The sequence below is a fragment of the Chiloscyllium plagiosum genome, chromosome 50 (genome assembly GCF_004010195.1).
Source record: "Chiloscyllium plagiosum isolate BGI_BamShark_2017 chromosome 50, ASM401019v2, whole genome shotgun sequence".
NCBI lineage: Eukaryota > Metazoa > Chordata > Chondrichthyes > Orectolobiformes > Hemiscylliidae > Chiloscyllium > Chiloscyllium plagiosum.
The window spans coordinates 7,701,219-7,773,307 of NC_057759.1; the positions used below are offsets into that span (position 1 = coordinate 7,701,219).

General features: G+C 41.2%; 1 protein-coding gene and 1 long non-coding RNA gene across 6 annotated transcripts; one reads left to right on the forward strand and one right to left on the reverse strand.

The window, feature by feature from the left end:
• Positions 1 to 7,364: 7,364 nt before the first annotated feature.
• Positions 7,365 to 31,590, reverse strand: LOC122544480 (immunoglobulin superfamily member 1-like). Of its 5 annotated transcripts, XM_043683716.1 has the most exons (10): positions 31,575 to 31,590; positions 30,840 to 31,014; positions 26,051 to 26,074; positions 15,511 to 15,810; positions 14,803 to 14,903; positions 14,359 to 14,557; positions 12,672 to 12,971; positions 10,938 to 11,237; positions 10,011 to 10,304; positions 7,365 to 7,613 (listed from the first exon to the last, which is right to left on the reverse strand). In XM_043683716.1, the coding sequence occupies exons 2-10, from the start codon at positions 30,874 to 30,876 to the stop codon at positions 7,522 to 7,524; spliced, it is 1,647 nt and encodes a 548-aa protein (XP_043539651.1). In that variant the 5' UTR covers positions 30,877 to 31,014; positions 31,575 to 31,590; the 3' UTR covers positions 7,365 to 7,521. The 5 variants fall into 5 exon arrangements, with proteins under 5 accessions (XP_043539651.1, XP_043539652.1, XP_043539653.1 ...); XM_043683717.1 differs by lacking the exons at positions 30,840 to 31,014; positions 31,575 to 31,590 and adding an exon at positions 29,696 to 29,784; XM_043683718.1 differs by lacking the exons at positions 30,840 to 31,014; positions 31,575 to 31,590 and adding an exon at positions 27,222 to 27,311.
• Positions 29,885 to 59,374, forward strand: LOC122544482. Its single transcript, XR_006310357.1, has 3 exons — positions 29,885 to 29,969; positions 42,225 to 42,329; positions 59,207 to 59,374. It is a non-coding gene; the product is annotated as an uncharacterized LOC122544482 (long non-coding RNA).
• The last annotated feature ends 12,715 nt before the right edge of the window (positions 59,375 to 72,089 follow it).

The following is a 72,089-nucleotide window of genomic DNA, read 5'->3' on the forward strand; positions in this document are numbered from 1 at the left end:
CACGTTCCTGCGACTTTGAAACCTTCTTCATAATCTTAATACTCTCAACCACCTGTACGCTGGAGGTATGATTCAGGTTCCCAGCCCCCGTTGAATTATTTTAAACGCCTCTGAAGAGCATTCGCAAATCTCCACTCTACAAAACAAATGTACCCTCTGGTATAGACCAACATGTTTATACATCCCCTACCTACACCAGAATGATGCCTAATTATCCAGGAATCCAAAACACTCCCTTCTGCACCACAATAAAAGCTAAAGAAATCATTAACAGAAGTAAGGTGTTTCTAACAAGTTTCAACTCCACCTTCAACTCCACCTGCCGCTGTCTACCACATTTCTGAATTTACAAACTTTAGACGTTTCCTTTCATTATTTAAAGTCGGAATCTTGCTCATATTCAAGCACCTTACGTCACAGCTGGATACTCCAAGTTCCATTATGAAATTTTGTTATGACTCTATTTCTTGGCAGAACCCCGACTAATAGGAACCTGCCATGTGATCCCTGGCGTCAATACGTTTGACTCCTTGTCCCCTCAGTTTCATTTTCCTGGTTGGCGACAGTTACAGAATTATTGTCACCACAAGCACTTGCATCCTTAATGGCACCACGATGCATGTTGCATTTCTTCATCAACGCTATCCCTGCTTTGCCAATTGTGGTAATTCCTCTATTTGGTCATCTGCCATCTAACCTTGACCCAATCTCACCAGTCTTCATCAGGCTTCATTATTCCTGAAATTATTCTGACAACCGAGTCTGATTCCATCTGCTTCATCATCTTCTCACTATATTATAGGAGCTAAAACTGCCGTCTCATGTTTTCTCATTTTTATCAGCACCAGTACGCAATGTGACATTAATAATACTCATAAATACTGTCTGTCTAAACCCACCTGTCCCTCAAGTTGCTCTTGGCACTCACTGCACCTGGGGCCATTAACTCTCGCTTTTCCTACGTGAACTTCACTTCTCGTCAAGATATGAGCTTTTCTTCTTTTTTGTTTCATTTCCAACGATCTCAATCCATGACTGCACACAATCAAACATTAAAAAACTTCAGTAAGACCTCACTCACAATTGAAAACTGGTTGAAGTTTCATTTATGTTTCTCCTTTTCGCAGCTAAACGAGTGACGATTGTGAACCTACCTTGGAGAAACTGAGAATTCCCAAAATGTATAAGACAATACGTTTTGGCAATGGAAGATCTCACGCATTAATCTGACTTTGAGCCAAATTCTGACTCAATTTGTTGATAAGATTACGTTCTTGATATCCATTCCTCGATGCAATATATCAGCAATCGTTTTTTAAGCGGTAAAAGGGCTCTGGGTCATTCATTGTTACTTTTAATCTTCAAAAGTTTGTAGCACACTGCTGTTACAAGCCGAAAAATTATTATTGAAGTGGGAGAATGGCAACTGTTAATTTTTTTAATAGAAATTGTGATTGTGTTAACCGATCAATCAACTACTTCTGGTGTTTTATGTTATAAACTGAGGGTTGGCTGTCAAACGGATATTTTGCTTTGTATAAAACTCAATGTCCATTTTATATTATTCAGATATTAATCAAATTGTCACATTACTTCCACTCGCTGTGTCTCGCTTTGGTTTTGATTCATTTTTCAAGTTCTTTACCAATAGAAACAGTGCAGTGATCAATAGAACTCATTGAAGACTTCGGTGTCACACCTGTGCAGAAAGAGGTAGAAACTCAGAGATGGAAATTCGGCAAGAATCGATAATTTTGTTGTTTTCCTATCTCTGCAAAATCCAATCTGTTCTGGGCAACACTAATGCTTCATGCTATGTTCACGCTGTTCCTTTGTTTGCAAAGTATAGACCCTGAGATGAATTTTTTAGTGATGGTTTTGGGCACGCAGAAACAAACGCTGTGACGCAGCACAAACACTGCAATTTATCCCCTTACACGGACGACATTAGAAGAAGATGATGTAACGATGGAAAGGGGTAGCTATATACCGCAGGGCAAAAGTTGCAGCTGGAGAAAGAGCAATTATAATGAGATTAAACAAGATTGAGGATGCATAGCATGCTTAAACAATCTGCAGGGGTTGGGCACAAATGCAATGTGGAGCTTATTCAAGGAATAGCTACAGTCTGACCTTGATATGTATGTACCTATCAGGCAGAGAAGAAGGTGTCGAGTTGGAGAGTCATGGTTCACTAAGAAAGGTGAATCTCTTGAGAAGAGGAAGAACAAGGCTTATGTTAAGATGAGGTAAAAACAATGACTGTAGATGCTGGAAACCAGATTCTGGATTAGTGGTACTGGAAGAGCACAGCAGTTAAGATGAGACATTGAGTCTCAATTAGGGCATTTGAGAGTTACAAACTCGCCAGAAAAGACCTAAAGAGAGAACTAAGAAGAGCCAGGAGGTGACATGAGAAGTCGTTAGCAGATAGAATCAGGAAAATTCTAAAACCTTCTATTGGTATATCAGGAATAAAAGAATGACGAGAATAAGATTAGGGTCGAACAATGAAAGTAGTGGAAAGTTGTGCGTGGAGTCCAAGGAGATCGTGGAAACGCTAAAATACTATTTTCATTCGTATTCACACTGGGAAAAAATGTTTTCGAGGACAATACTGAGATAAAGGCTACTACACTAGATTGGATTGAGGTTCACAAGGTGGCGTTGTTAGCAAATCTTGTAAGTGTGAAAATAGACAAGTCTCCTGGGCCAGGTGGGATTTATCCTACGATTGTCTGGAAAGCCAGGGAAGAGATTGAAGAGCTTTTGGTTTTGACCTTTACGTCGCCATTGACTGCAGGCATAGTTTCAGAAGACTGAAGGATAGTAAATGTTGTCCCCTTGTTCAAGAAGGGGAGTAGCGACAATCCTGGTAATTACACACCAATGAGCCTTTCTTTAGTTGCGGGTAAAGTGTTGGAAAACGTTATAAGAGATATGAATTACAACCATCTAGAAAAGAAGAAGTTGATTAGGGATAGTCATCATGGTTTTTTGACCGGCAAGTCGTTCCTCACAAACCTTATTGGGTTATTTGAGAAGGTGACAAAACAGGAGGATGAAAGTAAAGTGGTTGCGCTGGTGTAAATGGATTTCAGTAAGGCGTTTGATAAGGTTCCCCATATTGCACAAAATAAGGAGGCAAGACATTGAGAGTGATTCATCAATTTGGATCAGACATTGGCTGTCCAAAAGAAGACAGAGGGAGTGGTTGATGGAAAGTCTGTATCCAGGAATTCTGTTACTAGTGGTGTACTGCATGGATCTGTTTTGGGTCCACTGTTCTTTGTCATTTTTATAAATTACCTAAATGGGAGCGCAGGTGGATGGGTTAGTAAATTTGCAAATTACACTAAGGCCGGTGGAATTGTAGGTGACAGAGGGACATAGATAAGCTGCAGATCTAGGCTGAGAGGTGCCAAATGGAGTTTAATGTGGAAACGTGTAAAGTGATTAACTTTGGAAGAAGCAACTGGAATAAAGAGTACTGAGATAATGGTATGATACTTGGCAGTGTAGATGAGCAGAGAGATCGCGATTTTCACCAAAGTTGATAGGGTTGTTAAGAATGCACACGGTGTGATAACTTTTACTGTTAGAGGGATTACGTTTGGGAGCCACGAAATAGTGTTGCAGCTGGAAAATAAAACATTGGTGCAGCTGCACATGGAGAAATGTGTTCTCTTCAGCACATTATAGAAAGGATGTTGATGCCTTTGAAAAAGGTTGAAAGGCGATTTATTGCGATGTTGCTGGCATGGAGGGAACGAATGATGATGAAAGGCTGAGGGACTTGAGGCTGTTTTCAGACTTAATTGAGACATATAAGATAATCAGAGCGTTCCATATGTTATACAGTAAGAGCCTTTTTTCCTTAGACGGTGATGACTAGCAGGAGGGGGCATGGCTTTTAATTGAGGGTTCATAGATACACGACAGATGTCAGAAGTGTTTTTTTTACTCAGAAAGAAGTAGGTGCGTCGCACACCATGCCTGCAAAAGTTGTAGGCTCCTCAACTTTAAGGGCGTTTAAATGGCTATTGGATAATCATACAGATGAAAATCGAATAGTGTAGGATAGATAAGCTTCAGATTGGTTCCACAGATTGGCGCAATATCAAGAGCCAAAGGGCTTGCAATGCTCTGTAACGTTCAGTGATCTATGTTCCAAACTGTATGCCGAAATACCCCTTCACTCCAGTTTTCACTGTGTTCAATACAGTTACAAAATGGATTGCGGATTTATGGATGTATTTTTTCTTTCACACTTGCAGCACGTCAGATTCGATTCATTTTTGATGGCACAGTGGCTCACTGGATCGCCCTGCTGCTTCACAGCGCCAAGACCTGGGTTTAACTCAAGCTGCTGGTGACTGTCAATGCAGAGTTTGCACATACTCGCCGTGTTTCCTCTGTGCGCTTCGAATTCCTCCCCACAGTCTAAACAGATGCAGGTCCGGTAGATTCGCCCAAATTACCCAGGGGCGCCTAGAAATTAGCCTTGAGAACTGCAAATTTAAAGGGTGTGTCTGGCTGCGTTTCTCTTTGCATGGGCAGTGCGGACTCGTTGGGCCGAATGGCTTGCTTCACACTGTCACGATTCTATGATCCTATGTCACAAGAATGGAACCGGCCTGTACATAAGGTGACACAGTAGGGCTAGTAGTGCTCACTAATTGATGCACTGGCAGTGGCGACAGAACGATTATGTAAAGGCAAGAAAATCAACGGTGATTATTACGTAGTTTGGATTTCAGCATGTCTTTTACAATTTGCACGGATATATTTGTGCAGAATGCATTATATCTGCAAACATCAAAGCATGGTATGGTCACGGACCTGCAAGACCAAAATACACAGCCCAGCCTGCAGACCTCGAGCAGCAAAGGCCGGCGTGGAGCATAGAGCAAAGAATATTACGGCGCAGTGAAGGCCCTTGATATTGCTCCAACCTGTAAAACCAATCTGAAGCCCATCTACCCTACACTATTCCATTCTCGCCTATACGCCTATCCAATGACCATTTAATTGTCCTTAAAGTTGGCTAGTGTACTATTGTTGCAGGTGGTGGGTTCCTACTACACTATGAGGAAAGCAAATACCTCTGACATCTGTCATGTATCTATCAGTATTTAAAAACAAATAGCAGACGGGAGTGGGCCCAGCGCAGACCTTGAATGAGCCCTTAATTATTTTTCTGTGACGAGCTCATGATCTGGCATTGCAATCGATTGTCGCTTTCTGGGTAGAGGCGACGTCAGTGAGGCAGTTCCAGTAGCGAAAGATGGTGCCTGGGGGCCACCGACATCTTTGTTCCATGGTTCTGGCACAGGAGGTGGCGAAATATGGTGGAAGGGCATTGCAGTGATAACGAGGTGGGCCGAGAGATGTATCTCCAGTAATAGTTAATATAACACTGATGAGGAGATGGCGATGGATGACTATCACAGTGAAAGATAGCATTTGAGGACTGATGAATTCCATGCTTATTGTGTATAATATACACATGTAGTAAAGCATTGGAGAAGCGACAGAGACATAGCCATCATTAATGTAGATAAACTGGCTTAGGACTGATGGTATTTGAATGGGAAATGAAAGTTTTGGATCAAGGGGATTGTCCACAAAATTAAGAAAAACGAAAACGGAAAGAGGCCGCTGGTACAATAAAAAGCACTTCCACCAGGACATAGCGTCTGCACAATCATACTCAAGAAAAAATGAGATGCACTTTTTTCTTCTTGAAACACACATCCAATCATACAGTACCCTGAGATCAGCATCTTCAACATTATCTTCGAATATAGCATGATAATTCAGTAAATTAAACTGTCAAAAGGGGAAGTATAGTGTTGTATGCTCAGCAAATGGTGGACTAGCCCAAATTATATATAATTCTTGTCGAAATTACAGCTCCTTATATAAGTGGAAGAAATATTTCTCATGACACAAACCTTTTGGTTTTGCACAGATATTCTCTGAAGGATGAGCAAGTTTTTTTTTAATTGGTTATTTTCTTTTCAATTTTACTGTGTCAATGCAATGGCATAATGTCAGATCCTTGCACCACATGGAACAAAGTTCGAAAACTTTAATGACCTTGTACCGATTTTATGAACCTTTTGCACACAACGGCATAACTACATCCATGAAATGCTTGCAAGAGGCATCCTTACATGTTTTTCTGCTCTTTTTCAGTGGCCGTCTCGACATGCACTTTCGTCTGTTGCCATTGAACTGAGATTCCGTATCATGCTGTTGGGAGAGATACAGCTAGCAACCACTTTTCATCAATTAATGATAGACCGTGTATTTATTGTGGTGGAATAGATAAGCACCACTTGTGATTCTGGCCAATAATGATAATGGATTATGCAAACACAATGTTTCAGTCTTTTGTCTATGAGAATCACATGGAATTTCCCAACGCTGTCAATGGATTTATAGTCTTTCATTTTTTAGCTTAGGATTCTATTAATCAGCTCATGAGAACTCTGTTCCCCTGAGAGCAGTTGTTTGTTGAGTCATTGAAGTTTAGCATGTGTCATTCACATACCGTGAGTATGATTAAACTAGCTAGACGGGAACGGGTTGGTGGTATCTATTAATTAAATCAATCTGTCTCATTAGCAGTTTTTTTTGAGTGCATGTGGAGGGGGGGGGGGTAAATTTATTGTTACGGTGACAAAAAAATGGCACAAGGAAAGCAAGGAAAAAGAGGTCCCTGGAGTTTGACTCAATGAGAGAGAATGAGTGGTGAAATACTTCATAGTCAGAATGGCATAGAATTGGAATGGAATTTGCAAGCTCGGTTTCTGTTCTCGTGTATCTTTGCTCTTGTCCATTGAGATGGAATTTCGGAGTTGCTGCAGAAGCATCTGCAACGAATTTCTGCAGTGTGTTTTACATATGGATACTTTTTTTTACTCAATGTAAACAGAAGAGCGAGTCAATGTTTGTGGATGAGATTTTAATCAAGCTGGCTGACTCGTCATTTGTGCATGAAGGTTATTGAGTGTTAAAAGATCTGCAACCAGTCTGGAAAATTCGGATATTCCAACAGACGCCTGCCTTATGCCTTGTCGATATTATATGGACTTTCGGAAATTGGGAAGTGAATTACTCACTGCAGTATTCCTAGACTCTGAACTTCCCCAGTATCATTTGCATTCATAGTTCGGTTCAGTTCATGTTAAATTCCAGTTTGTGAACAGTGGCACTTTCAATGATGGCAATGCCATTGAATATCAAGGTGCTTTAATAGTTGTTTATTTGTGATCTCAATTGCCTGCCGTTTGTGCAGATTACGTGGTCCACTAATGAACAATGTTCATGTTGCGATTCGGTCTTTTGCAGCAGGAGAAAATAGAATCACTTTATTTACGTTTGATAAACGAGAGAATACAGTTCAATCACGCAAATATGTAAACTTTGCAACGGTTTCGTTATTAACATAATTTTGTCAAAAGATGGGCTCCTGAATACTTTCTGCCTTCATGGTGCATTGCTGGAATGGGTTTATTCTGTTAGCAGGATGATTAAACTCCCAAGAAGGACAAAGCCAAACAGATACAAAGGACTAAAATACACATGGGATGCTCCGTTCCGGTCTATAAAAATGTGAAGACAGAAAAAAGAATATCAACAAGAGATTTCTTCTGTACACCGAAAATACCAGTTGATCTTTCTGTCTTTCCATCTCCTTCGCCCCTTTGGTTCCCAACTTGTTTCCAATTACGTTTATAACTCAGACAAATCTTATCCTCAGGTCCAGATATACCCATGGCCCCGTACCTCCTCCCTCTCTCTGAACCCAACGACACGATATAGGCAGGAATTTAGCGTCAAGGTGAGTCCATTCGATTAAGAGAATAATAAATGAAAGGACTGGAGAAGTCTGAAGATAATAGTTAGGATCAAAGCATAATTGAACGTTTTGAACATGACACTGAGAACTGTAGAGGTTGGAGGATATTCAAGCGATAGAATTATTGTACACAGTTCTAGTCTCCATAGAATCCCGACAGTGTCGAAGTAGGCCCTTCGGCCACACTACCTTTCAAAGAGTAACCCACAGACCTATCATTCACAGGTACGGGCCACCCCCGGGGGTAGGGTGTGGGTGTGGGTGGGGGTGGGGGTGGGGGTGGGGTGGTAATGATGATGAAGAAAGTGGGTGGCACGGTTGCACAGTGGTTAGTACTGCTGCCTCACAGCGCCAGAGACCCGGGTTCAATTCCCGCCTCAGGCAACTGTCTGTGTGGAGTTTGCACATTCTCCCCATGTCTGTGTGGGTTTCCTCCAGGTGCTCCGGTTTCCTCCCACAGTCCAAAAAATGTGCACGTTAGGTAAATTGGCCGTGCTAAATTGCCTGTAGTGTTATGTGAAGGGGTAAATGTAGGGGAATGGGTCTGGGGAGTTGCTCTTCGGAGGGTCGGTGTAGACATGTTGGGCCAAAGGGCCTGTTTCCACACTGTGAGTAATCTAATCATCAGCCCCTATTATCATTTGCTTAACCCTCAATAATGCATCGAACCTCCACATACCTGAACACTATGGGCAACTTAGCATGGCTAATTCACCTAATCTGTACATCTTTGGACTGTGGGAGGAAACCCAAGCACCCGGAGGAAAACCACGCCAGGGGGAGAATCTGCGAACTCCACGCAGACAGACTCCCAAGACTGGAATCGAATCAAGGTCTCCAGCACTGTGGGGCAGCAGTGCTAACCAATCAGCCACGCCGCCACCCTGTCTCCTTATCTGAGGAAGGATATACTGGCTTTGGAGGTGGTGCACAGGAAGTTCATCAGGTTGATTCCAGAGACGACGGGGTTACCCTATGAGGAGAGATTGAGCCGCCCAGGGCTGTACTCGCTAGAAATTAGATGAACGAGAGAGGATCTTCTAAAAACATTAAAAGTTATTAAAGTTTAGAAAAGATAGATGCAGTCAAGGTGTTTCCGCTGATTGGTGAGATTAAGACGAGGAAACATGGCTTCAAGATAAGGAGGAGTGGATTTTGGACAAAGATGAGGAAGATCTTCGTTTACCAGAGAGTAGTGAATCTATGGAATTCTGTGCCTAAAGAAGCAGCTTCATTAAATATGTTCAAAACACAGTTTCTGCATGAAAGGGAAATAAGGGTTATGAGGATATTACAGTTTGGACGAATAGGGACGAGATTGTAGATGGATTAGCCATGACCTTTGTGAATGGTAGAGAACTCTCGATGAGCCAAATGGCCAACTGCTGCTTTTATTTCTATGAACATCTGAAACTATGATAGCGGAGGTGCCGAGAAATTGAGAGACGTGAAATGGTAATGAAATGTTTAACGTCTGAGGGAGGCTATAGAGTTAGTGAGGCCATGGAAATATTTGAATATATGCTGAGCATGCAAGACATTGAGAAGGTTATAAAAACATTGAATAGCCTATACAATAACAGGAAGAAGAAGTTGAAAGATGCAGAAGATGTTTGTAAAGTTGCCAAGAGACATAAATGAGGTGTGTTGGATAGTAATTGAATGGAGAAGGAGAATTGTTGTGGATTAATGAAAAATAAATAAATTTATCGACATTTCTGTTCAAAGGAAGACTAGAATCTTATTATGGTGACCATGCTGGACACAGAGCTATTAAAGTCATTGAGTACAGCATATGGGGAAACTGAAGATTACAGAGCATGGTCAATTTGGACCCGTGCAGGGAGTGACATAAAAGTCAAGGCAAGACTGAAAAGAAGTGTGTAGGTGGGTAACAGCAGCGTACGAGCCAAGGCAAGAATAGAGCACGCCAAAGATTCTGAAGTGGAATCGTTGGCACAGATATCACGGGATCCATAATCACATGTTCATCTTGGGGAAGGACAATCGTGGCTTCAGATATGGCCCGAGATTAATGATATATTCAGGTAAAGTGAGGGCAGTTTTCAGTATTCCACAGCGTATATGTTGATCTGATGTGTACATTCCAGATCATGCTATGAAGAACATTGTCACTTACCTCTCACTGTTACCAGCACCGGTTCGCTGGTTGGTGAATAATGCTTCGTTTTATTTACTTTTCTCGCGTATTGGCACTTGTATTTCCAAGTTCCAGCTCTTGTTAGGATGTTGAAAGCAGTGGATTGAACAAAGCCTGCTACCGATTTGGAAAGAGTCTGCTCGCCAACTTGATAGAGATAATACCAACCACCAGAGCTCAGAATGGATCCTGAGCAGGTCAGACGAAATGTATTCCCTCTATTGACCACCCCGGACGGTGGGTGTACAGAGATCATGGCCGTCGGGAGAATATCTGAAATTGGAATGGCATAAAGCTGAATCGATACAAGTAGATTTGATGGCAATTAGAATCAATTAAGTTTCGGTTACATGACAAACGTGGAGCACACACGACACACTTTGGAACAATAGCATGACTCTATGAGAATTATATTATTCTGACATCGGCGTAGACATTTTCACAGACCTAACCTCCTGAATCCACTTCATCATCCCCACCCCTCATTGTAAGCACTGGGCGAGATCTGTAATGTTGGAGAATCAGGCATATACTATCAAACTTCAACTCCATCAACGAGCCACCTTACACCTGTTGGCAACAGAAAGAATGCTCCACCATCAGAGGACGCTACATTCCGCATAAGACTTGAGTTCAGAAATGGTTTCCTCATTTACCAGCGAGAAACAATTTCCTGAAATAACCTAATCAACCCCTGGAGGGAGGCATCATTCACCGTGCTGCCCACCAAGCTTTTAAACACACTGTCAATTGTGGTGTCATGATAAATAACTTCTCCATACGTCTACAGGCGCAAACTCTTGAGCCATAAAATCAGATAGTACATAGGAATAAAATGCCATTATGCCAAACGGACGTTTTAAAAATAATGACATTCAGAGACGTCTTAAATAACATCATCCTTACCAGTTATATTGATCTCCATAAAGTCACTGAGGGGTGATTTATAAACTGCTCCTTTCACAATAGCTAAGCAATGGCAGGCGTACAACCCACTCTCCTTTGGCTCAAGGTCTCTCATTTTGTAGGTGACTGATACCTCAGAATCTGACACTTGCCGTGTAGCAACAGGTATCTTGCCATATTTCTTGTTCAATTGAGAGGTCTGACAGGGGTAGTTGCTGCTGCAATTAATCTGAACGCTGTCCCCGACTGTAACGACACCAGAAGCTGGCAACACAGATATTGTTGGCTTTGGTAACTCAGCTGTAATAAATAGAGATCACAGAAAATTAAAATGTCTATTAATACACAGAAAATAAAAGGAAACAAAGATGAGCAAATTTGCATTGGAGTCTGAAGAATACTTGAAACATGGTACTAGAAAGGAAAAAATAAATGCAATGTATTTATGTTTTAATGGTGATTTCATACATCGCCTTATCAATCAATTCTAAAATGTGCATTCAATGGTTGGGGAATGAGGTCGGGGATGTGGGTAGGGGTGGTGTTTGATGGGGGGTGGCAGTCTTTCAGCGATCATCATCTAAAACTTCCATAAACTCTAAAGGACGTAGGATAATTCTATTATACCTCGCAGCACAAAACAGTAACGCCCAAACATGGTGACCAACGAAATTTGATTCCAGTTCCTATTAATCAAACATATCATTCCTTACATGAACAGTCTAACACTGTAAAAAGTACTCTTGATTCTTGCTCTGTTTATATTTAAAATTGTTCAATAGATGTTAAACTAGTAAAAGAAATTTGCATATGAATGACAAATTGTCTTAGATCCATCTTGTAATGGACCTTTTTGGCAGATGTTCTCGGAAGCCTGCAAATTATTGTGAGATTCCAGTCCTATATTGTCGACAATAAACAGTGCAGAAGCTAAAATCAGTAAATTCTGACGTTGCCAAAGGAGCAGCTTATACAAAGAGGTAAAACTACTTCCCAAGTGCGACATTACTTTTTTTTTCAACCCCCACACTACCACCTAAGTGCGGTAGTGCTTATTTTATCCCCAGCACCCATGGTGTGTGTGTGCAGGTGGGAGACACAGTGAAAGACACAAAGTGCACCAATCTTTTATTCAATTTCCACCACCAGGAAGATAGGAAAACACCCGGGTGGCCAGTGACAAGCACTGCCCTTCACATCAAGGGACAGTGCTGTGTGATCAAAACAGTGAAGGGGAGGGTAGGGACTAAATCAAAATAGAATTGGAGGGAGAAATGATGCACTCCACTCCCTGCGGTGCCCACCTCTCCTTGAACAACTCCAGGGTGTTGGTGGACACCGCGTGCTCCTTCTCCAAGGACACCCGGGCTCTAACGTAAGTGCGACATTACTAAAATGCAGTCGGATCAACACTATTGGGTACTGATCAAATGGGAAAATAATTAGCAGGTTGCAGCGTTAAATCATCATGCTGTTAACAAACATATTCCTGAACACCAAACAGAAAGATGGAGCTGAGATCACAGTTGCAGGTAATCCTCAGTGCTGCAAAATTTTCATGGTGTATGCAAAGAAACAATCATTTTGCAGAATGAACAATTAATAGCTAAAATGAAAGAACAGATATGCTACCATGCAGAATATGGAATTCGAATATTACGGTTCGAAAATACTGAAATTGGGATTTTTTGTGAGAATGTGAAATACAGATGCTTCAATGCATATATCACTCACCAGTTACAACGATGTTCACAAAGTTACTACGTAACGTTTCATATACCTCTCCATTTGCCATTTTCATAAAACTGCAGCAGAACTTCCCACTTTCAGCTGGTACAAGATCTTGCATGATAAAGGTGACTGACCATTCGGATCCGGAGTTATTGTGAACATCAAAAGGTTTGTTGACATATTTCTTGTATAGATGGGAGGCGATGCTTGGCGAGCTGGAGTTACAGGTAATTTGAACTCGCCCACCCACACTTATGGTACCAAAGGCTGGCTCCATATGTATCGTTGGCTTTGAAATATCATCTGTAACGAAGCACATTCAAGCAGAATTTGGCAATTTTGTCAAAGCAGTGGAACCATTGTTACATTGTGATGGGACAATTTTCGCGCTAACAGTGTGGAAGTGAGGTTAACCAGTCTGTTATGAGCGTCGAATCCCAAACATTCACACGCACACAAACACACGCACACACACACATACTTCAGCGAAGGGAAATAATTTCTTACCATCGATTCTCGCAGCCACTTGGTACATGTTGTCAGTTTCAGTAAGGTTGTTAATTGTTTATCTTGACGAATAAGAAAGTTGACTAGTCGATCAACATTCTCCTCATACTCCATTTGCACACATCAAAACAACGTCAGAGACCCACCCATGATTGCTGCGAGGCAGTGAAGTATTCAGCTGCAAATCGTTGGGTAAATCCAACTTTTATACATTACAAACAGTTTATTTATGCAAATTTATCACAATACCCATAGTATTTCCAGCTGTATTGGGGCTTGGTATACTCAATTTTCTGGACAGTTGGCTTGTAATTCAGTGTTGAAACTTTATTGCTGGAACAGCACAGCAGGTCAGGCAGCATCCAGGGAACAGGAGATTCGACGTTTCGGGCACAGGCCCTTCTTCAGGAATTGTTTAATTGCCCTTCCTGAAGAAGGGCCTGTGCCCGAAACGTCGAATCTCCTGTTCCCTGGATGCTGCCTGACCTGCTGTGCTGTTCCAGCAATAAAGTTTCAACTTTGATCTCCAGCATCTGCAGACCTCACTTTCTCCTGCTTGTAATTCAGTGTTGCTCATAACGTACTTTCAGTTCCTGCAACAGCCGAGTTTAATATGAACTTCCTTCTTCCCCACCTTTCTCCTCCCTTGAAGCCTGGTGGTCCTCAGGTTAAGCCACCACACAGAGTAGACATTATGGAATTAAAAATGGCCCTAAGTGTGCAGTGGTCCAGGCCATGAACGGCTTGAAATGAAACTGCTTATGCAACAATCTGAAACACCGACAAACATTTCAACTGGAAATGCATAAAAGAATGGTAAGGACAGAGCTGCAGAAGGTAAAATCTCCATGGTATGGCTGACCTCCCGTACAGTTCTATCGTTGGAGAAAGTCCGCCGATGGCTTTCTATTCAGAGGGCCATGATACATCAATGGAGGGGAAGGCTGAGGAAGAGGGACATTAAGATCGGCTGTTGCAGGAATTGAACCCATGTTACGAGCAACATTGGAGTGCAACACAAACCACGAGTTCAGAAAACTAAGCTTATGAAGCTCCAACGCAGCTCCTAAAACACGCTGAAGTGCAGCAGGCTTGCATGAAAACAAAAACAGTTCAAATGTGTAAAAGTTGGAATGTTACGAGAATGATGAGAGCGATGTAATTTCAGTAGAATTTTACTTACATGTAACATTCAGCTTTACAGTGTCACTACGGGATGAAGTATATTCTGTGCCTTTTAAAGTTTTCGCAAAACTACAGCTGTACTCTCCACTATCCAGCGTTTCAAGGTCTTCAATGGTGAAGATAACTGTCTGCTCAGAGTCTGATACGTTCTTAGTTAATATAGGAATTCTGCTATTATTTTTGTACAGACGGGCGATGTGGCTTGGATAGCTGCTCGTGCAGTTGATTTGAACCTCTCCCCCTACTGTCACCGCTCCGGAGGCTGGTTCTAGAGAAATCGTGGGTTTTGGAATTACACCTCCAAAAAAAAAATAGAGGAACAAAATCAAATCCACCGTCCTTAAATAAGCTGGTGAAGCAGAACTTAAGAAATGCCGAGAAACGGTGCAGGAAAAGGTCAACACACTGGTCATAGGAATGGCACAAGTTTTTGACGGGCGATGTGGCTTGGATAGCTGCTCGTGCAGTTGATTTGAACCTCTCCCCCTACTGTCACCGCTCCGGAGGCTGGTTCTAGAGAAATCGTGGGTTTTGGAATTACACCTGCAAAAAAAAAAGAGGAACAAAATCAAATCCACCATCCTTAAATAAACTGGTGAAGCAGAACTTAAGAAATGCCGAGAAACGGTGCAGGAAAAGGTCAACACACTGGTCATAAGAATGGCACAAGTTTTTCAAATGATGACATTTGACAAATTTGCTTGTTTAAGGAAGTGAAGGCTTAGTGGCAAATTTTATTGAGATGTTCAAGGTAAAGAAATAATGGGGAGTGATATGTAGGAACTTTTTTTTCCGTTGGCTGCACTGTTTAGAATCAAATGGAAGGTGATGTGCAAAGGAAGCAGAAGGGCTGACGATGAGTTTGGGGCGGGAGAAAGGGCCAATATGACAAGTCATTTTCATCTCTAATATGCTGACTGAAACGACAGCGGTAACAGATCCAATTGAATATTTCAAAAGTGTACTCGAATACGTTGTTGGCAATGAAAGTGGGGGATAATGGGTAAAAGTAGGGAAAGGAAGATTATTTGAAGAAACAGCATTTAAAGACAGAGCCCATTCGCAGAAGCCCTGGATGTCCTTAACTGTGACGTATTCATTTATTATTTGTATTGGTTTTCTATTTATAACCTGATTAATTATGTCTTACCTGTTATGATTAACTCTGTGGGCTCACTGAGACGTGAATATTCCCAAGTCTTGTTGTTGTCGAAGAATTTTTGATATTTACACATGTAAGAATTGTGTCCTATTGATGTCCTGTCTTCCCGATTCTTCAAGGTTGCAGCGTGGCTCACGTCAAAGATAGACGAGATTCGATGAGTGTAATTCCTGTAGAATTCAACATTGCAGCGCGTGAGAGGGAAATGGCAGATCAATAAAAATTCTTCTCCTGGCAGAATTATCTTCAGTGGTGGGTCCACGGTCATGGTTGGTTGGGGTAGTGCAACTAAATGATGAACAAAACGTAAAACATTTCATACATGATACAACCATTCATTCGTTAATCATTGCAACATGATTCAAGTACAGGGGCAGGAGTGTGTTGTTGCAGTTATACAGACCCTTGGTGAAGCCACACCTAGAAAGAAGTTCGTGCTCTCGAGGGACTGTCCTGAAGGTTTAGCAGTCTCATTCCAGGATACCGGGACTGATGTATGAGGAGAGATTGACTTGGTGAGGATTGCTTTCACTGGCATCCAGATGAAAGTAAAGGGATCTCACGTAGACTTATAAATTTCGACCAGGAGTATACAGGGTAGATGCAATGAGGATATACCTGATGGTGCTTGTGTTCAGAAGCAAGAGTCACAAGCTGAATATTCGAGGTACACCATTTAGGACTGTAATGTGGGAATACTCCTGCACCCAAAGATTGGTGAGCCTGTGGAATTAATTACCACTGGAAGTAGTTGATGCCAATGCATTGAATGTGTTCAAGGGGCAGCAAGTGCAGCATATGGGGCGAATGGGATCAAAGGTTACGGAGAGAAAGCAGTGTTAGGCAAGAGAGTTGGAAGGTCAAGCATGATCGTGATGAATGGCAGAACATGCCCAAAGGACAGAATGGCTTCCTCCTGCTCCTATCGGCTATGATTCTATGCTTGACTGTGTCAGCCTCATCCACGATTATTGTTGCCGCATCCACAATGTTATAATGTGCATCTGACAGTGCAAAACTTAGGATCTAGCAGGAAATAGAACATATTGTGTTGATTTCCATCAGAAAACTAAAATGCCACAAGTCCGAAATGAACGTAAAACGTCCTGAAGAAACTGAACAGATGTGATAGCATCTGTGGAGTGAGACACAATTGAAATTATTGCAGTCTTCTTTGACATCTACAGAATAGAAATGTTCTCCCACATTTTTGAAGATAGTAAATCTGCAATTATTTCAATGAAGTGCAGGAATAAGGCGGGCCTGTAAACCTGCATTTGCGTCAATGCCAACAGTGGGACTTTCAATTGAATCGGCTTCAGAAGGTTAAGGTGAGTTGAAGAAGGAAATAATGAAGCACACAAGTTCAACATGTTTCAATGAAAGGGTGCAAGCATCAATATTGAGGGATGCACAGTATTGGATTCGGAGAAAAGAAAGTGTGTTATAGCAGAGGCCGAGTGTTTAAAATAGCTAAATGAGATGTTATTTTAAGACAGCTAAAATGTGATATGAAAGATTACTTGCAGTTAAAGGAGTAGGAAATACCAAGTTCACTTACAGGTGTACTAAGGGTAAAAGGATACACTGTTTTGAGAGAAAAAATAGGGCCTGATAAGAATCTGGTAATTCGTGCATGGAGCTAAAGGGTGTTCCGATATTTCGAAATAGATACCTTATGCTGGTGTTCACAGGTGAGAACGATGATGTGTTACAGAAATCAAGGAGCATGTCTCTGGTGGAATTAAAAACATTAGCATGATCAGTGGTGAGGTTCTGTGTGAATGTAGAACAGAAAAATCCAGGACAGGATGAAATGCATTGCACGTTGTTGACTGGGGCGCTTGTGGAATTTTCAGTTGCTCTCTGACTACAGGAGAGATATTAGATGACTGTAGAACAGTCAATGAAGTTTCGAAATTCAAGAGGGAAGCAAGAGATTAAAGAAACAGTGAGTCTTACCTCGCTGTTGGGAAACTGTTGGAACTAATTCTGAGAGACAGAATTACTTTACATTTCGAAAGGGAGGGATTAATCAAGAGCAATCAACATTATTTTGTTATGCAGCCTTCATGGCAGACCAACTGGATTAAGATTTTTTTGTAGAGATGACCAGTGGTGTAGATGACAGAAATACTTCTAATATAATGTTCTTGGACTCCGAAAGGCTTTTGATGCATTGGATACTCATAACAAAGATAGCGGTACGTGTGCTCCAAGGATATTTGACAACATTAAGCTAGAATTAGCTAATGGCAGGCAAGAAAGTATGATGGTTGAAGGATGTTACTTATCCAATTGGAGTCTGTGTTAGGGGGTCCCACATGCGTCAGGTTTGGTGGCCTTGGTGTTTGTGGAAAAGAGCTGGACTGGAATACAAACAAAGGTGAGGTTCTAAAAGTTGAAGAAGATATTTTAAGTTTACAGAAATGTACAGACAAGCTGGTCAGATAGGCTGATCAGCGCCAAATCGAATTCAATCCAAGAAAAAGAAAATGTGGAGGATATACCCTTTGTATGTCAAACAATGTAAGGAGCATGTGTTGAACGGTAGGACACGGAATGGAACCAAAGATCAGATGGTCATTGACCTGCTTGTATACTTAAGGTATCAAGACAGTACAATAAAGTTGCTGAGAAGACACATGCCATAATTTCCTTTCTTGACCAAGACATAGAAAGAAATTGCAGAGACGATATGCTGCAAAGGCAGAAAACGTTGGGTAGACAACAGCTCGGATGCTAAATGCAGTTCTGAAATTTAAATTATAGAAGGGTGCGACCACACTGAAGATGGTTCAGACAATCTGAAAAAAGGCTTTGCTTGGTCTACAGAGGATTAGTTATGAAGAAATATTAGACAGTCTGGGGTCGATTTCCTTATGCCAAATGGAATTGAGAGGGGACATAATTGAAGTGTACCAAATTTTGAGGAACATAAATAGAGTACACAAGAAGAGAGTCATCGGATTATTGGAGGAAACAATGATAGATTTAAGATTATGGTAGTGTAGACTGCTTAGAGGAAATGCGTGGGAAAAAAAGACATGTGGTTAAAATCTCGAACTTGCTATCTGTAATGTTGTTAAAGACAGAAACACTCATAACATTTCAAAATGTATGTTGATACACATTTGAAATGCCAAAACATGCAATTTTTGGGGGTCTTGTGCTAGGAAATTGGATTGGCATTGTATAATGGTTGTGTCGACCAGCACTTTCAAGATGGGTCTAAGGACATTTTCTGTGTTATCCATCTCTGTGACTCAATGATTTCACAGTCTAAAAAAAACGATTCACTCAATTTCCCTTCGTAGTATAATTGCATGATCCAAAGCAGCATTCTTATGAACGTTCATTTTGCTTTCTTTTACCGCCAACTGCCTAACTTTATCGCAAGCAGATCATTTCTTTGGAAACGTGATTTTGACTCATCAGCAAGGCCAAATTCTAGAAATGACAGCACGCTATTTATTAATTAGCGGCTGTATTCCCTGTTTTTCTTGTCGCAAGATATTGTCGCAGAATAAAGAAACTGACATGGCGTCACGGCATCAATTCTGCTTCTTAAAAGTCACAGATTTGATACATTGTCGAATGAGAGAATTCAGATGGCACTGTCGACGGACCTGTGGAATGAGCTTTTGAAATAATTTAGTTTTCTTTCCCTCGACTTTGCTGTTCTAATTAGCAATCTATTTCTCTTCTCAAATAAAATACCTCACGCGGTGCATTCCAGAATCTCCCCACGTATTGTGTGCAAAAACATTTTATTTTTCTGATGACATTTCCCTTATCAATTAACTGTTTGCAGTTCTGTCCGTTTTCCACATGCACCCACGAGAGGAAGAAGTTTCTCCCGACCTTCCAGATAATATAATCAAGTGAATAATGAACAGAGCCAGACTGGGTGGGAACGGGTTCAAATCCTAGTTTCGCAACCGGTGAAGGATTAATTCCGATGATAAATCGGAAATGCTTCTAGTGTCAAAGCTGTTCTCTGAGTATGGACAAGGCGTCGTTATGTCAATAATTAGATCTATGCGTTTGTGGTTTCACCATAATAAACGTAAGTGGAATCAGTTTATGTTGAAAATGTATTCACATATTCTGTGATATTATTAATCTCATACAGCAGGTTGCGAATGCCCTATATTTCTCAAAATGGTCCCTGTATTGTCAAGTGTTGGGGTTTGGGCAGTGTCGACTGTAGTTAGTTGTGTAATTTCTTGTTCCTTTTTTCTTTGAAGTCACGTTGAGAATATGGTGTAGTTGGTAAATTGGCTATCAGTTAATTAACTACATCAATATAGGATAATAAGCTGACTTTAAATCTCTGAATTAGAAAAGTATGTGGTATTTTTCCTTCAAACCTTCTGGGTCACGAATGCCTTTAAAGGAGGTAAATCTGTTGTCCTTGCTAATTCTGACCATCAAATGCCAGAATTCAGCCTAAGTGCTTGGCTTCGAATTGCATGCTGACACTGCTATGTGTCACAGTGATCAATTCTGTCACTGTGGATAGCCATCTCCCTTAGTGATTTCCTAGTGTCTCTGAGGTGGGCACCCCGTCAGTGAGGCACACTGATTAAGCTTGTGTGAAGAATTAACGATGCTACCGAAAATGTCTCTCTGAAATGACGACACGCAGAGGAGTTCCTGCATCGCTGGTATTGAAGTATTGCAATTGATCTTTAATAAACATAAGTGTATATTCTTCTCTCTGAGATGTGATTCCAACTAAAGCAAGCTTTTCGTCAATGGTTTCCAAAGACCAGAATTTGCTTGGGCTCCTTGAAATCATAATCAATCTGATGCTGCCTTCATGTCAACGTTATTCGTTCTCACCACAGCTCTCTAAATTTCCAAATGCTTACCATGAAGAATTCGCAATTTATCTCTGGCCAGTACTGTCTGCAAAATGCATAGTTGTCCAATATAATTACGAATTCAGTTTTATCTGTATCTGTATGCTCGAAATAAACCAAGCTAATTACTTAATCTTATTCTGCAGGAAAATGTAACACTGGGAATCTTTGAGAAGCATTAGAACTCTTGGAATTGATCACATAGAAATGTAACTAGATAAAGAACCCCTCAAATAATCTAAGGAAGTAAAATTTCACGCCAAAAGCATTTATGTTGTGCATAAGCAACCAGTTTTGAAATAGGTGTGAACCAAAAAGATCAATTTAAAGTATTTCAAAGATTTGGCGTATGTACAATGAACCATCTGGACTTCTGCTGCCTTGCATCAGTGGTTAAAGCAATAATCAAAAAGTGTGATGCTGGAAAAGCACAGCCAGTCAGGCATCACTGGAAGAGCAGGAGAATCAACGTTTAGAGCATAGGCCCTTCATCAGAAATGAGGCTTGTGGCCCAAGGGGGCTGCGAGATAAATGGGAGGGGTGGCGCTGGGAGGAATGTAGCTCAGAATGCAAACGCTAGATTACATTAGGGGTGAAGGTGATAGATCGGAGAAGAGGTTCAAGTGGTATGTGGGAATGAAAATGGACAGATATGTCAGGTCAAGGGGCCTGTGCTGAGTTGGCTGGTTGTATCTGGGATAAGGTGGGAACAGGGGAAATGAAGAAATTAGTGAAATCCACATTGATCTCGTGTAGTTGGAGGGTCCAATGGCGGTAGATGAGGCGTTCTTTCTCTAGACATCGGCTGTTTAGGGTTAGGAGGTAGAAGAGGCCTAGTTCTTCCATGTCCTTAGAGGAAGTGAAGGGGAATTTAAAGTGTTTATCTACTGGGTGGTGGCTTTTTTCATGTGTATGTCCCAGAGATCTTCTCTGAAACATTGAACAAGTTGGCATCCTGTCTTCCGAATATAAAGTAGACCAGATCAAAGCAACTGACAGGGTAGATGATGTGTGTGGAAGTACAGGCAAGTATCTCTCGGAGGTGAAAGGATCCTTCGGTGCTTTTTGTGGAGATAAGGGCAAGATAAAGGCGGAGGTTTTGCACTTCTTGCGGTGTCAGGAAAAATGCTGGGTGTCAACGGTGGGTGGCTGGTGTGCATGCGCCTAACGAGGGAGTCGTGGAGGGAATGGTCTTTCTGGAATGTAGATGGGGATGGAGAGGGAAATATATCCCATGAGGGTTTGTTTATAGTGGCAGAAATGTCAGAGGATACTGTGATGCATCAGGAGGTTGCTGGGGTGGAAGGTGACGACCACCAGGGCTATGCCATTATTCTGATTCGTGTGGTGGGGTTCAAGCATAGACGTGCAGCAAGTGGAAAATGCTCTAGACTGCATTGCCGAACGCGTCGCAGGGGAAATTGTGGTCTTTGAAGAAGGAGGTCATCTGCACTGTTCTTTGTTGGAATTTATACTGCTGGGAGCAGATGCGGCTGAGGTGGAGGAATTGGGTATATAGGATAGCATTTTTACAGGAGGCAGAGTAGGAGGAAGTGTAGTCCAGGTAGCTGTGGGAGCTGCTGGGTTTGTAGTAGCTGTCCGTGTTGAGTCCGTGGCCGGAAATGGGGATGCAGAGGTCCAGGAAATGGAGTGAGATGTCCAAGATAGTCCAAGTGAAGGTTAGGTCTGGATGGAAGCTGTGAGTGAAGTTAATGAACTGCTCAAGCTCCTCGTGTGAGCACGAGGTAGCGCCAATACAGTCATCGATGGAGCGGAGGAAAAGGTGGGGATTAGTGCCAGTGTAGCTCAGAAGATGGGCTGTTCCACGTAACTGACGAAGAGGCAGACATAGCTGAGCCCATGCGGGTGCCCATGGCTAACCTTTTGATCTGGAGGACGTGGGAGGATTACAAGGAGAAGCTGCAAAGGTTGAGGACCAGTTCATCCAATCGAATGAGAGTGTCAGTGGAAGGCTTCTGGTTGGGTCAGCATAAGAGGAAGGAATAGCACTTTCTGTGTGGCGCCGTGATTCCATTGATTGAAATACCTGCCTAGTAAATAAGAGCTCTTGGGTTCGCATCACAGTAGCGCCTGCTCGTTGTCTTTGCGCTTCAACTTCTCACAAGTATCGTGCCATGCAATGCAACATCCTTCATTATGGAGTTCAAGGCAGCTAAAAGGGAGGTGATTCACTTTGGGAAGAATAATAGGAAGGCAGATTACAAGGCCAATGGAAAGATTCTTGGTAGTGTGGGTATACAGAGGGATCTTGGAGTCCACGTACATCCATCCCTGAAAGTTGGCATCCAGTTTAATAGTGCTGTTCAGAATGCATACGGTGTGTTAGGTTTCATTGGTCGAGGGATTGAGTTCCAGAGCCGCAATATCATGCTGGAACTACACAAAAGGCTAATGCAGCCTCACTTGGAATATTGTGCATAGTTCTGGTCGCCAAATTTCGGTAATGTTGTGGACACATTGGAAAAGGTGCAGAGGAGATTTACCAGGATGTTGCTGTTCTGGAGGGAAGCTCTTATGAGGAAAGTTTGAGAAACTTGGGTCTGTTCTCATTGGAAAGAAGAAAGCTAGGAGGGCATTTGATAGACATACAAGATTATCAGTCTTTTACCGAGGATGATGACATCAGCTTGTGCAAGGGGGGTGTAACTATAAATTGAGGGGTCATAGATTTAAGACAGATGTCAGAGGCATGTTCTTTACTCAGAGAGAAAAGGCGTGGAATATCCTACCTGCCAATGTATTTAATCAGCCAGTTAGGGAGATTTAAACAATCCTTGGATAAGCACACGGATAATGATGGGATAGTGTATGGGGATTAGCTGAGAATAATTCACAGGTCAGCGCAACATTGAGGGCCGAACGGCCTGTTCTGCGCTGTTTGTTCTATGTTCTGTGTTCTAAAAGGATGGCTTGGAGGCCTTTGTCATGATAGATGGATGTGTACAGGGACTCGATGTCAATGGTGAAGATGAGGCATTGTGGGCCGGGGAAACAGAAGTCATGGTGAAGGTGGAGGGAACGTGTGTTGTTGTGATTATAAGTGGGGTGTTCCTGGACCAAGTGCGACAGGACGGTGTCAAGGTAGGCGGAGATGAGTTCAGTGGGACAGGATCAGGCGAGATGATGGGTTGACAGGAGCAGTCAGGTTTGTGAATTTGGGTAGGAGGTAGAACCGGGCAGTCTGGGAGTCCCGGGTTTGAGTTTGGAGGCTATGCGTGGGATGTTTCCTGAGGTGATGAGTTTGTGGGTGGTCTGGGAGTTGGTGATGGGACGTGAGGTGTTGGTCGGGGGGAAAGGAGGAGAAGGTGTCCCTGATGTGGGGCTTGACTCCTGCGAAGTAGAGGTCCATAGGCCAAACTACCACCCCAACCCTGTCTGCAGATTTGTTGGTGACGTTGGTTTGCAGTGGAGGGAGTGGATGGCTGCGCATTGCAAGGGTAAGAGTTTGAAGTGGTTGAGTGGGATGAACAAGTTGAGGTGGTCCATTTACAGGCTGCAACGGAAAGGAGGAGAAGGTGTCCCTGATGTGGGGCTTGGCTCCTGCGAAGTAGAGGTCCATAGGCCAAACTACCTCCCCCACCCTGTCTGCAGATTTGTTGGTGACGTTGGTTTGCAGTGGAGGGAGTGGATGGCTGCGCATTGCAAGGGTAAGAGTTTGAAGTGGTTGAGTAGGATGAACAAGTTGAGGTGGTCCATTTACAGGCTGCAACTGGAAATGAAGACATGGTCGATGCTGCCCTCCAACGTATCTCATCCACTTCCTCCATTTCACACTTGAACACCACCCTTCCATTGCAACAATGACAGAACCCCGCTGGTCTTCACCTTCCATCGCACCAACCTTTGGATACATCACATTATACTCTGCCATTTCCGCCAACTACACACAGACGCCACCACCAGGGATATATTTACATCCCCACCCTTATCTGCATTCTGGAAAGACCATTCCCTCCGTGACTCCTCTGTTAGTTACACGACCCCACCAATCCACACTCCACTCCCAATATTTTCCGCTGCCATTGAAAGAAGTGCAAAACCTGCATCCACACCTCCCTCCTTAGCTCCATTCAAAGCCCAAAAGCATCCATCCACATCTGACAGAGAATTGACTGTACTTCAAGACACATCATCTAATGTATTCATTGTTCTCAATGTGGTCTCCTCTACATTGGGGAGACAGCATGCTAACTTGTGAAATATTTCAGAGAACGTCTCTGGGACACACGCACCAAACAACCCCACTTCCCTGTGGCCATTCACGTTAACTCCTCATCGTACCCTCCCAAGGTCAAGCAAGAACTAGCCCACCTCAGCTGTCAAATCCTAACCACCTATTATCTGGAGGAAGAATGTCTCATCTTCCGACTTGGGACCCGACGGCCACAAGGCATCAAAATGGAGTTCGTCAGTTTCCTCATTTCCTCTCTCCCCACCTTATCCCAGATCTAACCTTCCAACTCGTATCAGCCCCCTTGACCTGTCGTACCTGTCCAACGTCCTTCCCACATGTCCGCTCCACCCTCCTATCGGACCTATCACTTTCACCCCTTCATCTACTTATCGCATTCTCAGCTACTTTTTCCCCAGCCACACTGTCCACCTATTTAACTATTGGGCCACAAATTTCATTCCTGGTGAAGGACTTATGCTCGAAACGTCAGTTCTGCTGCTCCTCGGATGCTGCCTGAGCAGCTGTGCATTTCCAGCACCACACTGTTCGACTCTATCAAAACAGCATCTCCAGTCCTCATTTTCTCCAAAGTAATAATCGTTTGGAGAACAGGGATTTTGTTTTCGTTCCAGCCAGGTTCGTCTGAGTGCACACAGGAAGTATGAACACTTAAATGAACACAAATTGTCTTTGAATCTAATCAAGGAGTTGGGCGGCTGATAGCCCAGTAACCCTGGAGAAATATGCAGTTGGGCAATGACAGCGCAATTACTAGGGACTATTACTGTCCCAGTGGCACCATTCAAAGACAAAACGCTAATCCAAGGTTTCATCTCATGGTGGCAAAAAGCTTACGGCAGTTGCGTAAAAATCAGTGCGAATTTAATAACTTTTATTTTGAAAAAGCACAAAGGCTATGAGGTTTTCCTGAGGAGAAAATATGGAAGCATGGAATTATACAGTACAGAAGATATCTTTTAACACTCCAGTGTAGACTGGCAAAAAACACTACGACTGCTCTAGTCTCAGTTTGCACCATTTGGCCCACAGCATTGAATATTATGATACTTACGTGCTCATACAAGTTCTTTTTTTAAAATGCTATGAGATCATCACCGTGAACTCTAGTTCCAGCCATTGCTTCCGGGTCATTCCATCCTCTTGGTGAAACAAAATCTTCACAAATACCCTGTAAACCTACTGACTTTCGTTTGAAAGCAGCATTCCCGTTCGTATTAACCCTTAAGCAATGGTGAGTTATTGCTTATTATTCAGTTTCCTCATTCTCCGTCCTCTTATACACAGACTATCTAATCGCAAGTTCTCCTCAGATATAATTGTGTAAATCCTAAGATTTGCATCATCTCTGCCTGTTTCTTGTTGAGAGTTATCATTGTCAATACTTAAACATGTTCGCCAAACAGAAGTATCAGTAAGAAAACAATAGAGAATATGGGTTACTCACAGCCTTGAGCATCCAGCGAGGCCACTGCAATAGATTACACAGAAAATGAAATTAATTAGAGAAGATCCGAGTTCAAATTGTTCAGATAAAACTGGACAGACAAGAATTGCTGTTAAAGCAGAGAGCTGATTTTTCTTTTTTTAAGATGAAAGCAGTATGGAGGGAAATGTTGGTAACTGTGTGTGGGGAAGACAAACATATTTTAATGCAGTGAGCGGCTATGTATTTGGACTGCATTGCGTAAGATTACGTGAAGTATATTGATTCCTGAGTTTAAAGACAGGAACTGCATATATAGAAGAGGAGAATATGATAGTAAAACATGACAGTGGAATTATTTCAATACGATTCTCAAATATACATGTCACACAAAGTTGGTCAGTGGCTTTTAGTAGTGCTGTATCAATCATTAGTATTCCGATAAAGCAACAGGTAGTGGACGGTGAAGATCTCAAGCAGAAACACCAAATTCTGAAAAGGTTTTGTAGATGTGGAAGTGTCTTTGGAGAGAAAACAGATAAAGGTTCCAGAGCAGTGTCGCTGCTTCAGAATTGACTCATGTTATGGTAGTTGTGAGAGCTGCAGTGAGAGGCCTGAGTGTAATAGGGTTCAAGTGGGCAGAAAGAAAAAAAAACATTATTCAGTTCAAAGCAAGCTGTTTGTTCTTTTAACACGTAAAGTTTTGTGGTTGTTCAATGTTTGAATCAAAACATCAATTTATCAAGGCGTACTTCAAAGAACTTTCACAACAATTCTGAGGTTACAAAATGCCATCGATGATGGTGTTTTACTTTCTTCATGTTGAAAGAACAACATATTCTCGGCAGTCTAAAAACAACATCTCATTGGTTGGTCAGTGCCCTGCTAACTCCGTGAGCGTATTCTCAAATTCAATTTAAATGAACATTGTCCACCAATGTAAAAATAGACTTATCCGACATTAAGTGCCGTACATTTTCCGTCGATAACCTATAATCAATGTATTGCCCAAAACAAAATGGCTTGGGAGAGAAAAAATGCAACAAGGTACAAAAGCAGGAACAGAAGTCACCCATTACGTTCCAAGAGCCAACTCAGCCGAGCAAGAGAATCTTGGCTAATCAGATCCATTTTCCTGCCATTTTCCCGTAACCCTTGATTCCTTGACTGATCAACATTCTTCTTATCTTACCCTAAAATATATAGGACTCTTTGCTTGCAGATTTCGTGATACGGAAGTGCGATGATCCAGAATCGGCTGTGGGCACAAAACGTCGTCATCATCTCAGTCTTCTTTAGATGATCCTGTATACGGTGGCTCAGTGGCTAGCACTGCTGCCTCGCAGCATAAGGGTGCCAGGTTCGATTCCAGCCTCGGGCAACTGCCTGTATGGCGTTTGCACGTTCTCCCTATATCTGCGTCGGTTTCCTCCAACGATGCGCTTTTTTTTTCAGGTGAAATGACCATGCTAAATTGTCCATAGTGTTAGGTGCGTTAGTCAGAAGAGGGTGGGTTACTCTTCGGCGTGTCGGTGTGGACTTGTTGGGACAAATAGCCTGTTTCCACACTGTCGGGGATCTAATCTATCACAAAACCATCCGGTTCAAGACATTGCCTTGTGAGGTGACAACATTTCAGAAAATACTCTCTCAAGCTCCTAAATAATCCAATTTGCATCATATGAGACAAAAAGCTTCAAACTGAGGATCACCCTCCTCAAATTTCACTGAATTGGCCCAAAAGAAATAGTTTCATCATCTTAACGAACAAAACACCTCTCATAGTTCTTCATATGTGATCTCATCAGCATTTCTAACAGTTGCAGTAAGACCTCCTACTCTTGCACTCTTGCACCCATTCCATGGGCCAGCTGCTGTCTGTGTGTGCTCGTTTTCTGTGATTTGTGTACGAATATTCCAAAATATCTCTGTGTTGCCGAATTCTGCAGGTTTTGTTTACATCTAAATAACACTCTGGTCGTTTGCACTTGCTTACAAAATGAGCAATTTCACATTTTCCCAAATTATAATCCATTTGGCAAAATTTCTGCCTACTTACTTAACCTATGAACATATCTGCAGCACTGACATGTCTTTCATACTACCTATTTTTGGAGTTTTCTGCATATTCTGCATATTCGAATTCGTTTCGTCTTACAATTCAGTATTATATATTGCAATCTGTTAACAATCCTTGCGCTCCTCCCAGTGGCATCTCACGGTTTGCACTGAACAATGTGAGATACCCAGACTTATACCAAATTTATGTCCATTGGCCTCTTTAACATAGGTTATGTTGAAATGCTCGGCTCTGGTTCGGGGTTGAATCAAAAATTATTTTAACAAACAGATAGTCAACAAATTGGAAACTTGCAAAAACGGGGTGACTGGTAGAATGGTGGAAGTGCAGAACCGGGTATTGATATTAGAGTAAACACCTCAGTGTCAGATGACCGTTTCGCTTCAAGACTTTACTTACTTTAATAAGTTCTATGTCATTGTGTAAACAGTACATGGACACTGAAAGTCATTAAATAGTTCGGGTAGAGTCTTTATGAAACTCAAAACGTTAAAAAGAAAGCGTTCACAAAAAAAAAGGAAAGCCAACAAAACGTTATGAGAGCTGTTATAAAATGAGAAAATGCTTTAAACGGTTAACAAATTATAAGCAATCAAAATCAATTACGCGATTAGGAAGGAGGAGGAGGAGGTGGCAGAGAACATAAAGCAAGAAAGAGAGCGAGGTATGCAATTGAATGTAATCACACTGGCAGTTGCGTTGTACTGAAGAATCACGAAGAAAAATAACATGAACAAAATATGTGGCCTGTTTAATAGAAAATATCATATTTTGAGTGGGAGGTGCGGTGTACAGAGAAAGAAAGCGTAAGAAATATATTCCTCATACAACAGACGCTATTAGAATTCCAACATTGTTGCTTGTAGATGATGCATTATGTTTAGTGAGTGAAGAGAATTGAAATTCTGTAGTATGGGCTATGAAATACGGTTTGTCAGCTATCTGTCCTTGTGCATAAGCTGCAGTTGTGTAATTAATCAACTAATGAGAAAGCAAAATGAATGTTCAAGTTATTCAGAGAGAAATGGCAGGTAAACGCAGAAGAGATAGTTTAGAATAGATTTCCGACAGTGTGGAAGCAGACCCTTTGCCTGAACCAGTCCACACGAACCTTCTGAAAAGAACCCACCCAGACCTATTTCCCTCTGACTAAATGCACCTAGCACGATGGGCAATTTAGGATGGCCAATTCACCTGACCTGCATACCTTTGGACAGTAGGAGGAAACCGGAGCACCCGGAGGGAAACCCGTGCAGACGCAGGGAGAATGTATGGAGGAACTCCACACCAACAGTCACCAGAGGTTAGAATCGAACCGTTGTGCTGAGAGACAGCAGCACTAACCATTGAGGTGCCGTGCCAGCCCACAGTGTCCTGTTGAATGTATGCAGATCACTGTGGAGACCACAAAGCCTTTGCTATTCTATTGTTCTTGAGCATTGAGGAATTTATTTGATTTTAAAGAATATCAGAGCAGTTCCACTCTGTTGGTTTGTGTGAGACAATACTTGGTTGAGAACGAAACGTTCAGCAGGAACAAAACTTTCAAATTGATAGTTTGAAAAATGAGTGGTGAAGTTACTTACGCATAGAGCATTCTGGAGTGGCTTCTTGCGGTGCCAAAACATTTTAGCTCTCTCTCGTGATTGAACCTCTAACCAAGGGCAGCAAAGTTCAGCATGCGATTGTGCAATTAAAGGTGGAGGTGAGGAAGCATGTCTCAACTTTAATGGCTGTAAATCTCTGGAAATCTTCCAACTAAGGGATAAGTGTGTCTTTATTCATGATTGAGTTCAATCGATTGCTAATTTGGAACCTAACTAATCCTTCTAATGAGAACACATCCAAGTCGGACAGCAGGTATGTTTCATTAAGTCATAACCGTACTGAATAGAGGTGAAAGCTAAATATGCTGAAAAGCTATTCGTGATCCTATTGCTTATATATTTACTTGGAAGAATACTTTCAGCACCTATCAGGCGGATATCAACTTGTGCGTCACGCAGCAAGTTTACCGTAATTCTTAATTTGTCAATTCTTGATTTACAGAAATGTTGCAAAATTCAAATTTCAACATTGCATTTAAACTTTCCTAATACACGACGACATTTTCGTTTGAAATCCACTTTCTCATCTTGCTTTTGATACTGTCTGATATGACTTAAGAACAAAATGTTAAGACATTTGTTACGTGTATTTGAACTTTGGTTTTCTTTAAAGAGACAAAGTTATATTAGTCCATTGAATTTCCAACAAGACCATAGTGGCACAAATTTAAATTGAAATTGTTTATGTGAGGAATGTGCACAAAACTTCAACAAATCAACAATCAGAAAGGCGAGAAGAAAACAGATATTTGCATGGTATGGATACTGATGGCATGGATAGAATATCCATTGACTTGTTAGGCAGAAGACAGATGTCAAGAGGAGAATTGCCATAATCATGGTGATATGATGAGACATTTAGGTATTGTGCAAACTAGTGTAGGTTTTAACGTGACTGACAAGTTGAGTAACCCATGGAAGAAGTCGACCGGGATGATCAGATCTATAAGTGCTGACGGGGATTAAACAGAGGGAGAAACCCCAAGGGATGTAACAGGATTGCAGTGTTGAAAGCAGAGTGAGCACCGAGAAAGAAGTTACGTCATTTCATTCTTTCCACCAAGGTTTCATTATAAACGCAAATGAAAATCCTTAAATGAGGAATGAAAACAAAGATACTCACCAAACATCAGCAGAGTTGTTAAGACTCCCATCTGCATAAGAGATTTCGAACAATCCACAACGTTTGGAGGCAAACGTTTTCTGGCTGTTCCTCTGACTGAGAGCAGCACTTGAAGTGTGCCAAACAGGACATTGCGAAGAAAGGAAACTAGTGGCTTGCATATGACGTGTCAGAGCTAGTGAATTAAAATAAATGATCAAAGATGTTGTCAAACTGGATAGGGATGCAGTGGTATGTTTTCACAAGTTCAACCAAGTTCTATTGCACACGATACAAAGCACATCATCAGCTGTGCCAACCCAGGAGCAATAGAAAAAGCGAGATCATCGTTGATCTCAGGCAACATATTCTGCATTCTCTTCCCCGCCACCCCTTCCATTCCTTCCACCCAGGCCCCACAGCCAACTGTTCTGGCGAAGGCCAGACCCCCTCAAAACATTTCAAGAAGCTGAACCAGACCCTCACTTATCTATTTGTTTTAAACAAGTATAGAATAGATATTCCACGAGAGATGCAGCTGTCCCAACCACTCAGTTTAAAAAAAAACAGGATTCATTTCAGGCATATGAATAAATTGTGAACAGAAGAGAACCGAACTTAGAATGATATGATTTTACTGAAAACCCAATCGACTCTATCACAACTTAATTAATGCTGTTCCAAATACTTGCATTATTCCCATTTAAAGAAAAAAACTTGGCAAAAAAAAAGATAAAATCAAAAACGTCATCTTACAGTAGAGAGATTTCTCAGCGAGAGAGGAACAACATGGAGCTATTCAATTGGATCCCGAGCAGCTTCTCTGGGTTCCCGGCTAAAAATCGGCCAGCAGCTGCAAACAGAACAGCTGGCTAAAACCAAACTAAACCAAACCCTGAACTGGGAGAATTAGTCACTCTCCTTTCATTGTGTAACGATATTTAAAAATAGAACATTTAAAAGCTTTATGAAGTAGATATTTCCAAAAATATTGGAACCTCTGCCATTGTGATACCCTCTGAAAGAAAAGGGCATTGGAACCATTCCTGATGAAGGGATGATGTCCGAAACGTCGATGCTCCTGCTTCTCGGATGCTGCCTGGCCTTCTGTGTTTTTCCAACACCACAATCTGAACTGTGAACTCCAGCATCTGCAGTCTTCACTTTCTCACCCATCATAACCTTGTGAAAGGAGCAACGTCGTCACTCGTGCCACTCCATCCAAAATCCACACAATGCTTCGGAAATATGTTACAAATCGGATCTACCTCCTGAATCTCGCTTGTGAACACCGTCCAGTCGTTGTCGTCCACCCAAAGAGAAACATACGCGCTATTTCTATTTCATGTCTCAGGAAAAGGGAAGCCCAAAACTAAATACTTCGTGTCCAACGGCACCAGCATGAATATTTACCTATTAAAAGAGGATCGCAGCTGATGGTCATGCCACACGGGCTACTTAGTTTAATATTCAACTTGCCACAGTGAACTTGACCGACCTTGCTTTTCTCATAAAATAAGGGTGCCTGTTTCTGTCTACACTGAAGAATTAACTTCACATTTTTACCAGGCAAAAAAAAACCAAGAAGATAGAAACATAGAAATATATGTATATATATGAAAGAGAAAAAGATCATGAATAGACCATTTGGCACATCCAGTCAGGTCCCATGTTCGACATACTGACGACTGATCGCAAACTCTGGAGACTGTTTTCGCTTTCTCCCATATCTTTTGACCCCTTTCGCCATAATGACAATATAAAGCTCTTTATTAAAACATTCAATGAATGACCTGAACAGCGTTCATTGGCAGGTATTCCACAGGGTGAGTAATCGCTCATGAAGACATTTCTCCAAATCATAGACCTAAATTTCCGATATTGTATTCTTAAGTCCCATGAAAACAGGAAGGACGACAAATGCTGTAAATAAGAAACAAAAAAAAAGAAGTTGCTGGAAAATCTCAGCAGGTCTGGTCGAATCTGTGATCAGAAATCAGGGTTAACTTATCGGGTCCGGTGTCCTTCCTGCACATCCTTCACTTTTTGCAACGACGTGGATATTACATATTAGGTAATGGACTGCAACATTTTGCTGGTTATTTATGTCTCACCAACAGATCTATAATTTCCTGCTTGGCTTTTTTTTATACCTGATCCATCCTTCGAGACTTCGAAACTGTTCCAGGCTTTATAAAACTTTATAAACGATCACTAATGCATTCATAACTTGTGGAGCATTCTTGTTCTGTGATGTAGATGGTCGATAATAAATATTTATCTGTCGACACTCCCACTGATTTCGCCAACATCATGTCCGCCCTAATGGTGATTTACTCAACTCCTTCTTCGTCATAGAGCCTGTTCTTGCCCTTCTTTCTGAAGACAACATTCAACTATGATTTTCCATTTCTTCCATCCCTTTGTTACCCATTGTAATTTGTCTTTTGCTTTTCTGAAAGCAGGAGAACTTCATTTGTACTGATAATGTCTATAATGTTGAAGAAGGTGACGATAGAAAGATTCCATTCAATGATTATTATCCGACAAAGTTCGATACATTCTGCAAATGACTTCCACAATTGTAACTTTGAAAATCATTCCAATATTAAACAAGTTAGAAAAATGGAGATAGGTGAAGGTCAGACCAGATAATCTTGCAATAATATTAGAATGCAGGAGGGTAGGTCATTCGCAATCCCATTCACATATCTCAGACCGAAGTGTTAGCATAGACTTCAACTCTAGTCTTGTAAAGTTGGCAGAAGGAAAGTGACACTTTTCCCTCCACAGTGAATCAGCGAAGGACGCAGTTAATAGTGAGTAATGTGATAATTTCTTGATTGTTGTTCCATTATTATGTCAAAGAGAGGGGTTTTCACTCTTCAGAAATGAGTACATAATACATTTAGACTCACCCATGTATTCACATATTAAGCTCACACATAATTAATTCAAACTTGTGTAACACATACTTACACATGTACTCTTTTGTGCACAGGCATTCTATCCTTGTTACAGAAATATATAAATATATACAGTCTCCACTCATATAAATGCTCATACGTACATGCACACTCACACTTATTAGTACAAGAATGCACACCCGCAATGTGTACATGCACACTGCCACATGCAGACTTATTGAAAGACTAATCTCTTCACACTGATATCGTATCAGTTTATGTCACCAACAGAGACGTCTCCACAAAGTTTTTGTCAGGTCATGTCACTGCAAGAGGATTCGTTTCACGCATAGAATATTCTGTGCCTCCCCCATATTAAGGGATATCTACGTAAAGAGTATTCGACAGTGTTCTCGCTGCCAGCAGGTACTCACAGTATATGTAACTGAGAGAGGGGATGTCACACACAGAGTGTGTTGCTACCTCTGGCAACGAGCGGTGTCCTTCAAACAATGTACAGCTACCTATCGAAGGTAAAAACTAAATTGGTCACTGAAAAGGAGGATGGCATAAAAGCTGTGGATTGATGAGCCTGACGTCTTTAGTTGGAAAAATGTTGGAGAATCAATTGTAGAAGAAATCATAAGGGCACATTCAGAAAATCATAATCCATTTAAAGAGTATCAGCAAGATGTAATGAAAGCAAATCTGGGTTGTCTAATTCATTGGATGGTTCTGACGAAGTTTCTAAATGAGTGGACAGAGGGCAATCTCAAGATATGTTTTATTACGGCTTTAAAAAAACAATTTCGACAAGTTACCTCAGCAAAGATTACGTCATATGGAAAGAATCCACGGAGTTATAGGTAGCGTAATATGTAATTGACGTGGTAAGACAATGGGATCTAGACAAGAACTTACATGTTTGAAATAAAGGTCTACTTTGGACAAATAGACAGAAAACTAGTCACCAGGATACATGAACATCAACTAGCCACAACACGACATGGCCCACTCTCATTAGTATCCTTGTATACGTATGACAAATGTCACCACTTTAACTGGGACAACACATCCATCCTAGGACAACCCAAAAAGAGACACGCACGAGAATTCCTGGAAGCATGGCATTCCAACCGTAACTCTATCAACAAACACATTGACTTAGATCCCACTTACCACCCCCTGAGAAAAAGAACAGGAAATGATATCACCATGGGATATGTTTTCACCACAGGAGATGACATCAACAACCCAAGTAAACTCAAATATATGAATAGACAGCGGGCCACACTACCAGTGCTTCACACGGAGGCTCATTGAAAATGTTACCTAATATGGTGACGAAACATCTGAAAACGAACCTTCCAGCTCAGAGAGCAAACCTACTTCCAGAACCTCACACTGAGATACACAGTTTCTCCAAACCAGCTAAAACAATAAGAAATCTGACTTGAGGATTGTTGAATGATCCATAATACAATTGAATGGCGGAGCATGCTTCAGGGACTGAATGACATAATGTTGCTCCTATCTCTTGTTATTGTGATTCACATGGGAAGAGTTCATTCCTGCCCATAGTGACAGTGTGATAGTCAAAGTAACATGTGAGCTATCTGTTTATTATCATGAACTTAATAGACGTTTTGGAGGATTAGAATTCATTGTTGGAACTTCCAGCTTTTGTGTGCTGCACATGTTATCTCTGATCTTGCAGTTGAGGGTCCTATCAAATCTCCCCTAAACTGAAAGATTATCAGCATCTTAACTGACCCATATCAGATGTGGTGGTAACTCGTTGCAGAGGATATCTCCACTTGCACATAGATTTTACCCCAGTCCAGTGCGCTTTGTGCTGCATTCACAGTGTCCTGTTTCAGTTTTATGCCTTTAATGTGGCAAAACCAATATTATTTCAGGCCTGAGCAATGTCTTGACTAAGCTGCCACGTGGACTCAGAGCATTCCATTCAATTCCTTAGTGAAGAATTAGGCTCATCTTGAACTATGTATTCTGTACACGTAAGTTGCTTTGTTTGTTTTGGAGACATATTTGTCCCAATCAATCAGAGGCAGACGTAAAACCCGTTATCTTTCAGTCAATGATTAACTAGTAAATTAAGTTAACTGGTAAATTATTGGAAATGTGATATGAAAAATAAATCACATGTTACATTTTTGTTTGTACTATTTTCTGAAGATGTTGTCACATGAATTTAATACGAACCAACCATCTATGTACTGGGAAATAAATTTCTCCTGGCAAGTACACATTACATTCCGACTTCTTTCTTTTTTGACTCATTATTCACTTGTTGGATATCGGCGTGTTGGCTGGGCCACAACTTATTGCCCATTCCGAATTGCTCTTGTTTGTGGGACATTCCTTCTTGAACAACTATACTTAATGGATAAACATTTCCCTTAGAGAAAGAATGCATGTTGGAAATACATTGGCTCTTGTTTCAATGCCTTTGTATAAAAATAGTGGGCCTCATTAACAACACTTTATAGAATCTCGACTGTGTTGGAACAGGCCCTTCGGCACAACAATTTCATACCAACCCAGTCAAGAGTACCCCATCCAAACCCATTCCTCTACTGTTGACTAATTCACTCAACCTACATGCTGCTGAAAACTATGGGCAATTTAGCATGACCAATTCACTTAAACTGCACAACTTTGGACTGTGTAAGGAAACCAGAGCACCCAGAGGAAACCAACGCAGACACATGGAAACTCCACACAGACAGTCACCCGAGGCGAGAATCGAGCGGGGGTCCTTGAAGCTGTGAGGCAGCAGCGCTAACCACTGAGCTATCAAGCCACACCTTATGTGTCACAACGCCCATGTATAGCAGAAGTTCAGGAACTCAGTTTACTGCCAAAGTTTCAATTTGCAATTAGTGGTGGGCAATAATTGCAGGTCATGCCATAGTCCTGGTAAATGATGATACTATGACAATCAAGCCGGCATTGCAAGCATCATCATTCATACACGCACGCAATATGCCACATCATGATTGCCTACTGGGCAATGTCTTTTAACATTTCACACAAATCCTGTGAGAATTCCTCACAACATCTCATCTAGCTAAGTGTTTCTGTAACTTACATCAGTTTAGCGTTGCTTGATAGCGCTCAGAGCCACCGTAGTACAGACAACATTATGACGAACAATATGAGTGATGATTTCGGGTAACTCCTCTTTGCATTAGTGGCATTCCGGAGAAAGTTGTAGAAGTCAAGGGGCCTGTTTTATCACTGTGTACAGGATGAAATCCATTGAGTCCACCGACATGCTTCTGCTATTCAATGAGGTCATTAACAATCTATTCAGTGAGTTCACTCCATTGAGTGAGTTGCAAATATTAATAAGGATACAAATATTGCAGGAAAACAAGCACTGGAGAAGATGTGTGGTAGTTATTTGAAATGGGTTGTCAAAATCCTTGCCAATGAAACTAGCTGCTTGGAAAACCTGATTTTATCTTCTTTGAGAAGAATAATATTATTTATTTAGTTTAGACTGGCGTGTTATTATTTATTATAACATTCTACTAGGGATGTATATGACTACAGAAATTTATTTCTGTACTAATTGATTGGTTAGCAAGCACTTTTCACAATGGAAACATAGAAGTTGATCGCGCTGGACATCAAGTTTAATCCTACTCCAGCTCACTTTAGTATCAATCGGTCCTTTTAGTAACACAATCTGTATCTACCTTCTTTTTCAAAGCAGGTAACGTATTATTTTCAACAACTTTCTGCGGCATGAAGCTCTAAATATTCATCTCACTCTGGGTGAAGCCTTTTCTCCACGTCTCATTTCGACAATGTTCACCTCGCACCCTTAAGCTATGACCCTGGTTCAGTGCTCCATCCCCACCAGTAAGAACCTTCCAGCGTCCAAACTGTTTGATGCTGTTAGCATTTGCAAGTAGCTAAGCATTGTCTCTGAATGCCAGTGTATTCGATCTTAGCCAACTCAATCTGTCCTCATACATCAGTCCTACTTTCCGAGGAGTCAACTTGGGAAAGCATCACAGCACTCCCTCCTTTGCAATAACGTTCTTCCTCCAATAATGGAAGCCACAGTTATGTGCAGTTTCCCAGACGTGTCATCACAAAGGCCCTACATCTTTTTAGAAAGACATCCGTGTTCATGAACTCGAAGTCTCTCATTACGAAGATCATTCCACAGTTAATCTTCTTTACATACGAAAACACGAGCGTCGTTATTTTCCACAATTGGTGGACCAGGACAAGAAGAACACGTTAACTGTCCCCTTCTCCCAATTTATAACCATTCTAATATGAACCTCACATCCCAATTTCGCTACTAAACTGTGTAACATCATATTTATCAAAATTATGCTGCATTGGCCCACTTATGCGTCCTGTGCAAATCACATGACAGCATCACTGCCTCCAACTCACATCTGAACCTTCGAAAAATCTATGTGCCTTCGGCAAACTTTGTGAACCTACATTTACTTTCCTCAGTAAATCATTGACATATGGTTGAATAGCTTGTGTCCACTTTCATCTTGCTCACGGCCTATAATGCAGCAAAATAAAAATCCCCCACTCTGTTTCCTGTCCAATAAAATATGTTCTGTACACCCATTTCGACGTATTTCTTTAAAAAAGCATTTATTCCCTATTTTCTGGATTATCTACTTCAAAGTTGCAGCTATTGCTCGTATCTGGTAGACTTTTACTTCCTTCCTTTGTTTCCTGTTCCAGTTTGAAATGTCATTTATTTTTCAAAATCTTATGAAACGCGACATGAGTTGAAGAGGAGTAAAATTCCAAAAGAAAAATCATATTCTGGACAATATCTTCCAAGTTTTAATATGTAAGAGATGACAAATGGTACCTGGAGAGCCTCCACGTCAACCATAAAACAATAATCTTTTGGGATGGCTAGGTTCACAGGTGAAATTTCGATTTTTCAGCATTCCTGCACGTAGCCCAAGCAATAGCCAAAAATTGCAAGTCTCATGTTATGTTGTTCTCGAGGCAAAAAGTTTGATTTCAGTTTGCTGCCGAAGTTGAAGTGCACACTAAACAAAACTGGAAAAGAAACACTCATGTGACCTTGCTTGAACTCGAAAATGTTGACTTCTTCCTGCAGTTCTCGTGCCTAACGTCTGCAATACCTCGTACTCTTGGTTCTTAAATTTCGTTAAATGAGTATTCTTTATGCTCTTAAATGGCTCATGTGAAACCCCTTTCCTGTGCTTTCTGCACGGTAACTACTCACTGAAGAAATAACTTCCTATGGTTTTTTTTAGGCTGATTACAATTAATACAAATTGACACTTCTTCATCTGGATTGTGATGAGCTTTTGTCATTTTCTGCAAAAGGGCACTGGAGACTAATTCAGTCAATGTTTCATAAAGTACCTAAACACAGCTTATGGAGCTGAAGGTACAAAAGGGTGCGGGATAAAGGCAGGAGCTGTACTGAGAGTGCATATTGAACCAGGGAAGAACAGACTTTAAGTGCATAATGGCCTTCATTCACAGGATGAAAGCGTCGCTGGCTAGTCGAGCGTTTATTGATCATCCCTAATCATCTAGATGCCAGTTAAGGGTTAATTATATTTCTAATTGTGTGGAGTCGTATGTAGGCAGACAAGGTAATGATAGATGTTTTCTTGCCAAAAGGACATTAGTGATCCAGATGCATTCAATTCTGGACAACCGACAACACAATCACGGCCATTATGAGTGTCTTAATTACAGAGTTTTATGGAATTGAACTTGCACTAAGACCAATTTTTGGAGTGAAATCCGGGTCCCTGGAGCATTACCAGATTCTCTGAATTGACAGTTCATCTACAATGCCGCTGGGCTATCGCAATTCCTTTCTACTCCTAATTTCTGTCTTTCTTTGGGTATTTTGAAATATGTTTTGAATCTGTGGCACCTTGTTCCTCTTTCTATTGCGAGAGGGTGCACATAGGTCGTATTTCCTCTATCCAGCCCTTTTGTGATTTTGAAAACCTCTGTCAGGTATTTTCTGAGCCTTCTTGGTTCCAAGTGGAATAGCTCCAAATTCTTCAATCTAACCATAAAACTGAGGTTTCCCATCTCCTGAAGCACTCTTTTGCACTTTTGCAAATGTTTCAAATCCATCATTTAATATGGCATTCACAACTGTACACAATGTTACAACAGAAGTTTCACAATTGCCTGAATCAAGTTCGACATCTTTGTTCTTTTGCACGGTACCCCTATTTGTAACTCTGATGCCACTGTTTGCATTATGCATTCCTCTCTGTAACTATCCTGCCATCTTCAGTGACCTGCACGCTTATTCAATCATGTCCCTGTACACTTTTACACACCTGGAAATTGTATCCTCTATGTTATTGGATTTTTCACTTATCTTGTGACCAAATGGATCACCACACACTTTTCTTCCTTGAAATATACCCACTGCTTATCAGGTAAATCCACTAATTTGCCGATGTCCTTCAAGGATTCTAAACTCTTCTACTCACAATGTACGTTTTGTCTCCCCCAGGTATTGTGCCATTGAAAACGTTTAAAAATTCAGGCTTCTGAGCAAAATCAAAATCCTTAACACGTGTCTGGAATGATCAAGATCCTGACACTTACCACAGGATATTCTGCACTCTTATGAAAGTAATCAAATGTATCAATCAATATGGCGCTCACATCTGTACAAAATCCTTCTGTCACAATGCTAGTCTTTTTAATAGAAAAAGCTGTTCCTTGTCTCAAGGATACTCTATTCTTTTTTTTTAAATTAAGGTAATAATCCAGGCTGGGCTCCGATCAGTCTGCTTTGGTACATAGATGAAAAGGATTTTGAAAGGCCTTTTATTTATATGTAAACAGGTCGGAGTTCAGGCCAAAGTGGTCATATTTTAGACGCAACTTTTATATTGAAAGGGAAGAGATCAGCTCTCTAGCTGTGCAATTTATTACACCCTGAACTGGTGAGAGGTTCATCAATGAGCTCTGTGGAAACTCTCTTCTCTCTCTCTTTCTGTCATTCAACTTCAACTTGTAAGCACGTATTGCATTTACACTGTTTTTTTTTAAATGAAGTTTGTTTATTGGGACTATTGTGTATATCCGAAACAGCATACTAAGTCGAGTTTGGATAGACTGAAATGTGTAGTAGTTCTTTATTCTGTTATTTGTGTTTCGTTGTGTAATTTTGTGAATAAATTTCTACCTGTTTTAAATTCTAGTAGTCACCCTAGACAACTTATTCCGAGGAATTTTCACTGCACACTTAACGACACAAATTGCAAAGTTGTGGTCTGGGCTGGCTGCTTGGGAATGTTTTGAGTGGTCTGGCCTACTCCTTAACAGACTGGGGGCTCTTTGCGGGATTTTTAACAGCAAGTGATCGTTGCCAGTGTCTTCAGTTAGGGTGTTGGTTTGGTTAGGGAGACAATGTTTGGGATAGTATTGAACTTTTCAGTCGCCAAAAGTTTTCTGGATGTGGATGCGGTAATTTTGGAAGGTTTACAAGAGGTGAATAAGACCAAGCTGCAGGAATTAGCATGGAAGAGGAATTAGAACTGCCTGCTTCTTTGAGGAATGGAGAGGGCTACTACAGTAGCTCAGCATTTAAACTTGCTGGAGAAAGGATCAGAATCTATGGAGATGGCAACAACACAATTACAAATGAAGAAGCTTGAGTTAGAGGTGAGAGGTAAGAAAAGGGCAGCAGAAATTAAACAGTTTGAGTTACGATTAGAAGCAAAAGAGAGAGGAGAAGAGAGCGAATCAGAACAAAGAGAAAACGAAAGAGCAGCAGAAGAGAGGGGAAAAAGAGAGAGAAATTGAAGAGGGGGAAAAGAGAGCAAAGAAAGAAAAAGTGAGAACTTTTGAATTTCAAACATTGTTTTGGAAGTTCCAGTATGAAATGTCGTTTATGTTTCGAAATCTTATGAAATTAGACATTTGTTCAAAAGAAGTAAAATATTAAAAAAAAACATATTCTGGGCAATATTTTCCAAGTTTTAATTTCTAAGTGATACTGAGCATATGGTATCTGGAGAATCTCCAGGTTAATCATAAAACAATCACCTTTTGCTTTTCTTTGGGATGATTAGGTTCACAGGTGAAATTTCGATTTCTCAGCATTACTACACATAGCCCAAGCAACAACCAAAAATTGCAATTCTCATGTGATGTTGATCTCTAGGCAAAATGTTTGATTTCAGTTTGCTGCCGAAGTTGAAGAGCACACTAAACAAAACTGGGGGGAGGGGGGGGGGGTGGGGGGGGGAAACCCATGTGACCTTGCTTGAACTCGAGTTGTTCACTTCTTCCTGCAGTTCTTATGCCTGGCCTCTGCAATCCCTCGTACCCTCGTTTCTTAAATGTTGTTAAATGTGTACTCTTTACGCTCTTAAATGTCTTATGTGAAACCCCTTTCCAGTGCTTTCTGCGCGCTAACTACTCACTGAAGAAATAACGTTCGATGTTAATCCTTTTTTAGGCTGATTGCAACTAATGCAAATTGACACTTCTTCATCTGGATCGTGCTGAGCTTTTGTCATTTTCTGCAAGAAGGCACTGGAGACTTATTCATTCAATGTTTCAGGTAACTAAACATAGCTTATGGGGATGAAGGTACAAAAGGGTGCGGGATAAAGGCAGAAGCTGTACTGAGAGGTGCATGTTGAACAAGGGAAGAGCAGACTCTAAGTGCATAATGGCCTTCATTCACAGGATGAATGCGTCGCTGGCTAGTCGAGCGTTTATTGATCATCCCTAATTATCTAGATGCCAGTTAAGGGTTAATTATATTTCTAATTGTGTGGAGTCGCATGGAGGCAGACGTGGTAAATATAGATGTTTCCTTGCCAAAAGGACATTAGTGAACCAGATGCATTCAATTCTGGACAACCGACAACACATTCACGGCCATTATGAGAGTCTTAATTGCAGACTTTTACGGAACTGAATTTGCACTAAGGGCAATTTTTGGAGTGAAATCCGGGTCCCTGGAACATTACCAGATTCTCTGAATTGACAGTCCATCGACAATGCCACTGGGATACCATCATTCCTTTCTGCTCATAGTTTCTGTGTTTGTTTGTTTAATTTATAAATTGTTTTGAATCTATGGCACCTTGTTCCTCTTTCTAATGCGAGAGGGTGCCTATTGTTCTTATATATCCAGCCCTTTTGTGATTTTGAAAGTCTGTCAGGTATTTTTTGAGCATTCTTGGCTCCAGGTGGAATAACCCCAAATTCTTCAATCTAACCGTAAAACCGAAGTTTCTCATTTCCCGAAGCATTCTTGTGAACCTCTTTTCCACTCTTGCAAATGTTTCAAATCCATCATTTAAGATGGCACTCACAAGTGTACACAATGCTACAATAGAAGTTTCGAAATTGCCTGAATCACGTTCAACATCACCTCTATGCTCTTTTATGCATTACCCTTACTTGTAACTCCGATTCCATTGTTTGCATGATGGAATGCTCCCTGCCAATTTCAGTGACCTGCACACATATGCAACCATGTTCCTATACTCTTACACACCTGGAAATTGTATCGTTTATGTTATTGGATCTTTCACTTATTTTCTGACCAAATGGATCACCACAAACTTTTCTTCATTGAAATACATCTACTACCTATCAGCTAAATCCACCAATGTGCCAATGTCCTTCAAGGGTTCTAAACTTTTCTACTCACAATGTGTATATTTTCCAAAGTTTTGTGTCATTGAAAACGTTTACAAATTCAGGCTTCTAATCACAATCTAAATCCTTAACATTTGTCAGGAAGGACCAAGCTCCTGATACATACCTCAGGATATTCTGCACTACTATGAATATATTCAAATTTATCAATATGGCGCTCACCTCTTTACAAAATGCTTCTGTCACAAAGCTAGTGTTTTTTTTTAAAGGATATTCTGTCCTTGTTCTTTTTTTCAGAAGTGTAATAATACAGGCTTGGCTCCAATCAGTCTGGTTTGGTACATAGATAAAAAGGATTTTGAGAGGTATTTTGTTTGCATATAAACAGATGGGATTTCAGGCCAAAGTGGCCACGTTTTAGACGTGACTGGTGTAATGAAAGGGGAGTGATCAGCTCTCTAGCTGAGCAATTTAGTACATCCTGAACTGGTCCATCAATGAGCTGTATCGAAACTCTCTCTCTCTCTCTTTCTGACCTTCAATTTCAACATGTAAGCATGTGTTACAACTATACTGGTTTTTAAAGGAAGTTTTCTTATTGGGACTATTGTGTAGATTTGGAACAGCATACTTAAGTCTAGTTTGGATAGACTGAAATCTGTTGGGGTTCTTTTTACTGTGTTATTTGTGTTTCATTGTGTACATTGCTGAATTAATTTCTATCTGTTTTAAATGCTACTAATCACTCAAGGTTACTTATTCCAGGTAATTTTCAGAGTTATGTTCTGTGCTGGCTGCTTAAGAATGTTTTGAGTTATCTGGCCTACTTCATAACAGACTGGGGGCGCTTTCCGGGATTTTAAGCAGCGAGTGGTCGCTGCTAGTGTCTTTATTTTGGTTGCTGGTTTGGTTGAGAAGACAAAGTTTGGGATAGTAATGGTCGCTTCAGTCGCTAAAAGTTTTCTGAATGTGGATGCGGTGACTTTGGAAGGTTTACAAAAGGTAAATAAGACCAAGCTGCAGGAATTAGCAGAGAAGCTGGAATTGGAATTTCCTGCTTCTTTGAGGAAAGGAGAGATAAGTATTACAGTAGCTCAGCATTTAAACTTGCTGGAGAAAGCATCAGAATCTATGGAGATGGCAAGAGCATGATTGCAAAAGAAGAAGCTTGAGTTAGAGGCGAGAGATAAGAAAAGGGCAGCAGAAATTAAACAGTTTGAGTTCCGATTAAAATCAGAAGAGAGGGAAAAAGAGAGAGCATGAGAACAAAGAGAAAAAGAGAGCAGCAGAAGAGAGGGGGAAAAGAGAGCAGAGGGGGAAAAGGTGAGATCTTTTGAATTTCAAAAACAGATACTTATAAAGAAAAGTCAGCTTAAAAGGCTGGAGCTAAACGATGAAGATAACCTTAGTGAGGAAGTATTGAGAACTCATGTGGAAGAACAAAGAATTAAAGCACATGGTTAGCAGCTGAAGTGGCTGATGATTATGAGCTGCTTCACAGAACAGGGTTTGGCTTTCAGAATCATTTTCAGTCCATGAGGAATAGAAACCGGAGCAAAGAGAACTCCTCACGTGGATAGGTGAAGGGATATCTCAATGAAGATCATAAGGATAACTTACAACAGGGTGAAAAAGAAATCCTTGAGTGGGACAAAAAAGTTTTAAAAGTTCCAGTGTTTTCATTGTAATAAAGTGGGCCACACAAAATCACAGTGTTGGAGAGTTAGGAAAAAGCCAGATGTCAGAGTACCAGACAAGCCTGAATTTTTGTTGGAGTAGGAACAAACAGCAGAAAGGAAGGTCGGCAACTGCCTCAGAGTGTACAAGACGATCAGAAGTTGACTGAGGAGGAAGTGCCGGATCTTCTTAAAACAATATGCATGCAAGGGTAAAGTGTATTCACAGAGGCCAGGAGTAGTAGGGAAGGAATATTAAGGGACACAGGATCGTTTCAGTTTGTAATGCTGAAGAATGAGGAGTTATGCACTTCCGAGGGACTGTTGCAAGAAAACAATTGGTAACAGGAATTCATGGTGAGACTAAAAGTGCTCAATTCTGTAAAGTGAGGCGGGAGAGTCCAGAGGAGAGTGAAACATTTTCGTTAGGATTTCTGGTCAAACTGTTAGCTCCAGGAATACACTTTGGCCTTGCATATGATATAGCTAATTCACTGGTAGGCGTGTTGCCTTCTCTGGTTGAAAAGCCAGTGCAGACACAGGCAACTGAAGAAATGGAGAATGTTTATCCAGGAATATTCCCTGATTGGGTGATCACAAGATCACAGAATCATAAGCTGAAAGAGGAGCGATCAAAAGGCACAAATAAAGAAGCTGATATAGTTTTATCAGAAACTCTCTTCCATCAGATACGTGGAACGGAGAAGGAGCAAATAGGTAAACATGCAAGCATGTTTACATTTTGGAAGCTGGTTGAATTACAGCAGAAAGATGAGATGTTAAAACAGTTAAATCAAAAGACATAAACAGATTACGTGTTCCTGTGTTTATTACTTAACGAATGATGTCTTAATGTGGAAATGGAGACCATCACGCGCATTCAAGCAGATGAGAATAAGGAAAATGATTCATCAAATTGTTTTGTCAGTGGGGTACAGAAAGGACGTGCATAAATTGGCGCAGAAGATACAACTTGGAGATCATTTCGTGGTGAGTAAAACACAGTTTAAATACAAATGCATTTTCACGGGCCTGTACGACACAAAGATGTAGTTGAATTTTGCCAGATGTGTCATACATGTCAGCTAATCAGATAACCTCAGCTACAACTTTAATATCTATTCCACCAATTGAGGAATCTTTCAGAGTCTTGATTGATTGCGTAGGTCCCCTACCTCAAATAAAAAGGGGGAATAAATATTTATTAACAATAATTGATTTAACGACTAGATTTCCAGAGACATTCCTATTATGCAACATCACAGCTAAAGGGGTTGTACAAAAATTACTTATTTTTCATTAACAGATACGGATTGCGAATAGAGATCCAGTCAGATCAAGCATCAAACTTCACATCAAAACTATTTAAGGAGGTTATGGGTAAATTGCAAAAAAAGCAATTCAGATCTTCTGCGTACTATCCAGGATCACAGGGAGTGCTAGAGAGATGGAATCAAATGTTAAAGACCATGTTGAGGGCTTATGGTCAGGATTAACCAGACGATTGGAAGAAGGGAATTCCGTTCGCACTTTTTGCAATCATATATACACTGAATGAATCGACCAAATTCAGTCCATTTGAATTAATTTTGGGGCATGAAGCAAGAGGGCTGTTAAAATTGATTAAGGAGAAATTAATAAGTCAGAATTCAGATTCCACCCATTTGGACTATATGTCGAATTTTATAGAATGATTAAATAGAGTTGGAGAGTGGGCGAGACAACTTTTAAAAATATCACAAACAAAAGGATAATAAATCACAAATTCGCAATTTTACAATTCGGGATAAGGAATTGATGTTAATTCCCAGAACAGGTGAGCCTTTAAAAGCAAGGTTTAGTAGGCCATATTAAATTGAGAGAAAAAAATGAGTGAGGTGAACTACTTGATAAGGACACCAGACAGGAATAAATCTCGCAGTATGAACATGCTCAAAAGGTATTATGATAGGGAAGGAAAGCCAGAGGAAAAGGTGTTAATGATGTCGGCACACTGTGAAGAACCAAGTTGAGAGGATGCTGGGTTGGACAATCCTCAAATTAAATTGGACAAGGAGGAAGTTGTCAATAATTGGGTTACATTACTGAGTTACCTTCCACAAGAAAATCGAAATGACCTGAAAGAGCTATTACGATCACATGGGGAGATATGCGAAAATAAAATGAAAAGTACTAATCTAGTTGTGCATGATGTAGATATTGGATATATTGTTTCGATTAAGCAGGATCTTTGTAGGCATAACCATCTGAAGTTGGTACAGGTACAGAAGGAGATAAAGAGCATGCTCTAAGATGGCATAATGTAGTTACAGCGACAGGAGCTCAGCAGTAATCATGTTGCCAAAGCCAGGTGGTACCCAATGGTTATGTGTGGACTATCGCAGAGTTAACGCCATTACAAAGACTGATGAAGATCCAATTCCACAATTGGAGGACTGTGGGGCAAAATGAAAAAGTGGGACAAGCAACTTACATTTCTAAGCTGGACTTGCTCAGAGGTTACTGAAAATTATCTCTGTCAGAGAGAGCAAAGGCAATTTCGACTTTCGTTACACAAATGGACTATACCAGTTAAAAATCATGCCATTTGGTATGAAAAATGCTCCAGCCACATTTCACCGACTGACTAATAAGGTAATTGCCAAATACCTTCACTGTGTGGTGTATACTGATGACCTGGTGATTTTAGTCACTTACGGAAGGAACACTTACACCATTTATCAGACTTGTTCGATTGATTTTTGGAAGGCAAGCCTGGTGGAAAACATAGCTAGTAATGAACTTGCCAAATCCCAAGTCACCTTCCTGGGCCATGTTATTGGACATGGACAAATGGCCCCACATGATGCAAAAGAAAAAGTGATTGGGGAATTTCCAACAACGTCAACAAAAAAAAGCAGTACTATGGTTCCTGGCGTTCAGTGGATTTTACCAAAAGTTTGTACTGAACCCTAGCAGTGTGGCTGCTCCACTCACTGAACTGATTTAAAAAAGGGGAAGAAGTTTCAGTCGACAGCAGACTGTCAAAATGCATTTGACAACCTAAAAACTGTGTTAACCAGTGCTCACGTTTTAGCCATACCGGATTACATAAAGTCTTTCAATGTGGCTATCGATGCCATTGATGTGGGTGTCACTGTGGTGCTCCTGCAGGAGAAAGATGACGGAATAGAAAGACACATCTGGTATCTTTCGAGGAAGTTGAACGTTTATCAACAGAAATATTCAACGGTGAAGGAAGAGACTTTAAGCTTGGTGTTCGCATTACAACACTTCAGTGTTTATTTTGCCCACACAGCATCTGAGACAATCACATACACTGATCATGACCTATTGAAATTTGTGGAAAAAATTAAGGACACAAATGCTAGACTGTTTACATGGAGCTTGTTGTCAATTCAATTTGAAAATTTTGCATGTGGCAGGTTACAAAAATATGATTGCCAAAGCATTATTGAGACTCGATTTGGTGGTGAGTGCACCACGGTCTGAATTTGCACATTGTTGTGCAGGGTTGCATGTCTATCGTTAGTATATTGGATAGGTGTGTTTAGACTTCGAAACGGGTTTTGAAGAGGGAAAAATACAGCCATCTTTTGGTATGGGTGATTCATATTTTTACGGGGACAGGTTACACCAAGCCAGTCCTAAAAGATGTTCCTTGGCTCAAGGATGTTCTATGCTTGATTTTTTTTCAGAGGGGTAATAATCCAGGCCGGGCTCCGATCAGTCTGGTCCGGTACAGAGATGTAATGGATTTTGAGAGGCTTTTTGTTTAGCTGTAAACAGATGAGACTTCAATCCAAAGTAGCCATTTTTACACGTGACCTGTATAATGAAAGGGGAACAGTCAGCTCTCCAGCTGAGCAGTTTAGTCCAGTCCTGAACTGGTGTGGTGTTGAATAGTGAGTTGTGTGGAAACTCTCACGCTCTCTTTCTGCCCTTCAAATTCAACCTGTCAACATGTGTTCCTTTCATACTGGTTATTAAATGGAGTTTGCTTATTGGGACTATTGTGTACATACGGAACAGCATACTTGAGTCTAATTTGGGTAAACTAAGTTCTGTATTGACTCTTTGTTCTGTTCTTTGTGTTTCGTTGTGTAATTTTGTGAACAAATTTTCTGAGTGAGTTATAATCGAGTAGTCAACCTAGCTAGCCTACTCCGGCTAATTTTCACTGCACACTCATCGAAGCAAATTGCAAAGTCTGGTGTGCCTGCTAAAGAATTTTTTGAGTGGTCTGGCCTCACCCATCACACTACAACAGAAGTTTCACTGGACACTAGGAAAGCGATAATGGTAAGAGATTCTATGGTCAGAGGAACAGACAGGATAGTTTGTGGTCGAGAACGGGACTTGCGGATGATGTGTTGGCTCCCAGGTGCCCAGATCAGGGATGCCTTCAATCGAGTTTACATGATTTTTAAGGCGGAGGGAGAGCAGCCAGAGTTCGTGGTACGCTTTGGTACCAATGGCAAAGCTCGGAAAAGGTTTGAGCACCTGAGAAGTGAATATAGGGAGGTAGTTTGGAAGCTAAAATAGAGGACAAACAAAATGGTAACACCAGGATTGCTACCAGTGGAACGGTTAGTGAGGTTAGGAAAAGGGAGAGAGTGCAGGTGAACATGTGGCTGCAGAGATTATGTCAGAGCGAGGGTTTCAGATTTATGGATCATTGGGATACCTTCTAAGGAAGGTCGGAACTGTTACAAGAAGAGACGTTGCATCTGTTCTGGAGGGGCACCAACCTCGGGGGCAGGAGGTTTGCAAGAAGTCTACGGGAGGTGTGGGTAGCTCACACTAAAGTGGTCGCGGGATGGGAGCAGGAGGTACGAATCTAAGGATGGAGTAGCGATTGTGAAGTCAGATACAGCATGTACAGTGTCTGCGAGGAGCGATAGTCAGTGTATAGGACAAATTGGCAGTCAGTGTGATGGGTTGAAGGGTGTCTATTTTCAGGAATAAGGGTGATGAAATTAAAGAATTGTCAGCATTTGAAAATATGATCTTGTGGTCATTACGGATACATGGATATCACAAGGGTAGGATTGGTTTGTGGCTGGGTTTAGGTGTTTGTAATGTTATGGGATGGGGTGAGATAATGGAGGTGGGGGAGTGGCATTGATAATCAGGCACAGTATCAGGATAGTATCACAGCTGCAGAAAGGGACGTCATCGAGGAGGGTTTGTCCACAGAATCAGTATGGACGGAAGTCAGAAACAGGAAAGCACTTTATTGGGATTTCTTGCAGACCTCCCCAGTAGCAACAGAGACACGGAGGAGCAGACTGGTGTCAGATTTTCGAAATGTGTCGAAGTAACAAGGTTTTGGTCGTTGGTCAATTTATCTTCCGTAATATTGAATGGAACCACCTTGGTTCAAATAGTTTCGATGAAGCAGTTTTTGCCAGGTGTGCCCAGGACTGGTTCCTGAGTCAATATGTAGATAGGCCGACGAGAAGGGACGCCATCTTGGATTTGATGCTGACAATGAACCAGGCCAGATGTCAGAACTCTTGGTGGGAGTGATTACAACACCCTGAACGTTACTATAGTCAAAGAGAGGGATATGACCAGGCGGTATGGGAAAGTATGTAATCATTGAAGGGGAACTACAATACTATAAGGTCGTGCATAAATTGGGAACAGATATTCTCAGGAAAATGCAAAACGGAAATGTGGAGGCGTTTTAGTAAAAACTCTCTGATAGAGCTGGATATGTTTATCCCACCGAGGCAAGGACGGGATAGTAGGGCAAAGGAACCTTGAGTGACAAGGGACATAGAATATCTTGTCAAGTGGAAGAAGGAAACTTACTTCAGGCTGAGGAGACGAGGATCAAACAGGGTTCCAGAGTGTTACTGTGTGCACGGAACACAGAAAACCAGCCAATAGGTCCAGAAGGCAACCTGCAATGCTCATGCAGTGTTGACGCTTATGCCAAAGGTGCTGGAGTTTGTTTGTGTTTGGGGAAAGTCTCAGTAAAATTGTGTAAGATCCTAATAAGAATACCAGGGGGAACGAGTCATTTGAATACAGAACTGGCTCCAAGGTAGTGGTGGAGGGTCGTTTTACAGACTGGAGGACTGTGTCCAGTGGAGTGCAACAAGGAACTGCATTTGGTCCACTACTTTTCCTCATTTACGTAAATGCTTTGGATGTGAACATCGGAGGTATGGTGCGTGTGTTTGCAGATGACACCAAAATTTGTGATGTAGTGGACAGCAAAGAACGTTACCTCAGATTGCAAGGGAATCTTGATCCGTTGGGTCAATGGGCTGAGGAGTGGCAGACGGAGTTTAAATTAGATAACTGAGAGCTGTTGGATTTTGGGAAAACAAATCTTAGCAGGACTTATACACTTGAAGGTAAGGTCCTAGGGAACGTTATTGAATAAGGAGATCTTGGAGTGCAGGTTCATATCTCCTTAAAAGTCGAGTTGCAGGTGGACAGAATAGTGAAGAAGGCATTTGGGATGCTTTCCTTTGTTGGTCAGGTCAGTGAGTATAGGAGTTGGGAAGTCGTGTTGCGGCTGTAAGGGACGTTGGTTATGCCACTTCTGGAAGATTTCTTGAGTCCTGGTGTCAGGATGTTGTGAAACCTGAAAGAGTTCAGAAAAGATTTGCAAGGATGTTGCCAGTTTTGAAGGATTTGTGCTCGAGGGAGACGTTGAATAATCTTGGCGTGTATTCCCTCAAGCGTCGGAGGCCAAGGGCTGACCATATAGAGATTTATAAATCCTTGAAGGGCATGGATAGGATAAATACAAAAGGCCTTTTCCTTGTGGTAAGAGAGTCCAGAACTAGAGGGCATAGGTTTAGATTGATAGGGGAAAGATGTAAAAGGAACCTAAGGGACAACCTTTTCATGCAGAGGGTTGTGCATGAATAGAATGAGCTACCGGAGGAAGTGGTGGATGCTGGCACAATTGCAACATTTAAAAGGCATCTGGATGGCCACATGAATAAGAAGGGTTTGATGGGATTATGTACTGGGTGCTGGCAAGTAGGACTACAATCGGTTGGGATATCTCGTTGGCATGAACAAGTTGGCCCAAAGGGTGTGTTTCCATGATGTGCATCATGTGACTCTATGACTTAGAGCACATCGGAGAACTGTAAGTAGATTAATAAATTCATCGAATGCAGAGACATCTCAGTAAGTTGATCCTGGTGTGGAGGGATTACATCACGAACAAATGCTAATCGGGTTGGGAATGCACTCATGTATGTCTAACAAATGACAGGTAATTTCATCAAAATATATAGATTTCTTCGATGAATGAGAATGTAAATTCTGAGAATGTTTCTCCTGGTGTGTGAGTTTAGGACCGAGGAGCATGTGCTTTGAAGAAGGGTTGCCAAATTAAGACTAAAATAAGCAGGAAGTTCTTCATTTCAGAGCGTTCTTCATCTGTGAAAATCGTTGCCACAGATAGTCGTGACAGGACACTATTTGTATGGATTAAAAGGAGAGATAAATGCATTTTTGATCAGCTGGGGTAACAATGGTGATAAACAGCAGCAGTAAGGTGGAGGTGATGAATGTTGAGTCATCCATGATGCCATGAAATGGTGGTGTGGGCTCTAGGGCCTGGAAACAGGCCATTTGGCCCAACAAGTACACACTGCCCCTCTGAAGATTAACCCACTCAGACCCATTCCCGTACCATATATTTACCTCTGACCATTGCACTGAACACTATAAGCAATTTAGCATAGCCAATTCACCTGACTTGCACATCTTCGGATTGGGGGAGGACAGACACGCAGACACGGGGACAGTGTGCAAACACCACACTGAAGTAATCGAAGAAGGAAGTAATCCCATCAGGGTCCCTGACGCTGTGAGGCAGCAGTGCTAACCAATGAGCAACCTTGCCGCCCCTGCTTTTCCTATCTTTTGTTACTGTGATTCACATGAATGCAGTTCGTTTCTGTCTACAGTGATGGTGTGATTATCAAATTGGCAAATGAGCCATGTGTAAGTGCCTGGATCTCAGCTCTGTCCTCGCGAACATAACAGAATTTTTCTAGGATTAAAATTCATTGTTAGATTATTCGGCTACTGTGTGCTGCTCATAACATCTCAGCTCTTGCAATCGAAGGGCTTATCAAATCTTCTCTGATCTGACAGCGCAGTAACATCTTAAATACTCATAGCAATTGTGGTGGTGACACCTTACAGCGGATACCTCCGCTTGCATGTGCATCTTTCCCCACTCTGGTGCAGTTAGTGCTGTTTCACAGAATCCAGTTTCACTTTGATTCCTCTCCTGGTACAAAACCAATGTTATTTTGGAGTAGGTAATCTCTTGGCTAAATTGTGGACTGGAATCTTCACAAACAATTCCGTTACCTATTAAGGAATTAGGTTTGCCTTGAAGTATATGTTCTGCAAACTCGAATTGCTTTATTTATTTTAGTAACCTAGTTGTCCTAAACAAGCAGAGACGGATAAGAAAACCATTATCTTTCAGCCAATGCCGAACATTGCTGAGGCAGTGCTATCTGAAGTAATCAACCGTTACAAGTTTGTTCATGGTATTTTTTAAGACATTGTCAAATCGATTTAACATTAGCAAAGTGTCTATCTACAGGAAAGTGATGTTTTCATGGGAAGTGTACACAAAATTCTAATGTCTTTCTTGCTTTACTTGTTATTCATTTGTGAGGTTTAGGCACCGCTGGCTGGGCCATAGTTAATTTCTTTGCATGTCCTGCATGAATTGCCAACAGTACTTCCTCCACTTAATTTAGATGTTTCTTTAACTTATATTGGTTTATTGTTGCTTGCTGGCGCTCAGAGTCAGAATAGTCTAGATAAAGTTATGAAGGACGACATGAGTGATGGCTGGACATAATTCCTCTCTTCATTAGTGGTAGAGCGTAGAAAATTGTGGAACACAGGGAAGAATACTTTTTCGTGGTGTACCCACGACTTGCTTCAACCATTCAATTGGACTATGATGCATCTGTTCAGTCATTCCAGTCCATTGAATGCGTTAGCCAATATTAATTACAATGCAAAGTCATGGGAAAAACAAGCTCAGGCGAAGGTGAAAAGAGGTTAAGTGAAATAAGTGGTCCAACTTCTTGGCAATACAAATAATTAGCCAGCAAATGTAATTTTTTTCCACTTTGATAGGACGAATTTTTATGGGTGAATTATTAATTATTTATTTCAGTGTATTTCGAGGGGTATGGTTGAATCTGGTGAGATCAACATTTGTGACTGCAATTGTTGATTGGTTTGCCAGCCTATTTCAACATGGAAACACAGAAGGTGGGGAACGGGATTATGCTGCTCTACCCCTCTGCACTGTTCTCTAATTCAACACGATCACGCAGGTCATCCAGCCCACTTTAATATCAATTGATCCCGTTAGTCACAATAAGTGTATTTACCGCCTTCTTGAAAGCGCATACCGTTTTATTTACCAGCACATTCCGTTGCCAGATGCTGTGAAGATTCACCTCATTCTAGGTGAAGAATTTTCTCCTCATCTTATTCTATAATGTTCAGTCCTTACCTTTAAACTGCCACCCTGGTTCGGGGTTTCATTGCCATCGAGAACATCCTTCCTGCATCCAAACTGTTTATTGCTGCTAGAATGTTTAGGTTGCTATGCATTCTCCCCTTGTTCTTCTGAATGCCAGTGAATTCCATCCTAGCCAACTCAATCTCTCCTCATACATCAGCCCTACCTTTGCCGAAATAAATTTGGTAAAGCATCACAACAATCCCTCCTTTCAATAACGTCCTCCCTCAGACATGGGAAAGCACAGTTATGCACAGTTTCCCAAATGTACTCTCACCATGCGGTGCATGTATGTTTAGGAAGATATTCGTGTGCCTCAACTCGAATTCTCTCATTACAAAGGTCAGTCCACAGTTACTCTTCTTTACATCCTAATGCACTTGCCCACTTACTCTCTGCAACTGGTGGACAATGCCAAGCAGGCCTCAATTAATCCCCTCGTCTCTCAATTTAGAGCTTTTTTAATATAGCTCTGACTTCTCAATCTTGCCTCTGAAGTGGGTAACATCACATTTATCCACATTATACTGCGTTAGCCCACTAACTCGACCTGTCTAAATCAGACTACATCATCTCTGCATCCTCCTGATAGCGGAAACTTCCAAAAAGCTATGTGCCATCGGCACAGTTTAAGATACGAATTGCTTTATTGTGAGTAGCTGGGGTCCTCATTCCCACTGATTGCGGCCTTCAATTTAGGAAAAAAAATCCCACTCTGTTTCTTGTCTGCTAACCAATTTTCAGTATATGAAATCCCACGTGTTTCCTTTAAATATTTTCTGTTCCTTATACTCTCACTTATCTGCTTCAAGCAACGTTCCAATGTTCCTTCATCTGGTTGTAACCTACTTCCTTCCTTTCTTTCCTGTTTCAGTTAGAACAGTCGTTTATGTTTCGAAATCATATGTCATTTGTCAAATAAAAGTAAAATTCTAAGGTATTATTCTGAGCAATTTTCATAAAGTTTTAATTAATACGTGATTACAAATGGTACCTGGCAAACTTGTAGGTTGAGCACGAAGCAAGCAAGTTGTATTTTTCATTGGGGAAAATAGATTCAGACATGAAATTTCGATTTTGCTACATTCTTGCACGTCAATAAGCAATTGCCCAATATTGCAAAACGGTATGTCGTCTTGGTCCCAAGCCAAAAACGTTGATTTCAGTTGGTAGCAGAAGCAATATTGTCCATTAATCATTCTGCAAAACGGATTTGTTAATTTTTTTCAGTGTCCCTGCTTCAAATCTAGTTCCCTACTTGTTCCTCCAGTTCTAATGCCTATTGCAAGTTTGTTTACCTAACTGTGTTACATTTGTGAAATATTCACCCTTTGTGCTCTGAAATATCTAATGTCAAACCTCTTCCAGTCCCTTCTGCACGCTTACTACTCACCGAGGAACGAGGTCCCCTGTCACTTCATTTTTAGGCAGATCATGACTAATACAACTCATCGTTCTATTCATCCAGCATATTCTGAGCTTTCGCAATTCTCTGCATGATCGCAATTGAGACTAAAGATTTGAATGTCTTTAGAAAAGAACTAGAGGTAGATCTTGGGCCTAAAGGCACAAAGGATTATGGAATGAAAGCGGGCAAATGACAGACAGGTGGATGGATATCCATGATAATGAGTGAATGTAAGAGCAGACTCTAAATGCATAATGATCTTTATTAACGGGATGTGGGTGTCGCTGGTTAGTCGAACGTTTCTTCATCACAGCAAAAGTGAGTGCTGCAGATGCTGGAAACCAGAGTCTCGATTAGCGTGGTGCCAGAAAAGCACAGCAGGTCAGGCAGCATCTGAGGATCAGATTTCTGAGAGGACAGTTAAGAGTAAATCACATTTCTTTCGGTCTGGAGTCACATCTAGCTAGATGAGGTGAAGATAGATGTTTTCCTCCCAAAAGGACATTAGTGAAGCAGGTGTGCTAATCTCCAGGCAACTGACAAAGGAATGATGGTAATCATGAGAATCTTATTTGCAAACTCTTAATGAAATGAAATTCCACAAACAGTCGTAGTAGGAGTGGAATCCGGATCCCTAGACCATTACCAGGATCTGTAAATTGACAATCCAGCGACAATATCACTCGGCCAGCACCTCTCCTATTTTCTTATAGCTTCTATGCTGTTTTGTTTAAAATTTGCTTATTTTAGCATCTTGTTCCACTTACCACTACGAAAGGGTGGACATTGTTCCTTTATCTTCTATTCAGCTCTGCCATAATTTTGAAAAGCTCGAACAGGAATTTTCTGAACCTTCTGCATTCCAAGTGGAAAAACCCCAAATTGATCAATCTAACCTCATTACTGACGATTTGTATATCCGGAAGCATTCTTGTAATCCACTTCTGCACTGTTTCCAATGTATTCAAATCCGTCATAAAAATTTTACACTCACAACTGTATGCAATAGTAAAGAAAAGGTCCACAATTGCCTGAATCAAGTTCAACATTACCTCTTTGCTATTTAACTTGATACAATTATTACCAAAGGAGAAAGTGAGGACTGCAGATGCTGGAGATCAGAGCTGAAAAATGTGTTCCAGCAACACATATTTCAACAATTATTACCAAAGCCCATGTCATTGTTTACATTATTTATTGCACCTGATACTTGTCCTCCCATTTCCAGTTATCTGTGCACATACACACTTATGTCCCTCCGCTGTATCACAGTCTTGAAAATTGTGTCCGCTATCTTACGTGGTCCTCCACTTATCTTCTTAGCAAAATGTGTCAACACACAATTCATATCAATGAAATATATCCACTGTGTATCAGCTAAATCCACGAATATATCTATGTTGTTCAAAAGGTATATACACTTCTTCTCACAGTTTGTATATTCTCCAAGTTTTGTGTCGTTGAAAACATTTAAGAATTAGGCTCCTTGGCAAAACGTAGATACTTAAAAAGTGTTTAGAAATACAAGGCTCCTGGTACTTAACTTAGGATAAATCCACTACAAGACGTCCACCTGACTGAAAAAAGTCTTTTTTGATTATGCCTTTCCATTATCAAATTCCTGTGGAATTTTCCGTCAAATGTGCTATGATTCTTCCAACTAGCGACTTATTACCGTCCTCACAATCCTTTTCAGTTCCACAAAATCGGATGTTTTCTGAATATCCATATTCACCATATCAGCTGTGTTTCTCTACTACTTACCTCTCCAAATGAAAGAGCAGACATTTGGTTAAACGTAATTTGCTCCTTTGGAAATCCTTGTTATGTCTTCGTCATGAACCAGTCCATATCCATGTGACACTAACTCAACACCGGGTTTTGACAACTGCTAATTTAATCCGATGGCTTTAAGTGTATTCATGTGAATTGTTCGAAAGCCTGAAGTGTAATTTGTGAGCTTATTATTGATCATTTCATTAAACGAGGCTGTAATGTTTGGAATCTTCTAATTTTTGGCACTTCCATTGAATTTAGGGAAAGCTGGAAGATATAAGAATTGATTTTTTTTCTCACGTGAACCATGTGACATTATGTTCCTGGGAGAATTTGTTGTCGGAGAAATCTATTCAGTTTCTATGATGAGTTGTGGTGGACAAATAATGGTTCACTTTCTTGATCATTGATTTTGATGTTTGTTACCCTTTATTGTAGAACCTTGGGTCTTGATACTCTGAAGAGGGGAGGTGATAGACTCTTAGGACTGCTTGCACAAAGACCCAGGTTCAAATCCCGTCTTTGCAGGTGGTGGACTTTGAATTCAATAAATATCTGGAATTATAAGTTGATTGTTGGGGGAAATCCCCTTTGGTTCACTAATGTCCTTTATGGAAAGAGAAATGCCGTGCTTACCCAGTCTTGCCGACTTATGACTCCAGTTCCGCAGCAATGTGACAGACTCTTAACTGCCCTCTGGGGAGTACATGTTGTTTGGCCGAAGATACCCCAATCCTGTGAATGAATAAAGGAGTAAGCCCCATTGATGAAAGTATTGTCTAGTCTGAACGTAACATAAAGTTATAAATCTGATCAATTATTTCATGTTCACTTGGTAGATCATAACATTTGGTGGCGCTTCTGCAATTACAACAGATTAAATTTTGCTTTCTATTCCTAAAAATATTCTGGCATCTGCATGTGTCTTAGAAAAGCAGCTTCAGTGATTCATTTACTTTCGATTGGCATGGCAGTAGAACTAATGCTTTTTTCATGCTATTATAAAACTCTTATTTTTTGGAAACATGCCATCGAGTCCACAGCACCCACTGAATACGATCCCAGCCAGACCTACCAACAGATCCTTTCCCTGTATCCCTGTATTTTTCATGGGTTAATCATCCAAGCGAACACGTCGTTGGAAACGTTGGGAAATTTAGTAATCACAAGCCATCCAACCTGCACATCCTCGATCATGAGAGGAAACTGGATCACCCAGTTAAAACTCACACAAAAAAAGGGAAGAATGCGCAAATTGCACACAGGCATTCGTGAGACATTGGAATAGATCCTGGTCCCCTGGTGCTGTGAAGCAACACAGCAAGCTAATCGGCCAGCATTCATTCTTCTCTATTAATTGTAGGTGTGAGTCAACTTTACTTCTTATTGTAATCCCTGTCTCATGTTGCAACTGTGACTAGAACTTCGAATCTACTCATTGCCAACAACAGTTATGAACAAGTCTGTCGCGGCAAGGAACATTATCAGAACTGCACTGCAGAGCATCTATCGATTTTTGGATTAAGGGTGAAATCCACAACACGGAATGTATGACATCTAATGGAACATGGATCAATAAAGATTGGTGAAATCCACGAACTGTTTCCTGAACATTTTAGTACATGAATAGATTTTTTGCCAACACAAGTTACTGGGTTCATATATTTTATATCACACTTCTATTTTCTTGGGACGTCTTCTAAATGCATGTTCAGATACAGATTGCTCATCTACAATTCCTATGACAAGCCCTTAAACACCAAGATCAGTTTTCAAACATAATCTGGACGTCTCCCTTTCCAGCGCATTCTTCCTTAGATTTCCTGGACCTGACACTGCTCACAATATTCCAAATGTCGGCTGACTAGAATCCGATATAGCCTGACAATACATGTCGGCACTTGGTTTCTAGCTGTCTTGAAATGACTGCTGAGTTGTATTTGCCTTCATGACTGTCAGTTGAAGCTGCATTTTAATATTTTGGGGACTGTGATTGAGGATGACAAAGTGGCTTTTGTGGTCAGGTTTCTGAAACCCTTTCACATTTAGAAACAAAGTCTATGCCTCTATCGTTCCAACCAAACTTCACACTTCTCCACATAGTAATCCATCTGTGACATCTTTGCACGATTCGAGAATGTTCAAAGCGTTGTGCAGCTCCCCCCTCCCTCTCCCTATCTGTGTTTCATCTGGAAAATTAGTAACAATGCAGACATTTCATTCGTCCTGATCATGAATTTAAAACGAGAATAGCTTTGGCCTCAACACTGATGCGTGCATAACTCCAAGAGACACCAGTTGCCACCCTGTAAAAGATCTGAAGCCCATAAAACCTTCACTATTCCATTACCATACATACATATATCTAATTGCCGTTTAAATTCCATTAAATTTGGCGGGTCTACTATTGTCACAGGCAGGTCATTCCACGCCAAGACTGGTCTTTGAGTAAAGAACCTACGTCTGACATCTGTCCTATATCAATCACCACTCAGTTGAAAGCTCTGTCCCCTCATTCTAGCCATCACCATCTGAGGAAAATGTCTCTCACTGTCCGCAGTAATTAATCCTCTGATCACCTTGTATGTCTCTATTATGTGAGCTCTGAATCTCTTTTCCCTGAGAAGCACAGCCTCAAGTTCCTCAGCCTTTGCTCATAAGATCTTCCCTCTATACCAGGAAACATCCTGCTAACACTCCTCCGTACCCTTTCTATTGCTTCTACATCCTACCTATAATGTAGTGACCAGAACTGTGCACAATAATCCAAGTGCAGCCGCACCAGAGTTTTTTTTTTTTTACAGCTGCAACATGACTTCATGGCTCGAAACTCAATCCCTCTACGAATAAAATCTAACACACCATAAGACCTCTTAACTGCCCTGTCAACCTGTGTGGCAACTTCGAGGGATCTATGCACATGGACACCGAGATCTCTCTGCTCATCCACACTTCCAAAAATCTTACCATTAGCCCAGTTCTGTGTACCCTGTTAATTCTTCCAATGTGAATTACCTCACACGTTTCCGCATTAGACTCCATTTGCCACCTATCAGTCCAGCTCTCCAGCTTCTCTATGTCCCTCTGTAACCTGCAACATGCTACCACACTGTCCACAACTCCACTGACTTTAGAATCATTAGCAAATATACTAACCTATCCTTCTACCCCCTCATCCAGACCATTTATAAAAATGACAATCAGTAATGGCCTCAAAGCAGTTCCTTGTGGTGCACCACTAGTAACTCAGCTCCAGAATAAACATTTCCCATGCCTCTTTTTACTTTAAGCTAGCCAATTACTTATCCAAATTGCTAAATCACCATCGATCACATATCTCCAAATTTTCCACAATAGCCTACCGTGGGGAACCTTATCAAATGCTGTATTGAAATCCATATCCATCACAACAGTCACTTTACCTTCACCCAGCTGTTTGGTCACCTTCTCAAAGAAATCAACAAGGTTTGTGAGGAACAACCTATCGTTCATAAAACCAAGTTGACTGTTCCTAAATTAATTGTTTCTTTCTACATGCGTATTAATCATTTCTCTTATAATCCATGAAATACTTTACCTACAATTACAACTGAACAAGGGGGCAACATTTGCTATCCTCCAGTCTTCTGGCACCATTCCTGTCGATAATAATGACATAAACATCAAAGCCAAAGGCTATGCATCCTCCTCCCTTGCTTTCCAGAGAATCCTAGGATGAATCCCACAGCGGCACTCGGAGCCTATCAATGTTCAGACTATTATCTATTTATCTATTCTCAAAGCTTTGTTTACGAGTGATAATGACAGATCATAGTAAGCAAGCAGAGATCATAGGGTGAAAAACACCTGGACAGCGTAAGGCATACAGGTTATACCGCTTGGCAGATCCATCTTAACAAGATCAGCATTATTTGAAGCATTATCCTACACAGCACCTTGTCAAAGATGTTCTGGAGAACCAATCGGTCACCCCCACTGTCTCTCCTTTCTGTTACTTTTCCCTTACAGACAAAACCAGCCAAGATAGCCGGGCTACTTTACATTACATTGAAGACATCTGTGAAATAATTGCCAGACTACTCAGATGCCTTGGCTCATGGTAGCCGATAAACCAACCAACACACTTAAACAGCAACTAATGAACTTAAACGACGCTGTACGCAACAGGCAAAAAGAACGTCATTAACAAAATGCCTTGCAAGTACTTTTTTTAAAAAAACGACATTGGACAAACAGGCAGAACACGAGTCACCAGCCACATGAACATCAAATAGCCACAAAAAGTCATGAACCACTAGTACTCTTATATATAGATGAGGAAGGAGACCACTTTGACTGATATAACACGTACATCCTAAGACGAGCCAAACAGAGACACGCACGAGAATTCCTAGAAGCATTGAATTTCAACCGGAAATCTATCAACAAACACACCGGTTTCGACCCCATCTACCAATCCATTACAAAAATAACCGGAAATGAAATCAGCAACCCAAAGCAACCTAAGCACACAAATAGGAAGTGGGACAAACACTAGCACTTCACTGGAGGCTCACTGATGATGTTTTCTCGTACGGTGATGAAACGTTTGAAACCATACCTTGCAGCTCAGCGAACAAACTCACATCCAGAACCTGAGCCTGAACCACACGTATTTTTAAAACTTTCTTGCTTCATACTGTTAACTGGGTTAAAATATTTTTTTCATCTTCTTCCCGTTTATCACTTTTATTTTTGGGATTCCTTGTTGATTTTTAAACATTTCCCAGTCATCTGACATCCCACGCATCTTCACCACATTACATGCTGTTTCTTTTGTTTGAATTCTGACCATTGCATTCCCTATAAGAACATGAGACCTCCGCCTCCGCCCTTCGAAACTGCTTCGCCATTCAATAAGACCATGGCTGATGTTTTCGTGGACTCAGATCCACCTATCCGTGCTCACTCCATATCGCTTAATTCTATATTTTTTTAAGCTACCTTATCTTTAAAAACTGAAGTTTACAGAGTAGCGTCAACTCCTTCACGGGCAAGGAATTCCACAAATTAACAACCCTCTTCGTGAAGAAGTCCCTTCTCAGTTCAATCCTTAATTGGCTCTCTTTAACCTTGAGGCTATGCTTTCTTGTCCTAGCTTCATCTGTCACTCAAAATATCCTCTCTACTTCTTATCTGTTTCCTTCATTATTTTATGTGTTTCCATAAAATCCACCCCCCCCCCCCCACCCCCCAACATTCTTCTGAATTCCAATGAATAAAATTCCAATCTGCTCAGTCTTTCCACATAAGCCAACCCCCTCAACTCTGGAATCAACCGAGTGAACCTCCTCTACACAACCTCTAGTACATCTTTTTCTCAAGACAAAAGACGAAATCTGCAGACAGTACTTCACGTGTGGACTCACGGGTAACTTTTACAGCTGCAACATTACTTCTCTGCTTTTAAACTCACTCTTTTTACCAATGATGGTCAAAATTACATTTGCTTTCCTAATCACTGGTTGTAGCTGAAGACCAGTCTTTCATGTTTCATGCACATCCACATCCCTCTGCATAGCAGCATGCTGGAACTTTTTACCAATCAAAAATAATCCTTATTACTGTTACTCCTATCAAAATGTATGACCAACACATTTATTAACGTTGTATTCCATTGCCAGACCTTTACCTACTCACTCATGTGTCTATGTGCCTGTGCTGATTCACAGTCCACTGCACACTTAGCTCTGCCACTCTTCTTAGTTTCATCTGCAAACGTTGATACTCTACACGTGGTCCCCAACTGCGAATAATCGATGTCAACTTGAAATAATTGCAACCCCAACACCGATCTCTGAGATAAACCACTCGTTACTGAATACCAGGCAGAATAGCACTCGTTTATCTACATGCGTTGCTTGTCAATCAATCCCCTATCCATACTGATGCTTTAACTTTAACGCAATACATCCTTATCTTATGCAGTAGCGTCTTGTGTGGCACCTTGCTGAAGTCCTTGTGGAATCCACACCGCACAAATTGGCTCCCAGTTGTCTACATTGCTCGAAATATCTTAACAGATTTCCAATCGATTAGTCAAGAATGATCTATACTTCATGAACCCATGCAGCCACTGTCCAACGGGGCAATTCCGATCAAGATGCCCAAATATTTCTTCATTGGTAATAAGACTCAAGCATCTTCCCCACTATAGAGGTTCAGCTAATCGGTCTATAATTCCCCATCTTTTGTCCACCTCCGTTCCAAACAGTGGCGTCACATTAACTGTTTTCCAATCTGCTGGGATTGCCCCAGAGTCCAGGGAATTTGGGAAAATTGCCGCCAGTGATCCAGCTATTTCTCCCGCTATCTCTTTTAATACCCTGGGACCGATTCCATCAAGGCCAGGAAACTTACCTATCCTTCGCACCATGAGCTTACCCAACACTAGCTCTTCCGCAGTAATGATTGTTTCCAGGGTCTTACCTACCTTCTACGAGAAATGAGAACTGTAAATGTTGGTTATCAGATTCGGGAATGTGATGCTGAAAATGCATAGCAGGTCTGGCAGCATCCGAGAAGCAGGAGAATCGATGTTTCAGGCATAAGCCCGTCATCAGGCCCTCGCCTACCTTTGTCAATTACTGGCAAAGTATCAGTCTTCCCTTCTGTGAAGACTCATACAAAAGATAACATGTTCAATGCATGAGCCAATTCATCATACCCCATAATTAAATGTCCATTCTCATCCTCTAAAGGACTAGCGTTTACTTCAGCCATTCCTTTTCGTTTTATGTATTTATAGAAACGTTTGTTGTCTGTCTTTATATAGTTGCTTCGTCTGATTCTTCCTTGTGACGAATGTCTCCTGAACACATCCAAGAAATTTCTGTTATTGTTGCTCCAGAGTCTTGCGTGCCAGGCATCCTTCACTTTCAACTTTTTGCCAGCTCCTTTCTCATATCTGTTTCTTGCTGTTCCATAGTTACCAACTGAGAAGTTGGTGATGGTCTGTTCTTACGAACTTTCACCGTTCATGTGCCTCAGGTACACAGGTGCGATACCATTAATGGAAGAATTCCAGGATTTTCACCAAGAGACACTGAAGGAACGGCAATGTATTTCAAAGGCAGAATGGTGAGTAATTGAAGGGGAATTTGCAGTGTGTCGTCTCCCCATTTATCCACTTCGCTTGTCCTTCTGGATAGTAATCGTTGTGGGTTTGGAAGGTTCTGTATAAGGATATTGGGTGAAGTTCTGCTGTGAGTTTTGTAAATGGCACACAGCGAACCTTACCTTCCTTTATAGGTCGAAGTATAAGAATACATATTCATGTATGGGTGCGTGGTTTTTGTACTTAATATGCATCCTAAGCTCTGATGCTTTCACACTTTTACAATTTCACCAAGCAAATGTCTTCAACGAATTATCTTGTGTGAATGTGGTATTCCAAAGCTATCTCACAGGGAATTTTATTACTCTGCCTTTCAATCAGTTTATAGGCGATTGTGATCCTCTTCTACGGGAACTTTGGATTCTCCATTATAACATTTGCCAAATGGAGTCATTGCTGCAACACCTGATGTTCTTTTCCCTCATAATTTAGTGAGACAGATTACACAATATCATATTTTCCGGTACATTGCGTGGACGTCACTTCTGTGTGCATTCCTGTCAATGTTATTTCTTTGGCATTGCGCTCTAGGATAACGATCAGTTCACTGCCATTTGTTTCTTTGATCGTTTTGTTGTAATTAGATGACGTCATAATATGCAGGAGTGCAATTAGGCCAGACGGACCATCGAGTCTCCTCTACTATTCAATCATGTCTAATACGCTCCTCATCACCATTTTCCTGCCTTCTCACCATAATCCTTAAACAGAATGCCAATTAAAACTATGTCTAACTCCTCCTTAAAGTGACTCGCCGTCACTGCATCCACCGCACTTCGGGTAGCAAATTCCAGAATTTCACAACCTTGTGGGAGAAATAGTTTATCCTTAACTACGTTTTAAATTGCCCTCCTATATCCAAGACAACGTCCTCTCGCCTTCGGGTGTCTCACAAGTGGAAGCGTCAAATCCACGTTTGTTTTATTCATACCTTTTATCAGTTTGGATATCTCAATTTTACCTCCCCATTCTTCCAAATTCCATATAGTATATGCCAAAACTGTTCAAACCCTCTTCATTAGACAAATCCTCAACTCTGCAGTAAATACTTACATGTATATTCTATTCCTTTAGATATAAAATTCAACACTCCATTCGCTTTCTTTATTATCTGCTGTAACTGCCTGCTAGTTTTCTGTAACTCATGAAGAAGGAGCATGCTGACTTCTCTCCCCATTTAGATAACAATATCCGTTCCCATTTTTCCGATCAAAATGCATGATGTGACACTTTTCCACGTTAAACTCATCTGCCATGTTTTGGCTAAAATCTCCTTATCTATCTCTAACCATTGTAAGGTTTTTATTCCCTCATTGGAATTTATGGTCCCTTCTATTTAAGGGTAATTTGCAAATTTGCCCATAGAGCCGTGAATTCCTGTAGCCAAGTCGTTAATGTAGATTCAAAATAGATGGGCCCAAGGACTGAACCCTCTGGCGCCCTACTAAATTAGATTAGATTCCCTACAGTGGGAAAACAGGTCCTTCAGCAAAACCAGTCCACACCGATCCTCCGAAGAGAAACACACCCAGACCCATTTCCCTCTAACTAATGCACCTAAGCCTATGAGCAATTTAGCATGGTCAATTCACCTGACCTGCACGTCTTTGGACTGTGGGAGGAAACCGGAGCACCCGGAGGAAACCCACACAGACACAGGAAGAATATACAAACTCCACACAGACAGTCGCCCGAAGCTGGGACTCCGATGATGTGAGGCAACAGTGCTTAACAGCACTGAGCCACCGTGCCGCCACTAGATACTTCTTGCTGTCCAGAAAAACAAACATTTATCCCGACACTCGTTCTTCTGTTCATCAGTCAATCACCTTTCCGTTCTAACAAACTAACTCTAATCCCACATGATTGAAGTTTGTTAATCAATCTTCTGTGTGGCGGTTTTTAAATTGAGGTACAGAAGCCAAGATATATGACACCTACAGAATCCCCATTATCCACTTTGAATGTAATATCTTCGAAGCTTTCAACAAAATCAGTCAAACATGCTTTGCCCTTCATGAAGCATGCTGAATTTGATGGATAGCATTTTGACTTTCCAAATGTCCTGACACTGCTCCACTGATCATCAATTTGAACACGTCCCCAATAACAGACACTAGATTATATGGTCTGAAATTCCCCACATGTTGCCTCCCTTCCTTTGTGAATAAAGATGATGTTGCCAGAACATGAAAACAAAATGTTGCATCAAGGATTCTGCACTTGAGTCGCTCCCAAAACAATCACTTCATGTAGCTTTGCCTTAACACCTCTCGCAATAGAACATACAACATAGAACATTACAACGCAGTACAGGCCCTTCGGCCCTCGATGTTGCACCGACCTGTCATACCAATCTGAAGCCCATCTAACCTCCACTATTCCATGTACGTCCATATGCTTCCCCAATGACGACTTAAATGTACTTAAAGTTGGCGAATCTACTACCGTTGCAGGCAAAGAATTCCATACTCTTACTACTCTCTGAGTAAAGAAACTACCTCTGACATCTGTCCTATATCTATCACCCCTCAATTTAAAGCTATGCCCCCTCGTGCTCGCCGTCACCATACTTTGAAAAAGCGTCTCCCTGTCCACCCTATCTAACCCTCTGATTATCTTATATGTCTCTATTAAGTCCCTCTCAACCTTCTCTCAAACGAAAACAGCTTCAAGTCACAGAGTCACAGAGAGGTACAGCATCGAAACAGACTCTTCGGTCCAACCTGTCCATGCCGACCAGATATCCCAACCCAAGCGAGTCCCACCTGCCAGCATCAGGCCCATATCCGTCCAAACTCTTCCTATTCACATACCCATCCAAATGCCTCTTAAATGTTGCAATTGTACCAGCCTCCAATACTAAAACCTTCCTTCCATACCAGGCAACATCCTAGTAAATCTCCTTTGCACCCTTTCCAAAGCTTCCACATCCTTCTTATAATGCAGTGACCAGAACTGTGCACAATGCTCCAAGTGTGGTTGCAGCAGGGTTCTGTACCGCTGTAGCATAACCTCATGGTTCTAGAACTCGATCCCTCTTTTAATAAAAGCTAACACATTGTATGTCTTGTTAACAACCCTGTCGACCTGGGTGGCAACTTTCAAGGATTTGTGTACCTGGACACCGAGATCTCTCTGCTCATTTACACTTCCAAGAATCTTACCATTAATCCAATACTTTGCATTCTGGTTACTCAGACCAAAGTGAATCACCTCATACTTGCCCGCATTAAACACCATTTGCCACCTCTCAGCCCAGCTCTGCAGCTTATCTATGTCTCTCTGTAACCTACAACATCCTTCATCACTATCCACAACTCCACCGACCTTAGTGTCATCTGCAAATTTACTAACCCACCCTTCTACGCCTTCATCCAGGTCGTTTATAAAAATGACGAGCAGCAGTGGACACAACACCGACCCTTGTGTTACACCACTAGTAACTGGACTCCAGGATGAACATTTCTCATCAACCACCACCCTCTGTCTTCTTTCAGCAAGCCAATTACTGATCCAAACTGCTATATCTACCACAATCACATTCCTCCGCATTTTGTACAATAGCCTACTGTGGGGAACCTTATTGAATGCCATGCTGAATTCCATATACACCACATCAACCGGTTTACTCTCATCTACCTGTTTGGTCACCTTCTCAAATAACTCAGTAAGGCTTGTGAGGCAGGACCTACCTTCACAAAACCGTACTGACTATCCCTAATCAAATCCCTAATACCTAATGATAGGCAACACACAGGAGTTCTTTGTTCTAAAAACAATGCAGGGCACACAATCTTGGAATCTTCTGATTCATGACTGTTTCAGCACTATCTCTGTCATTCACTACAAATCTGCTATTGAGGGCTTTAACAGTGAGAAAATTTTAATTTTCAATTGACTTTGTAACGGCTGATGGGTGACAGCGATGGACAGAACAGAAAGCTATCTCTTATTTTACTTTATGCCATATCTGGCAGTTTCATGTGCGGTGAACTAAATGGACATACATGGAGAAAATGTGACAATTATAAAGGGAATTGGTGAGTACTTGAATACAGTGTATGTTACATGTTACCGCACGTATGGAGAAAATAGATACTTTGGAACCATTTCATAAAATGTTTGTTGGAACAATACGTGGAATGAGCGGTTATCTGATGATGCAAGTGTCTCTTTTGGATATTGTAAGATTTGAAGATGCCCTACTTGAAACAGATACTATTCTGAGGGAACTTGGCAGTTGGCTGGGTAAGAAAGTGTCCTCTTGAGAAATAACCTAGAACTGCAGCTCCTATATTAGTGGCCGCCCATTAAGGTAAGGTTAGGGAGAGAAAATATCTCAGTTGGTTTTCAATGTTTGAAATACCCTTCCTCAAAATATACTGAACACAAAATCTTTATGTTTTTATGGCAGAGCTGAACACTTTCTTGACACCCCGGAGTTTGAAAGAAAATTCGGAGTGGGTGCAGGGTTGTAAAAATATAGATTTGACGCTAAAATTGAACAGTCGTGCTCTCATTGAATGTTGGAAGGGCTGAGTAACCTTTATAATTTGCCCTGCTGACTTTTTTGTTCCTATATGTTGTGGACCTATTGCATTGGAATATTTCAATAACTAAAGTCAACAATTACAGACCTATTTGAAATTGAGTTGGAGTAATGTTGCCGATTTATAATTGCTGCACAAACACATTCCCTTATGGAGTCATTCAATCACGGTTTGGAGGTCAAGTTGAAAATTGATCAAATGTCCACATTTTAGAAAAGACAACCCATTTCCAAAGCATTGTTATGAGTTTTGGTTTTTGTAATTACGTATTTGTTCATAGTCTGTGGGGAAAAGTGGCTAGAATAACAGTTGTTGTCCATCTGGAATTGCTCAAGCAGCATCCACGAGTCAATAATATTGCTATATTTATGGAATCGTAGTGTTGGCCAGGCCAATTCAAAATGGCAAAATTACTTCCAGCAGCGAATTTTGTCAAGCATGCTTCATCGTCTTCTCCAGTGGGACTTAAACCCAATTACCCAGAAAATCAGGTTTGTGTGTTTTAAAGTACCAGCCCAGCAATATTCCCTCATTCACGTTGAATTCAGCAAATTATACTGAGCAGAATGACACAGAAAAATATGTTGATCTAAATTCTCGCTCAGAAATGGGATAAGGGTGCATTTGTTTATTACAATTAAGTGGAATATTTCTCTTCACGGCGACTATTACAGATTGAGATAACTACACAGACCAGGAAAAAAAATTCCATCAAGCCAACTGGTTTCTTGAATTTCGTCCAAATGTTAAGCTCAGAGCTGAGGGAAGAGGCACTAGCAAGAACATCATGAATGACATGTTTGAAATTCTGTGATTTTTTTCCCCACATCGCTTGAATGCATAAAACGCTACCCTGAATTTGAAGCTTGCTTGCTAGTTATTATAGTTGTGGCTATGTTCGCCGACCTAAGAAGTTGATTTTCAGACGTACTGCATTGCAGCTTCCTGAAACGTGCTGCTGCGCTGTGTCTTGTGGAATTTACTTGGTTCCATTCTTGCTACTTCCTGTTGTCTGTTCCAGTTATAGTCACTGGCATATTGAGTGTCGGCTACATGCCTTTTGATGGAGTCCGCGAATGAATGCCATGCTTCGAGAAATTATCTGGCTGTCATCTGTTTGGCTTGACCTATGGTCGTTGTGCTGCCCCAGTCAAAATTATGGTGCCATAGACTAACAGCCACCTCAGACAATGACTCAAGAGGACAATAGATCCTACACCCATAATTTTCAAGACAATTTACAATTTTCCATGCATAGACTGAACAAAACATATGATAGGACCAACAGGCATACAGCTAGCACTCTGCATCTACGAACACCAATTAGACACTAAATGCGACAACCAGTTTTCCCTAGTAACTACACACAGAGATTATGACAGCCACAATTTCGACTAGAACAGCAAGAACTCAATTAAATTTGGAACCTTGGAGTCCTTACCTCAATGAGGTAAGGCTTTTATTTTTTCTTTATCTTTCTTTTTCATACATTTAAATGCATTGTTTGGTATTAGTTAGTTCATAAATAGTTAAGCTTACAATGGCAGGGGACTTCAGACCCGTGGTATGTGTCTCTTGCTTGATGTGGAAGCGTAGGAACGTGTCTGACATTCCTGACTCTTTCACTTGCAAGAAGTGTGTCCAGCTGTAACTATTGTTTGACCGCATGACAGCTCTGGAGCTGCGGATGGATCCACTGTGGAGCATTCGCGATGCTGAGGAGGTCGTGGATAGCACGTTTAGTGAACTGGCCACCCCGTAGGTTAGAATTGCTGAAGGAGACAGTGAATAAGTGAGAAAAAGACAGCTAAAGAATAGGAGACAGAGCAGGTATCCCCTGCGGTCATCTCCCTCCAAAACAGGTATACCGTTTTGGATACTGTTGGGGGAGATGGCTCACCAGGGGAGGGCAGCAGTTGCCAGGATCATGGCACCGTGACGGGCACTGCTGTTAAGAAGGGCGGAAAAAAGATTCGTAGGGCCATAGTCACAGGGAATTCTGTTGTAAGGGATGTCGGTAGGCGGTTTTGTGGCCGAAAACGGGATTCCCGGATGGTATGTTACCTCCCAGGTGCTAAGGTCAGGGATGTCACTGATCGGCTGCAGAGCATTCAAAAAGGGGAGAGTGAACAGCCAGTTGTCTTGGTGCAAATAGGCACCAACGATATAATTAGAAAACGAGATGAGGTCCTGAAAGAATAATTCAGGGAGCTAGGAGACAACCAGCGTAGAAACGAAAAAAAAGGCAGAATGAACATGTGGCTTGAGAGATGGAGGGAGGCATTCAGATTTGTTGGACATTGGGAACGGATCTGGGGGTTGTTGGTCCATTACAAAATGGACGGTCTACATCTGAACCAGACCAGAACCAATGTCCTCGGGGGAATTTTTGCTACTTCTGTTAGGGAGGTTTTAAACTAATGTGGGAGTGGACTAGGAACTAGAAGTGAAAACAAGTAGGCACCGAGATGCAGACCGGAGACCAAGAATTATGAAGGTAACATCAATAAAGGGAAGAGTAGGCAGCAAGCAGATGAGCACAAAAAGTGCTGGTGGCCTGAAATGCATCTACATTAATGCAAGGAGTACAGTGTG

Coding starts and splice junctions, on each gene's coding strand:
- LOC122544480 (XM_043683715.1), bottom strand. CDS start 27,160: ATGGATCTGATTAGCCAAGATTCTCTTGCTCGGCTGAGTTGGCTCTTG. Junction 12,972..14,358: donor TGTAAAGCTGAATGTTACAT/GTAAGTAAAATT, acceptor GCTTCGTTACAG/ATGATATTTCAAAGCCAACG. Junction 10,305..10,937: donor TATGGAGATCAATATAACTG/GTAAGGATGATG, acceptor TTCCAATTTCAG/ATATTCTCCCGACGGCCATG.